At 46.5% G+C, this 71,422-nt stretch overlaps 2 protein-coding genes across 2 annotated transcripts; both read right to left on the minus strand.

Annotated features, from left to right (window-relative positions):
* Positions 1-25,234: 25,234 nt before the first annotated feature.
* Positions 25,235-44,060, minus strand: IGF2 (insulin like growth factor 2). Its single transcript, XM_071558805.1, has 4 exons — positions 43,383-44,060; positions 35,638-35,800; positions 28,666-28,832; positions 25,235-28,222 (listed from the first exon to the last, which is right to left on the minus strand). Exons 1-4 carry the CDS (start codon positions 43,485-43,487, stop codon positions 27,980-27,982), a joined length of 678 nt encoding a protein of 225 aa, XP_071414906.1. The 5' UTR covers positions 43,488-44,060; the 3' UTR covers positions 25,235-27,979.
* Positions 44,061-64,360: 20,300 nt separating this feature from the next.
* INS (insulin) lies at positions 64,361-68,031 on the minus strand. Its single transcript, XM_071559489.1, is given in 4 exon segments — positions 64,361-64,497; positions 67,244-67,447; positions 67,961-68,013; positions 68,015-68,031. Coding segments are annotated over 4 exon segments (411 nt in total).
* Between the last annotated feature and the right edge of the window lie 3,391 nt (positions 68,032-71,422).

A 71,422-nucleotide genomic window follows, 5' to 3' on the forward strand; every position in this document is an offset into this window, starting at 1 on the left:
CTGCTTTACTTCCATGTTTAATAGCACAGCACTTTTAAGGAGAAGTGAAATCAGAGCTGAAAAAATATCAGCTGAGTAATGCAGTTTTAGGACCAAAGCTGGATACCCATTTACTGGAGGATGATACGATGGTCATGAAGAGCAGGGTGATCATGAAGGCAGCCAATATCTTCCCTCCAAATGCCCTTCTCCTCACCTGTGTCATGACATGGACACAGTTTCTGTTGACCTGGATGTGGAGAAAACACTTTTCTAGAGAAAAGCATATCAGCAAGGTCCACTCCCACTGTCTGGGCATAGGGAGAAAATGGACTCCTCTTTCTTTCCAGGTACAGTAAGGTGGGAAGATACTGATGGCTCTATAAAGTTGATCCTTTGTTTCTTGAACATTTTTTTCCTTTTTTTTTTTTTTGCAAGATTGCAACTTTACACCTTTAAAAGTGTTTCTTTTCAGTGCTCAGGGCAAATCAGCATTTACTGAATTTAAGAAAGTTGACCCTGCTTTTGAGAAGCAGTATAATATTTTGACAGATAAAAACCAGATCATTAGCAGCTCCAAAATTCAGACACGAATCACAGCTAAAAGTTGCACTTTGGAATGTGCCTGTTAATCTTTTGAAGGTATTTTGGATGTAGAAGTAATTGTACATCTGCTGGGTGAGTTGTACTTGAGTACAATTTGAGTTGGGATGGCTAGTGAATCACAGATGCTATTTCTAGACTTTCAGAGCCCCAAAATTCTTTTATTTAGTCTTCTTTATACATATGTTGTACTCAGCACACATCTTGACGGTTTTACTGTGTCCTTTTGGTCACCGAGTCAGGCTGCATGATGTGATGATGTGTTACACACCAGAAGCAGCTGAAGTACAACATTTCTGTCTTGCATACAGAGTTGTGGTTGATGAAATGGCTGCAGACAGACTTGGATGAAATCTGTCATGCTTTGTGGGAATTTCTGCTCTGCTCTGTGCCTTGCAAGCTCAGCTAAGGTCTCCTTCACGCACTCAGGCATGAAGAGTGCCAAGGGGGACACAGCCCTAAAGAACAAAGAGGATGTGGGTGTGAGACTTCCCTGTTTCCTCCACAGGGATGCCCAAGCAGACATGGACCCCAGATTTCCATGCCAAGACCTCCCACAGGGAACTACCTTGTGGGGGCTGCACAGTGAAGGGTGGCAGCTGCTCACCCATCAGTATCCCAAAGTTATTCTTCCTCAGGGATTCTAGGAGGAGAAGGGTCCATTAAGGGAGGAGACTGAGATTGCCTGGCAAGGTGAGGAAAGCCAGCACTTAGACCACCCTACAGTGGGAGGTGTGGACTTGTTTATCAGCAGAGCTTTCCTGGTGCCACCCCTTTTTACTTTAGACTGAGTCAACCCTCCAGACACCAGTGAATGTTCTCTTGTAAACAACACCATGGGTTGTTCTGGTTTTGTTGTTGTTGCTGCTGCTGCTGTTTTGTGTTTTTCTTCCTATTCCAGCTAAAACTGCTTTGTCTCCAGAAAGCAAAGCAACATAACCTTTGCAGGCTCTTGAGCAACTTCTAGATGGTCCTAGCTGGCATAGGAGCCTTTGATTTTCTGGTGAAAGATGCATGACCGTGGGCAGTAATTATCTCTGGGACAGTGGAGAGAACAGAGTGCAGGTGGGAGGGCTGCCCAGGGATGCACCCTACTCCTTCATTTCCTAACTGTGACATCTCTGAGCCTGGTTCAGGGGCGCACCCACTGAGTGTTCTTAGTGCAGCACTGAGGGATGTCAGTGTTGACAGTCCACAGAGGAAGGCAAAGGTTTCACCAAGGGCAGAAGAGCATCAGGTACATTGATAATACAAAGACAGGCTCAAAATTCTTCCTTGACCTCACCATCTTTGGTGGCATGTGAGAAGAAGTGCAACAGGGTGGCTAATGGAGTTCACAGTGTTGTCTGTCTCTTTCAGGTTACCCCTCTCTTTTCCTTTTCTTTAAAGTGGGAGGGTATTTTTGTTATTCTGCTTTTCTCATGCTTTTGTAGGCCTGGTCACACTGATGGCTTCCCTTTGCCTGTGGCATTAGTGGTTAACAGCACAGCATGTCCCACCAACTGGCGTGTGCTTGGCCCTGGAACCTACCAATGGCTGTTGAGGGATGCAGTGTCCATTTCCCTGTCACCAGAGTGGGTAGGATGCCTCTGGCAGCAATATCAATGCAGGTCTTTGGTTTTCCCACTTTCCCCTTTCCTGTCCTCTGTCAGATCTGGTGGCCCAGGAAAAGAAGTAAGCAGCTGTCTTGTCGCTGACAAGACATCTGTTGCTCAGATGTCAGATGCTGCTCTGCATGGGGAAGAACTTGTCTCATTTTTCCAAAAAATGCCTGTGCCTGTCCTTTGTTTTCCTGGCCAAAGCAGCACTTTGGAAGTGGTGGGACCATCTCAAAAATCAGAAGGGATTTTGCCTCTGCACATCACAGTTGAATGTTACGAAATTGCAGATGACTAAACTGATCTCATGGGATATTTCCTTAGATGCTGCCTTCCCTCGGGTGAACATGCTCCCAAGGATTTGTTTCATTCATGCATTAAGCTGAGTGACTTCAGTGCTGTTAACTGCAAAAATACCAACTTTTTTCTGCTTATTACAGTAGCTCAGTCACTCACTAGGAGTTCTGGTAAAGAAGAAATTGCACCTCATTTTAGGGTCAGCCAGCAAAGTTTGTTTACCACCAGCTTTCCTCTTTTTTTTTTCCCGCCAGTTTTTCCCCTTGAAGTAATTGAAGGCCAGTAACTCCAGTACAGGCAGTGCTTTTGGCATCAGTGGACTCCTCCTTGCCATGCATTGAGCAAGACTGCAGAAGCATGGCAGCTCTGCATCTTGGCACAATTAAGTGTGAAGGCATAGGGACACCAAGAAAAGCAAGTTGCATGTTCCTCCCCCTTGCTTTACCTCCCCTAGCACTGCAAGGCATGGAAAATGAAAGTTAAGCTTTTGAGTTACCAGCAATTTCCACTTTGGTGCATTATTGACTTTCCTGCAGTGCTTTTATAAGCCTGTTTATAAGACAGTAGACAATGGGAGAAGTTGCTAAGGCTCCCAGTGGACACATGTTGACAATAAACCCCTGTAACAGAGGTCAAATGCGTGTTACCAGAATAGCAGAGGGTAACTTGCTACTTGAGGAGCATAGCACTGCAATGAACCAATACAGAAGAGAAGTCTTATTGTTCAAGCCTTTGAGTAAGCTTGGCCCAAGAAAACAAGTTTTCCAGAAGATCTGATCTCTTTACTTACTGCAAGGTTGTGACAACATGTCTCTTCCATTGGTAGTGCTTATGTGTATGCAAAGGTCTCTGTAGTCATAGATATGAAGCTATTTAAAATTATTCAGAGTTTGAAGAGGCAACACCACCCTGAATGTCATGTTCTTGACCAGGTGCCTCTGTTGGTGGAAAGCCTTTCTCTCCAAGTGCGACACATGAGTGAGTCAGAGAGCAGTTTCATGTGGGTGGGGTAGCTCTGCACAGTAATGGGGGAGAGGAAAAATTATAAAACGCGATGTCCTATTTTTAAGAAGTTATAACTTAGCTTTACTTTTGCCTTGTATGAAGTCTCCTTGGGCAGGAAAGCATTTTTAACACATGGTTTGCTTCAAGAAAACAAAAAGTACAGACCTATTGGAGATTTAACCTGTTGATGGCCACTCCAGGTCTTTGTGGCTGCCAAAAAAATTCAGAACTCCTTTCTTTTGTTCTGTGGTTGCAGATGCATTGATTGTGCTCTGGTAGCCAGAGGATGACTAACTGAACAGGACAGTTTGTGTAAAAGGTTATTGCTGGCACTCAGACTTCTCATGAAGGGTTTTTTGCTTGAAAGTCTGTCACAGCAAGCTCTCCCTAATGCTACATGAGCTATGTTGTCTGCAAGGTGGTATGAAGAGCAATGAGAGCATGTATGCAAGCACTTGGGTTGACAGGAAGGTTTGCACATGCTCCAGAAGCATTTTGGCAAACAAACTCTCTCCTGGAAAAAGCGTGAATGTAAATCTACAGAAAGTAGATCCATCTACAAAGTGATCCAAAAAAGGCTGTGGAACAGCCCAAGTCTCTTCCATGTGCCATCTCCACAGAAGCAGGGGGGTGACGTTGTTAACATGCAATGACAACAATTGTCCTATGTTTAATGCCTCTTTTTACTCTGCTTGCCTCCATTTTTCCTGGCACACAAAGTGCTGGAAGCAGAGGCACCGCACCCTGGTGTGGTGAGAGATATTAGAGCGGGAGCATGGTGCCAAGGTTACACTTAAATTCTAGCCCCCTCTTGATTGGTGTCAAAATAATGTTATGACCAACTTTGTCTTAAGAACACCCAAAGCTGTGGGCCAAGAGACAGGTCTCGTGTTTTTTTCATTCTGGAGCCCCTAGTGAGCAGCCAGTAGGGGAGATAGGAAGTACCTGCTTTGCAAAGGTCAGGTTGGTGGGCTAAATACATTTCCTTTTGCAGAATATCGTGTTGCTAAAGCCAGTGGAGTCACTCCAAACCCCTCAGACATGTAAACTGTGACTGCATGGCCAAGCTAGCAGAGGACAATCCACCATGCTGTTGCACAGCTGTGCCCCATTCAACTTGCAGACTGAGCCTCCAGTTCAAATGGGCATAGACTGAGATTTGGAGAGTGAGAGGGTTATTGGCACCTCGCAGAAAAGCTGGATGTCTAGTGTTTCCAACCAAACCAGTGCCTTGAATATTTCCCAAACAAAATATTGATTCTTCTTAGTTACTGAACTTCTGCAGCCAAATTCACAGCTCACCCATCCAGATCAGTACATTGACGTCTGCATAGCAACTGGTTCATTTTGAGCAAAGTTCCTTGAGAGTTCGTTTTTATTCTTTTCAACCCTCTGGCCTAGAATATATAGGGGGGAAGATAATTAATGGATATCCCTGGAAAGATGTATTTGTTCCTGGAAATCCTTTTCTACCTTTACAAATTCCACTGCTAGTGGTAAGTTTTGCCTGAAGAAAGGAAGATAGCAGTCACAATCATAGCCCAAATATCCCTTTGCTAGTATAGTAACACCTTGAAGGTCTTGCTAAAGGAACTATTTATTTTGCTTTTTTAAATGATGTGCCTGTCTATTTGATGGGGACATTTACCTTCTTGAAGTTTTCACTGTCCAGCCACGTGATGTGCTTCCATGAGGGAAGAAAACCTTTTATGATGCTATGCAGTCTAGTTCTAGCAGGTAGTTGATAATTTTTCAAATCCTCCTTAGTTTTTCTGTCAAAACATTCACATAAATGTCAAAATTCGAGGGGAAACAAGTAAGCACAGTAGGTAAATACAATCTGCAGACACTCTAAAAGACTGTCCCTTCATACAGATTACCCATCTTCATCTTGTCTGAGTTCTTCACCATTCCCTAGTAAACAGGTAGCAATGAAAATGTTCTTCAGGTATTTAGACATTAATAACCTAAAGAATAATAGAATCATAGGATATTTTGTGCAGGAAGGGACCTTAAGGATCATCTAGTTCCAGTCCTCTGCCATGGACAAGGACATCTTACGCTAGAACAGGATATTCAGTGCTCCATCCAACCTGGCCTTACACACTGACAGGGATGGGACATCCACAACTTCTCTGGGCAGCCTGTTCCAGTGTCTCACCATTCCCATGGTAAAAATTTTTTTCTAATATCTAATTTAAACCTACCATCTTTATGTTCCAAGCCACTCCCCCTGCCACTACATAAAGTCTCCCTCCATCTTTTGTGTTGGCTCCCTTCAGGTACTGGAAGGCCACCATTAAGTCAAACCAAAGCCTTCTCTTTTCCAGGCTGAACAAACCAAATTCTCTCAGCATTTCCTCATAGGGGAGGTGCTCTATCCCTCTGATCAACTTAGTGGCCTTTCTCTGGACTTGCTCCAATAGGGTCCATGTCTTTCCTGTGCTGAAAACCCTAGAGCTGGATGCATTACTTCAGGAGGGTAGAGGAGAGAAAAGGGGTAGGATCACCTCCTTTCCCCTGCTGGCCACAATTCTTTTGATTCAGCCCAGGACATGATTCATTTCTGGGCTGCAAGTGCACATTGCCAGCATGTTGAACCCCTCATCCATCAGCACCCCCAAGTTCTTTTTAGTAGGGCTGCTCTTGATCTCTTCACCCTCCAGCCTGTATTAATATTGGAGGTTGTCCTGACCCAGGTGCAGCACCTTGCACTTGGTCTTGTTAACCCTTATGAGATTCCCATGGGTCCACTTCTCCAACTTGTCCAGGTCTCTCTGGATGGCATCTTGTGTGGCAACCGCACCACTCAGCTTGGTGTCATCTGCAAATTTGCTGAGTTTGAACTCAATCCCCTTGCCTATGTCATTAATGAAGACATTATGCAACACTCATTTCAATACAGGCCCCTGAGGGACACCACTTGTCACTGACGTTCATTTGGACTCAGAGACTTTGACAACTACCCACTGAATGTGACCATTCAGTCACTTGTTTCCCTATCTAAAATCCACTTACCAAAATTCATCTGTCTTCAATTTAGAGAAGAGAGTTTTGTGGGGCACCAGGTCAAAGGCTTTACAGAAGTCCAGAAAAATGTCACCGGTAGCCCTTTCCTTATCTACTGATGTAGTCACTCCATCATAGAAAGCCACTAGGTTGGTTAGGCAGGACTTGCCCTTGGTGAAGATGTGCTGGCTAACTCTAATCACCTCCATTTGTCTTAGCATTTTCAGCAAAGAATTTGGTATTTCTTTGCAACCATCTTGGAGGGGAGAGGTGAACAATGAAAGAAAAATCAGTAAAGTCAGGGCTGTATCACCATCTTTAGCCACAAGCATTACATTCACAGCTCTCTATTCCCATATCCAAAATGAACTCCACAGATATTTTTATTTCTGATTCAGTTGCCTCATTTGCTAAGGTGTTCTGTAAATAAGAAAAGCAAAGTGTTCCTCTAGTCCACCAATGCTTTCCAAAGTTGCTCCAGAAAATTGTTATGCATGAGGCAGCAGCAGTCCCAAGTTAACTCACAGACTCCAGATATTATGCATCTGAAGCTTTCCTAATTATGCTGTCCTCAACAATTCCTGCCTACTCTTACATATCTGAACACTGTTGCACATGTGTGCAAAATCCAGGACAATTTAACGTTTGTTTTACCCAAAGGAATGTTTGATTTGCAGTCACCTAGGAAAAAAGTAGTAGCTTCTGATATTAGCCATTCCTTCAAGCCCAGATCATGGGACTTTGACATTCAGCCTCTTGAAGAAGAGGCACAAGATCTGGTGCTGGTGGACACCTTGCTGAAAGCCACCTTTGTCTACCACCAGTCAAAAGTCAAGGTAAAGAAGCCATTCAGCAGCAACCAGCAACCACAGCTTCAGCTGTCTATTTGAATTTTGCTCAAGAGAACACAATCCTTGGCTTGCTCATCTTGGATGCTCCCTTATTTTTAATGTAAATTAGCTAATTTCCACCCATCTATGGCAGATTATTGTCCCAAAGCCAGTGTAGCTGGTCAAGGTAAGGTGATCCCCCAACTGATCAGACTATGATGTTCTGTTTTTCTTCTCATCCATGAGTTGTGGAGAAAGTGAGGAAGAGGATGGGTAAGGCTTTCTTGCACTCATCAAGCAAACATGCAATATTGTAGTCGCTCTGAGCCTCCTATGTTCTGACCTAAGCTGTTCCTGCATTGTCTGTCATGGGAGTAGCTAAACCTTAGTTAGAGAAGATTCTCCTTCCAGGAAACTGAGCTGGCAGCAGGGTTTCCACAGATGGAAACTGGAATGCTTCATGGTCCATGAGCCATGAGATATTTGGGTGAACTGGTTCCTGGTGGTTCTTTTACTTCTGACTCAAAATCATCTAGTTGCCTGCTGTGTTACTCACTGTTTGGCTGAAAACATCAACACCTCTATTCTGTTCTTACCTGTATCTCACCATTGCCTGTTGGAAGTTATTACGTTTTTTGATATGTTGTGTGAACTGCCTGGGCGGTTGCTTTCTAAGTTACTTACAGTTTGCTGCCAACTAATTCTGCAGCAGGAGAGTGGTTCAAGATAGTAAGTTGTCCAGCTGGCTCAGCTTCTTTTGGAAGATATGTGATCAAGCTGTAAACAGAATCATTTCCTGTGCTTTTCTTCCCAGATTTTATCTTGTTTATTCATGTGAAAGGTACCTGAGGAATAGCTGTGCCTGGTCTTGGCTTCAATTTGTCTGTTTCAGCAGCGGCATGTAATTACATTGGTGCAACACGAGATTTGGAGGAAATTCATGTGGATAACCTCTTCTTGAGAGCCCTTTAACTACGGCCAGATGGAGCGTAACCTGCTTGTGGTCGCACATTGTATGGTGAGGAGCACATGTTAATCTGCACAACTGAATTCTCACCACAGCTCACTTAGTTGATGGCTTTACTCAGTGAAGCATAAGGCAGAGCAACCAGCTAAAACACTGTAGGGTGTTTCTTGGAGGTGTCTAGTACCCTAATCATATGAGGAGCTGCTCTCTGCCTCCTTCCTTCCAGAGATGTTTAGAAACAGTGGAGTGGAGAAGAGAACATCAAGAAGCCTTAGGTCAATCAGATGAGCTGCAAACATAACCATGTCCAGCAGCATCTGCAGTGTGCCCGTGTGTTCATGGGATTTCTGCTATACTTTCCTATCCACAGTCATTGTGACTTTGGGAAACTGAATTTTGCTGTGCCAGTTCCCTGTGTGTTACTTGTAACACCTGGAGCATGAAGTAACCCCACATAGCCATAGCAAAGCCAACCATTTTATAAGCATCTTCCCTGCAAGGATCTCAAAACACTTAATACAGGGAAATGTTTTTCTCAGTTTTTACCAAAAGGCTACCTAGAGCCAAAGGATAAAGTGATCTTTGCAGGAGCACTTTCAAACCAAGTTTCCTGAGTGCTTTTCCAGGACCTGTTAAGGAATAGTGCTTTCCACCAGTCTGGTCCACTTCTCGTTCTTGTGGCCACTAAGTATTTTTTGCAGCTTCCTTCTCAGTGTGTGACAGAATCCTCCACTTTAGGGCACAGAACACTTAACTCATTACTCCTTCCATGGTTTACACCATTTGTATCACCATTAACCTAAGGCAGAACAGGAGGAAAGTGTTTTGAGCCATTCAGATGGTGAGTGTGAAGATTCACCAAATATTTAACTAGGGTAATCCAAAGAGTCAAAGGATGCAAACCACCTGCTTTGGGAGGCAGCACTGGGTCAGTGAAATGTTCAGGGCTACTGAAGAGTGCACCAGTACTGAGGCACCCAGGGATGCCTTCACCTCCATCCAGAACAGGCAACTCAGGGTAGGAAGCACACTGCTTGACATCCATGCGAGCATGAGGCACAAAGTAGCCTCTGAGCATTGTTTCACATTTCATTACCACAGGATATAATACATTTTTAAAGAAAACCTTGGTTGTTTACTGCCATTTAACAAAGCTGTAGAAAGGAAGATGGAGTTCCACAGCATGTTGGGGAGACAGGATTAGATGATACTCAACCACTCCAGCAATGCACTTGGCTCAATGTCCCTCACAGCCTTATATGATTTTCATGCCTGAAGGTCTCCTGCAGCTGGACCTATCAGTGGTATGTCCCAGGTGAACATAGCGAAACACGACTTCACTTTCTAGGATTAAACTCCAGGATTTCCTTGCTCTTAAGCAAGTTCCAGCTCCCCGGGGTCAGCAACAACTTGGCCAGATCCTGCTTTCAATTGCATACAGATGTAAAATGCAGGGTTACATGGTGCTCTGCTATTCCCCCTAGGCTGAGCTGCTCTGTTGGTTGCTGTACCTTTCCCCACCCACTCGGAGGCCAGACAGATCTCCTCAAAACAGCACAGTGACCCCACTCTCCATTGTTGCACTGGGACATCGTGAGCCTCCATGCTGTCTGGCTCCTCCATGGCCGGGAAATGCTTTGGATGGAATTCATTCATTGCAATCAAAACCCAGTAAGTATTGGAAGAAAGTTCAAATGTATGTGAAATAACTTGTTCAAAAAGCTGGCAAAGGCAGCTTATTTTTCCTGTCTTACAAGAAGTTATGCAATCAAGTGATTAATTACCCGTGGCACAGTCTGAGAGGTGAAAGATTAATATTCCTGGAGACTGCTGCTGTTGACCTTGTGCTATACCCAGGATGGGAATATCTGGAGCTTCCCAGTAGAATAAACCTTGCCCAATGCTGAGACTCTCTTCTCCATAGTTGAGTGAAGAGGTTAAAGTTTTATTTTTCTTCTAAATTCTGTCCATCCAGCAGGAAATAGTACCATCAAAAATCTCCCACCCATCTCCTGCACAAAAAATACAGTTCAAGTCTTTTATAATTCAAGGACTGTGCCTCAGGCAGCTGCAGCAGTGGAGTGGGAGCCCAACCTCCCGCATGGGCACAGTTGGGAAATGTTGTAGCAGAGCTGTATGTGTTAACCAGTGGGGTGTGAGCCACAACCCAGCGCCTGCTGCAGACAATGCTGGAAACCATCGCAACTGGCTGCAGTTAGTCCTGGAGGGGCAAACTTCAAATTCAATAACAATTATAAATGTTGGTTCTTGCCTGCACAGAATGCTTGTTAATAAACATTATAATATTATTTCTTTCCTGGGGAAAAAACCATTTCCTGGGATGTGACAGAAATTAATTCTGCATGCGATTGCAGCACTCATTCATTCATGCTACTCATCATGTGCAGCTGAAGGGTGCCATGTTTCTGTGGTGTAGGAGGACATGCATTCTCAAGCCCATTGCTCATCCCACCTTTCTTTCTCTACATAAGCCCGTGTGCAGCAATCACTTTTTGCTGAACATCTTGCACTGGCTTGCTATCAGCAGTTTCACTTACAACCAAAACTTAGCTGGTACTTTTGTTAAGTTTCTTTTCAGTAGCTTTTAACTGTGCCATACTAAGTGTTCACTTCAAGACAAAGTTATTTACCCAGGGAAAGGTGCACCAAATTGTCAGTCATTTTAGTCACTTGCTGTACAAGGAATACATTGTAGCTTTCCCTATATAGATAAAACCTTGTCCACTTTGTTAGCAAGTGATTTCAACCTCATTCTTTGGAGTATATCTTGGCATATCCTGTCTCTCATGGCTTAATTTGCTGTGTTAAATAACCTTCTAAGAAAACAAATACTCATCATTCAGTTTTAAGGCATGCTTTGTATAGAAAGAGGGAGTAAGACCTACAATTTTTCTTTCTCAAGTAGCAGTTTCCATCAAAGCAACTTGGCATGTGAAAGCTCCTACTGAAGGAGAGACCAAACATAAGAAAGGAAATCAGAAAAAAGAGGATGGTGGGCAAGAGGTTACTTCATGTGCATTAAATACAAACCTCCCATAATCTTTGGTCGTGTGGAAAGATCGATAATGCTGGTGCCAAATAATTCCTCCTAGCAGGAGGCTTCTGAGACTACTGGGCACCTCTCAGCTGAAACGAATGGAAAGGATGAGGCTGCCAAAACAGTGAGATGCTGAATGGGGGCTGAGTGAAGGGCTTAGAAATCAACAGAGTTAACAGTCTTCAAAAATGCTGTGACAGACTTGACTTGGTGTAAGATGGAGCTCATATCTCCGCTCATAGTCAATGATGGCATTGGTGGTATGACTTGAGCCTCACTGCTGGTCTGGAAGAGCTCTTGCACCCTGTTTGCTCCTGGTGTTCTTGTCACAGTCTTGGCTTCACAAGGTTAGAGTAGCTGGTATTGCTAGACATCTCATGAGAACATATACTCCAACTCCTCAGCTTGAGCAGGGTCAGCTGAAGTGAGTCCAAAACTCTGGCCAGTTGAAGTATCTTCAAGGATAGGGCTACACAGCCTCTCTGGGCAACCTGTAACAACTGAAATATATATATATATATATATATATATATATATATATAGTTATGTTTAAATGGAATTTTCTTTCTTTTAGCTTGTGCCCATGGCCTCTTTTCCTGGCACTAGGCATCATTGGGAAGAGTCTAGCTACTTCTTTCCTCCCCCATCAGGCACTTATAGATAGTGATAAGATCCCCCTTGAGCCTTCTCTTGTCTGCGCTCAGCAGTCACAGCTCTCAGCCTCTCCACATGTGACAGATGTTGCAATCCCTTAATCAGCTTTAGGGCTCTTTGCTGAGCTTGTTCCAGCACATACATATTTTGTACTGTGGCACACAGAACTGGACCCAGATCTCCAGTTTTGGATCACTTCCCTGGACCTGCTGGCAGTGATCTTCCTAATACAGCCCAGAATGCTCTTGGCATCTTTCACATGAGGCCACATTGCTGGTTCATGGTTAGCTCATTATGCACTGGACATTAAGGTCTTTTTCTGCAGAGCTGCTTCCTGGTTGACTGATCAGATCCCAACTCATACTAGTGTCTGAGGTTATTCCTTCCCATGTGCAAAACAACCACATTCTCCTTTAAAAATTTTGAAATTCCTGTTGACCAGTATCTCCAGCCTCCTGAAGTCCCCCTGAATGGCATCACAACCATCTACTCTGTTTCTGTAACATGTCAAATGTGTCCTCAGACCCATCATCCAGGTTATTAATGAGGATGTTAAACAGTACTGACCTCAGTATCAACCTCTGGCATACACCACTAGTGACTGGCCTTCAGATGGGCTGCAAGTCACTGAGGACAACCATTTGATCTCAACACTTCAGCCAGATTTCAAAACATCTTACTGTCCATTTATATCATCAGTATTTTCATCAGTTTGTCTATAAGGATGTTATAGGAGACAGTGTCAAAAACCTTGTTAAAATTGTCATAAATAACATATACTGCACATCCCTCATCCAACAGGCCACTCATCTTCTTGTTGAAGGCCATCATGATGGCCAGGAGTGATTTCAGCATATCAAATTCACCAGAGCATGAAGTTTTGAGAAACTGGAGAAAGGGAACCACAGCTCAGCTACCTCTAGCCTCAGTTCTCATAATAGTTGGTGTTTCAGCTTTTGTTGTAACTAAGAATGCCTGTCTCCCTTTTGGAGAGTGACATAGGAAAGGCAGAATTTACTGTAAAAGCTTAGTTACGTGTGCTAGAATTTTAGTCTCTACTTTGGCATGGATTTAGAAAAATAATAATCATTTAAAAATAAACCTAGCTATTGTATTTAACCTTGGCCCATGCAGCCAATGATATTTGGTAAGACGTTCCAGCTATCCACAGATTCTTTTCACTGAAGCTTCCCTTCAGGAAACAAAATAAAATTAATGATACAAACAGGAAGCAGCTGTCTTTTCCTAAATAATAATTAAAATGGAGTCCTCCTAGCAGAGGGAGGAATAAATGGGAAGGGAAAGACCTGAAGTATTGTCGGTTTGATTTTGACCAGCCTTCAGAGGACAGGCTTAGAATAATGAACAACCTGTGAGGCTGGGAGGACTTATTTTCTTATGAGCCATTTTTGGATTTGAAAAACAGATAAAGGTCTTCACAAGGGGCAGATGAGCAAGACAAAGGAATGTTGCTCTCTCAAGGCACACAATCTGTCCTCCTTCAGTAGTATTCACATGGAAAGAATCATTAATCATCGTAATTATCAATGCTGTTCTTCAGTGGCTTTCATCTGCTATCAGCAATCACTAGGAAATTCCAGGGTGTTCCTCTTGTGGATTTTTTTTGTTTGTTTGGGTTTTTTTGTTTTGGTTTGGTTTGGTTTTTTGTCTTTATCCCAGACTGTTGACTTGACACAGTTCCTTGAAATTCCACTTTAAGAACAAAGAAGGACAGAGAGCTGGAAATTCTCATCTCCTTCTGGTTGGCTGGGAGGAGAAGGTGGTGGCAAAGAGTGTGGTACCATGTGGGGGCTCCTGCTGTGTCCCCAGAGCTTAGTCTGCCCAGGGCTTCCAAATGTGGAGGGCCCTCGTCCCTGTGGGCTGAGTAGCTGAGCCTGTGGGTGACTGCAAAAACATACTGGCCACAGGTGAGGAAACATGGGAGACAAAAATTGGCCAGCAAATACCACAAGTATTACAAGAGCTGGCAATTTTTATCTTTTGTTACAATTGGGTGAAGAAGTATATTGATACAAAATAGCAGCGTTGGGGAAGGTGCACTTCTTGACAGTATAAAATAACGCTTTATTAAAAATTAAGTTTGAGTTTGCTTTGTTTCAGGAAAAAATGTCCACATGTAACAATATAACATGATGTTGAGAGATGTCTTGGGATGCGCCTGCATCTGGTGCTCTGTCATTTGCTTGAGTAAGTGGGACTGGGTGACTTGTGGCACTGTTTGTAACAGGAGTGGCTTAATGACAGGTTTTATGACTGCAGCTAGAGAACCAATGCAGAAAAACTTGTGCCATAAGACCAGTGAGTTACCCAGTGCCACCTCCCAAAATATGGAGTGGGAATGTTTAGGGGTTTTTGGTAAGATTTCAAGAAGAGAGCCTTCTGTCCACTCCCAAACATATCACAGCCTTGCTGAATGTGGCAGGGATTTAAAGGTGAAAAAGGAGACGCCAGAAAAATGAGTGACAAGTCTTCTGACTCCTTCTCGTACTTGAAGGTACCATCAGATTATCATAGAACCTTTGAGATATGGAAACTCCAGAAAGGCCTCATACCATAGACTGTTGCCCATGAATCAGGGTTGGCCCCAATAGCAACTTAAAATTTTCTAAAACTGGTTGCTTTTAAGATGAGAAGGCAATAAGAACCTGAAGAAGATTTTGACATGTTTCCTTAATTCTGCACTCAGTGACCCTAGTCTCTATACAACTTTTCTTGCATCTGTTTCTCATTATGTCTTGTCCTAAAAGCTGGTATCCTCTGAGTGAAGTGAGCAGTCATACATGTTCAACTGGGCACAGCAGTCTCCTGACAGTCTTAAATCTGTAACACTAAAGGGACAGAGCTAATCTGGTGGTAAAAGTGCAAATGCTTCTTTAACAGCACAATGCTTAAAAGTGTAGGAAAGTTCAGTCAGAACTGAGACACTTAGCAGCCTTCACTAGGTCACATGGAAAACTTTTCCATGGAGAAGTTTATCTCAAGTTTCTTTCAGATAAAGATGGTATCCTCACAGTCACTATGGAAATTCCAATCGATGTTCCCTCTGTGAGGAGGGAACCTGTTATGGGCCTCTGAAAGAAAACATAACATTTCAGCATGAGGTTTTTGCAATTCTCTGCTGAAAGTACAGTTTTGTGCCTGGCTTCACTTGCCTTTTCTCACTCAGGATCTCTGCTGTATTAACTAGTAGTAGATAAGACATATACAGACTGCATCTTCTCTGCCATGAGGCACACTGGAAGGATAATATGAGCCAGGCTTAGAATGCTCAGAAGGAAGGCAGGTGAGCTGATGTATTCTGGGCAAGCACAGCTGTTAAGACAGAAAACTTCAAGGACAATGAAAGAAGGAGTTAATATTTCTCCAGGGGTACAGAAGTACTCCCACTGAGTACTGCGAAACTGAGCAGATGGCAGTGTGGACATCACCCTTGATTTTGCAGACACTTGCTCATGATCAGTGGGGTTCCCTGTAGAGGTAAACTTCTAAACTTAAGGAGAAATTTTTGAGAAAACACATTTTAATCGATGTTTAGATGCACAAAACACACACACACAAACAGAAACGTATTAAAAGGGAAACATCTGTCATTTGAGGCCTCTTGACTCCCAAAAGTACACATGCCCTCATTTTTAGTTTAAACTAAATTAATCTATTAAGGGACAGGAAACCTAATTTCACATCTGACTTTTCTCAAACAGGTGCTGGAATACCAAAAAGGCAGCTAAGTCTTTATCACAATGTACAGTTCTAGGGAAGTGAGAGGTATTATTCATGTGGGTGTGACCTGATGGCTGCGCTGATTCACTCTTCCACTCCAAAGCCCTCCCTGTCCTTCCTAAGCCTTGCAGTGCTTGGCAGCTGACTTTACAAGGGTCCTTATTTGGTGAAGAGGGCTACATATTTTGGCCTACTCTCTTTCCTCCCTGCTACAAGTTATTGTTGTGGAAATAGTTCACAAAAGGGTGCGTTTTTGTGGGCTTTTTTCTTAAACATTAGGCTCCCTGCTGCTAAGAATAGCTTCTGCTGTTATGTGAGTAGCAACACAAAATAAAATAGTATTAATAATGTAAATGTCACCTCAGGCAAAAATTCCACTATACCTGTCATGACAGAAGTCTGGTTTTGGAAGTCTCCAAGTGGTGCTTGGCTAATTTTTGAAGCTTCCTCAGTGGGGATCCACAGTTGGTGTGACAAAAGAAATAGCAAAGTTAGGATCATCATTCTGCATCAAGTAATCCCTGCAGTACTGTAAACATGCTGATAATTGGACATTCAACGACCCCAGCAAGTTGTGAACTGCAACAGAGCTAGGGTTTTTATTTCCTCAATGGATGGCTTGCAATGAAGTCCCCAAAATCTTGAACTGATGTATTCATCTATTTGGTGTAGCCATCCATGCTCTTCCCTCTAACTGTATGGGAGAGAGAACAGGGTCAGTACTCTCCAGATATCCATTTTTTCTCCTTTTTTTTCTTTTTCTTTTTTTTTTCCTGTCTCCCCTTCAGGGGTCACTGCCGTTTGGATTGCTCTTGGTGAACAGCAGTTTCTTAAAGTCTGAGTGAGAGACCCAGGACAGGAGAGCAGCCGGGAAGAGGTGAAGGGAAGGCTAACAAGGACAGTTGTTTGTTATTCAAAGACTCATCTTTCAAATACTGGTTTTCAGGGAAGACATGGATGAGAAATGCTCTAACTGTTATTGCTACAAATAAAACCTTTAAAACATATCCCAAGTAGGCTGAATAAAGTCCCAAAGCAGCTCATCTGAAATATGCGCTGTCTTGGCAGCTTCAGCAATTTTTAGGACAGACGCCAATAAGGACTCAATTTCCATAGCCAAACTTGGCACCAAATGGGCAAACTGGTGACCAGACCAGAATTATAATTTACTGAAAACAATTGGGTTCACAATACCTTTGACATCTGTTGCTGAAATGGAAACAAATAAGACAGCAAGTAGATGAGAGGGATAGTGATGACCGACATCAATATTATTGCCAAACACTTGATAACATCAAACCCTACTACTTGGGGATGATTTATATGGCAGGCATCACAAACCTTAAGTTGTTCAACAAATTTGCCTGCCAGCAGTCAGGATCTTTGGCTGCTCAGTCAAATGCAACCTGGGACAAGGTGTGCATGGTGCCTGAGTGGTGGTGAACAATGAGTGAGTGTGCTTGAAGATGGTGAGCTTTGGGAAGTAAACATTCAAGAACAGGATAAACCCATCCCTCCTGAATATGAAGGTACATAAGGACATAAAAACAGCTCCACTGGGTCAGACCAAAGGTCTGCCTAACCTAACATCTGGACCCCAACAAAGCCCATGAGTGGAAGCCTAGGGAGTGTAAGAACAAGGGCAAGGATATACAATACTTCCCCTCAATGCTCTCCCAACCTCCAACTATTTTCAGCTCAGGAACTTCCTGAGCCAGATACAGTTTCTATGTATTTAATAACTCTCAGAGGATTTCTCTTCCGTGAACACCATGTAATCTTCTCATATCCAAAACATCCTTTGGTAAGAAGATCCACAGATCTACTACCTGTTGCATGAAGAACCGTCTCCTTGTGTTTGTTTTTCAGCCTGTCTCCTACTAGTTTCATATAATGTTCTTGTACAGGAAGAGACAGAAAAGCCTGCCCCAACAGTGCTTCCATGTCACTCAAGCTCAGAAATCTCTCTCACATACCTCCCAGTTATTTCTTTTCCAAGCTGAAGATACCTGACTTAGTTGGTAAGGACACTAAGCCATAAGGTGGACCTTGTGAAGAACTTGAGCTATTTTATTGTCCAACCTCACTTGCCCTCAGACTACAAGGGGTCTTTTTGCATCTTGCAGTTGTGAATTAAAGCCTTCAGCTTTCTCAGGGCTTGAGTTCTAGCTGTAATGGTGCAAGTATCATGCATTGGCAGAGCTATGGGAATATAAATAATAGCCTGCACTTAAACCCTAGGGAAGAACAGTTCCTAACCATGCCATACACATGCACAAGTCATTCCTGGAAGCTTTCCATGAACCTATCCTTCTTTACATCTCCTCAGTTTTGCCAGTAACCCATACTCCCAGCTTCATTTCCAGGGGTCTTGTGAGACTATTCATGTCTACAAGCCGCGCTTTGTAAACAAACCCATGGAGTTTCTGGCAGTGACCAGCAACTTATCCTTTTCTGTCATTGTGCTGGCATGTAAATCCATTGTGAGTGCCCAAGAAACCAAGAGCCTGCCACCTGCATAAACATTGCAGAGTACCTACTGAAAGTACAGCTTGGTCTCCACTCTGTGTGTGTGTGTTTGTGTGTGTCACGGTGACCTCTGAGCATGCCATCTAAAATAACCTCTTGCATGGAACTAGGAATAGAAAGAAAGGAAGGATGCATTTTATGTAAATGTAGTCAGAGAGTTGGCAAGACAAATTGCTTGAAGTGGTTTGAAAGATGAAAAAATATGACTCACTTCCAGAGGGAACTGTTTTTGCTGGTCTGGACTAAGAGCAGTATTGTGTCTCAGGCAAGTATATGGTTGCCATTAGGGCTTTACTAACATCCACAGTGACAGGTTGGACACACAGTAAACTGATGGGCATGTAGAGGAGGTGTGCTTCATGAACACACTGAGGGAGCTTTGCAAGCAAAGGATGCACCTGTTTATCTGCAGTGCAGATTTACACATAGCTTCTGCAACCAGTGACACTAACATAAGGATTCTTGCCACGCTCTTCACAGAAAAAAGTCTATGAGGCACCTTTGACCAGGCAAGTAGGAACCTCCTCAATGGCTCAGGGCACTGGTGTATTTAATTAAACACTGTAGATGACAAGGTAAAACTGCTCAGAGAGGGCATCCGTGACCTAACAAGCTGGCAACAGAAGTATCCTCAGCCCTCCAGGTTGCCACCACTTAGCTCCTCCAAAGCATGAGGGTTTAGTGTTGTTCATCAACACTTACCCTGTGAAACACAGCCTTATGTACCCTTATTGTTCACAGAAAACATTCTCTTCCCAGTGTTTTTCTTTCACTAGCTCCTTGCAGCAATGAGGGGTTTCACTGAATTAATCTGTGACTGTTGATGACATTTGGTATTTTATTTCAGACCATCTTTCCTCTCCATGCACCATTGCCTGCTTAAAAAAGGGCTGCTGTTGCATGTAGAAGAGCTGAGAGATGTCCTTCACATGCAGCTCCATGTCCCTGCCCCACTGTGCCAAGGGGACAGCAGTGGCAGGTCCTTCTTCCTTGGCCAGGCATGCAGTTTTGGCAGCATAACACTGCTATAAGCCTGTTTTGGTCCAGGTGCGTTTCTTAGCAGGACCCAGCTATAATTCATTGCTGGTTGCATTGCATCAGGCAAGACTGAACTTTCCAAAGTCCTGCTTCCATCCACATCCATTAAGTACAGGAATGCAAGTTCACCTGGAAACAATCTTTCTCTTTTAAGTGAGTGCATTTCTGATCGAGTTAGGTATTTCCCATATCTAGATATCTCATTTTTTCCACTAACTCTGCGGGCAGCGCCAGGAGTTTCAGCGAAAGCCTAAATGCATCAGCGCACCAGGAAGCACAGGAAGCCAAACACTGAAACTTCCCATCCCATTTTCAGCAGAGGGGTCAGAGCTGTCTCTGCCCTGCGGCGCGACGACGATTTACCGTCATCCCTTCACTGCTGGGACAGGAAAGCGCTCTCAGACGGGCTCCATCCTCGGCGCCCCCAGCTCTCGGCAGGGATCCCCGCCCTGGCGCGGGCGTACCCACTGAGGTGCGGATGCTGCCTCTCTGCAGCCGGGGTTTTTTCCTTTCTCTCTGCCACCTCTTCCTCTGAAGATGATGGGTGAGCCAGGCTCTCCCGCACATCCCGGGGCCGGTGGCAGGGTGACACAAAGCCGGCATTGTGCACGCTCGCCACCCTGAAAGGCGAGTTAATTGTCTTCCCCAGCTCGGAGCAACAATTCGCTGGCAGCCAGACTTGTGCCATTATATAACTGGAGAAAGTCCGACATGTAAACGAATCCCTAGAACGTATTTCTCTTTCCTTATTTTGGAAAAACAGTAACTTCGTGGCTCACATCTCGATACTGTTAGCAAGGTCTCTCCCTTACAGGGAGAGATTCGTCCAGGGTATTACCTCTTCATCCATGGCAATGGGAAGTCAGCAGGGGAATCCCATGAAAGGCAGGGGCTTTAACAATAAACATGGAGATCTGCAGGGCTCCTTCATCTGCACCTCATGCTTTCCTCTGACTGGGAGAGGAGCTCTGCAGGTAAGGCTTTCCAATAAGCCTGGAGAAGCCCAGAGAGTTAAAGAGCAAGAATTTGGTTTTCATGCTCACTTTCCCTCCTTCGCTTGCCCAGCTCTATCCTATGCTAACCAGCTGGCAATCAGGTGAGAAAGACAAAAGCCATCCTCCTCTACTTCCATCTGCATTTCTATGCATGACTTCCAGGACGGTGAAAGATGCCCAAAGGCACCTTCTCCCAGTGATTGCCAGAGTTGAAGGCATCATGTTGTCCTGGTCACCTCTGCACCTGGGGCTCTTTTGGCTTTCTTCCCCACTGTGGATGCTCTGCATTGGTGCTTATATCCTCCTTGAGAAAGAAAAGAAACTACTCTCCCTTCCTTTCATCTTTCTATGCTTTTATGCATGGTAATATCAACAGACATTTATACTCTGGAAAGCTGTTTCTTACTAACTGCAAGAGACAATTTAATCTTCAAGTTAACTTCAGTGATGGGTTCCCTCGACAGCCGTTTGCTGACTGAGGCTAAAACAGGGAATAAGGATGGGGCATCCTTATTTATTGGGCTGGAAATTCCCTCTGAATTTTCTGCATAAAGATTAAAAATATTGAGAGGAAAGGACTGCTAGAGCTGTTCAGAGCCTGCCTGAAAGCACTGCTATCCTCACTGCATAAGGACTGTACCTGAATATCCCAGCACCAGAAATGTGCTATTTACCTTGTAATGGTTCTCTCCTTACCATACCTTTCTTCTGCTCTCAATGCTAAGTCTGTCTTTACTGTTTCCCTCTTCTGTATTGCTTTTCCTGGGCCTCCGAAGCTCTGGGCATCTCATACCTTCCCCAGAAAGAAGGTAGAAAAACACTGGGAAATTGCTGCTGTATTATAACTTGGCAGCTGCAAGCTCTGTGCACCCATCTTCCTCCACTCCTCTCTCCCCCACTGTTTGATTCAATTTCATAAATAAATACCCTGTGTATTGACGTCAGTGTAGGCCTTGAGAAATAATACTCCTGCAGCTTTCTTTGCTACGCATGGGGAACAGAGGGGAGAGGGAGGAGGAACACATGCAACAACATCTTGGAAGATGAAGTCTTAATATTCTGTTAATTGCTTCTCTCCCTTTTCAGCTATGCCCCAGCTGCAAAGAAAACAAAGATTACCATTATCAGTGTACCCTTCTGGCTTGAGACAGGAAAATCAAGTATCCAAAATTCCTGTTCCTGATAATTTTTTTTCAGTGAGTGGGGATGATGTGGAAATAATCTGTCCTGTAAGTTGGAGGAGTAAACCTGTAAACCTCTGTGCTCCTCACATGGAGCTTAAGAAAACTGTGCCCAGAATGCTGTCACCTTGGCGAAGTGGAGTTGGTTCCTTCATCCAGGGAGACAAGATAAAAGACAGGGCTACCTTTGGAACAGGCATGGTCATATGTGGCTTTGTCTGGTATTTAGGAAGTGGGCTTTAGCCACCAGAAGTGATAAGTCAATATTGGCCTGCCAGTAGAAGTAATGATACAAGAAACTTGGATGCTCTGAGGTACACTGGGGGAAGATGGCTATTAATAAATAATTTTTTTTAAAATGTTTGTTTTTGTATAACAAGCTTTATAATAACCTCCCTAGCTCTTGATTGCCTTCCTAAATCAGTTCCTTTCAAGTTTGACACAGCTGAAGGATGTGGTCTTGTACAGGAGCACAGCCTTCATAAACAAGCTGGTGGGAGGACAGGGAGGCAAGGAGACTGTGACAGTACTTCTCCCATGGAAAAGCATGCAAATACATTGTTTTACATTGTAATCATTGATATTATTTCACCTCATTGTCTTAGAATTGTGAAATATGCTCTTTCTAAAGCTGTTCAAAACAAAACACAAACATGTTTAAGAAATAGATACAAGAGCACTGAAAAGTCAGTATAAACTGAATTTATTTCTAGTAATTTTGAAAAATGAAACAGGTATTTTACTGCTGGTTGACAGGGTGCAAGTTCTACCTGTTAATTACTCAGATATTTTAATAGTGTCTTTCTCCATCCCAAACTGTAATATGCTTAATACTTTCCAGTCAATGCTACTTGCTGTGTTGCTTTTTGGAGAACACACACAGAGATGGATGCTCTGCTATGATGTTCACCTCAGATCAAGCATGCCGTTGGGAACCCAAGCATGCATGTCCTGGGAACCCAAACCCAGAGCTGCAGGCAGCCAGATTAAGACCAGAATAGCCCATTTTGCATGTCAAGTTTGACTTCATGCTGCCCAATCTAAAAAGCACCTTAGTTCAGAAATTTCCTGCCTCAGGCTATTGCTGGTCTCTGAGCCAGAGCCTGGCAGGTAGGAAACCTGAGCTTTCAGTCCCCTGTTGGCAGTTACAAGGAGGCTGCAGGGAAAGAGGCTCTCACAGGGCTCTCTGCAAACACTGACATGATTTTAATGAGCAAGTGCATTCCTTGGGTCGTGCACAGCTGGGAGCACAGCAGTGAAGCAGGCCAAGATTTCTGGGAGGACCTGTGCCTTTCCAGCAGGTTGAAGTCATGTCTGCCAATACACACTGCCTGCTGACAGTTAGAGCATCCTTCAGCAAACTGGGGGAGAGGGAGCCAATCCTGGAGCCTTGGTGGGTATGACAGAGCCCTCCTAGGACATGGAGTCTATTTATCTTTTAAAACCAGCATTCCCCCTTTGCCTACACACCAAGAGCTGTGGAATTGCGGTGCTACCCCAGCCTCGGGGTGTTTTATGACTCATCTGCTCTTAAGAAAATAAAGTGGTGGGGGAAAGATACCAGTTGCCAGAAGGTTGTTATAAGTTCTCTGCTTTATTGGTGCTGCATTACAAATGAGAACCACAAAAGGTGCAGAAAGCATCTGAGTCTTGCCTACTGCAAAGTGCACACAAGTGAAATAATCCATGATACAACAGTACCTTTCTCAGATCTCCCCAAAGCCATGTAACTCATCAGTGGACCATAAGTAATGCAACGAGAAAAACAAGTGTATTTTAGAAAGAACACACATGGTTCTTCCCTTCATTTACTGCAGCTAGGTCCTTCATTTAGAGCAATGAGGTACCTAAGCAAAACACTTCTTAAGAAGGCAGGACTAAAGGGTTGAAGCTGCTATGAGATACAAAGGTAGAGGAACCAGTCTGGAGGCTTAGAACACCTGATTGGCACTAGTACCACTCACTGAAAGCTAGGTAACATCTCAGCTGCACTCTGAATTAAAAAAAAAAAAAAAAGCTAAGAAATAATGCAAAATGAGGTGAAAAAGGGAAAAGTGTGTATTGGTTGGTAGTGTTTTTTCCATCTATGTCTCCCCCGATCCAGACAAAACCAGAGCCACATTTACATACCTTGCAAACCCTGTGCCATTTCTGTACAGCTAGTTAGACCTTCCCTCCTTCCCAGTATCCCTGTGTGTATCACTTGGGGAAATGCACTCCAATGAGAAGCATTATGCAAAAAACATTTGCTCTTTCCTGTCTGCAGAGCTACATGATAATGCTGAGACTCAGGGGCCAGAGCAGGTGCTAGGAGGGTTAACTTTCCCAATCATTGCTGGTTCTCTAGGCAGTATTTAAGACTTCTCTGCTGAAACTATCCTTTGCTTCCCCACCCTCTTGCATGTTAGCAGAGCAGTGGGTGGAGGACACTGGACCAGTGTAGTGGAACCTCAGACCTGCCAGTTTTCCCTCCCCAAGGATCACTGCTGGTCACTGCTGCAGCCTCCCAAGCTTTAATCCAACAGCTAAGCACTTGGAGCTGTGCCTGTGTATAAAGGCATCAGTACAAAAATCAGAGTCAATTCTGCCCATCCATCAAAGAGAAAACATGGCATCTTGAGTTTATTCTCAAGCCTGCAGTCTGAGATTTCCAAGCTAAGCCTATGATTTGTCTGCCAACCTCCAAAGCTTTGCAGGCAACAGAGGATATCTGAGACAAAGTGAAGGTTCAGTTTCATCCAGACTCCCAACCCCTGGCCAGGACTATGCTCAGAGGTGGCATGGGTCTCTCCTTGCAAGTAAAGGTAGTTGTTGACAAGCCAAAAGGCAAGATGGCACATTTTGAACAGTCTCCCGGTCCCCAAAAAAGAGCTGCTCTGGGCTGGCCCCTTGGTGACCCCTGACAGGATAAGGCAGAAAAGAGGGTTTAAGAACAGTCATGCTTGGAAACATCATTATCCCTCTCATGGTGCTTCCAGCATTGCTGCATTGCTCCCTGGGGGATGCAGGCAAGAGATTTGGCTGAATTTCTATTTGCTTTTTAATCATCTCCAAATGCCCCTCAGGACAGCAGCTTAGACAGCAAAGTACAGAAAAGGAGCGAAGCTCCCAAAGGCAACATTTCCATCAGTGACAACCAGAAGCCACAATGAAGTCAGTCCTCACCCTTCATAGGGACATCTTTTAAAGCAAAGAAACCAGAGATCTGTGGCAGGTCTTGGGACAGGAAGGCAGACACAATCTTTTTCCACCTGCAATGAAGTACATGTCCAGAGGAAGCAGTCAGCCCTGCAAATGTACAAAGCCCCACCTGATCAACTACTAAAATCCCAAGAGAAAAAAGTCTATGTGAAAAAGAAATGTTTTTGCTTGTTGCAAAATTTTAAAAGAAGTTGTTTTAAACATGTATTTTTAAGGGCCTAAATCAGCAACTCCACTTTTGAGGTGGAAAACCTTTTCCAGCCCAAGTCATCTGGGGCAGGACATTGGGCTTGGCAAGGTCCTTACCCCATAGCAAGACAAAGGTCTTGGCTCTGCCAGTGGGGCTGCAGTGACAATACGGTGTTGGATGGATTTGCGAGATTAGGGATGCTTAGGCACTGTTTTACCCAGAGTTGCTCTACTACCAAACTGGAACAGCAGTATTTTACCTCTCATTGCATTGGTGCATGATGTTTATATGCAATGAAAAGCAGCTTATTGGGATTCCTAAAACTTAAGAGGAGTGGTATCCACCCTGAGAAACCAGAGAAGCACTATCTACCAGAAAACCGAACCTAGATAAAACATTTTTTTTCTCCTTTTTGCCATCTTCAGTTCCCATCCAGCTTTCAGCTTCTGGGAACAGCCCAAACTGGTACAAGCTAAGGAAATCACAACAGCGGCTGGGAAATACCCTCAAATCTGGCCAAGAATCACTGGGCACATATTTATCTTGGTGTTTTCAGGGGCACATCCACCACAGGATTGAGGTTTCAAGGTGGTGTTTAAGGGCACCTCACCCTCTCTTGCAGTTTTCTGAGCTCCGAAACAGGAGATGCAATGCACTCTGTTCTTCCACAAGGAGTGGTGCTTGGTGTGGCCTTCTTCCCACCCAACTCTCACCCCAGGAGAAAAAATAAATGAAGAGTAAAAGAAAAAGTCAGGTTTCATATTCTGGATGGATATTTATTTGCTTAACAGATTTTCTTTTCCTTTTTTTTTTTCTTTTTTTTGGTACAAAGCATCCAGGAAAGCTTTTACTTCTCTTTTTAAAAAATAAAAACTAAGTTTCTTTTAAAAAAAGACACATGGAAAGGAAGAAAAAAATTCCAATTGCTCTGTTTAAATTTTGCCTTCCCACCCCACCCACTTCCCCTCCCTCCCTTTCTTAATTTGGATTGATTTTCATTATTTTCCATATATATTTAATAAAATAAATAAAGGATTTTCTTTGTTGTGTATTGCAGTGCCATTTTTTTTAACAAACGCTTCATGGCTCAACATTGCAAGGTAATAACAAACAAAAGGATCATACATTAAAATCCTGCCCCTCTCAAGACTCCCTCTAGCCCGCCCCTCCAAACCACAAAATAGAATACAATTCAAGTAGTCTTTTTTTATGTTTTAAATGTATGGATATATAAGACAAAGCAAGTACAGAACTGGTTAACAGAGTGTCCCCATTTTATTAGCAAGTGAGAGTATATTAGGGAGATGTAATTGATTCCCCCCTTTTTACGGTTCCTAGACAGATACTATATATTACTTTAAACTCAACCTATTTTACAGCCCTCTGCCCACCTCTCAAACCCATACACTCACTGAGTCCCGAGCCTCAAGTCTCAAGTCCGAGACTTGTCTTTCCCCCCAATCCCATGCAGCGGTCCTAGTCCTGCAGTCACCCTGGTGCAGCCCTTCTCCTCCACAGCCCCTGGGAGGGAAGCCAGAGGGGGAGTGTTGGGGACATGGGGCAGGGAGAGGTGGGTCTAGTGAGAAGCACACAAAGGGCAAGAGAAGGAAAAGGAGAAGGCAGGGCGCAGAACTGTTGCTTCTGCAGGGGCTTGGTGTCAAGGGCTGCCCGCTGGCCCACTCGCTGGAGCATTGGCATGCAACCAAGCTGTCAGGGGGGGAGGAAGCGGTAGGTTCCCTGGGGCTCAGGAAGCCAAGCTCTGCCAAGGGCCCATGCAGAAGCAGGGCCTTGAGTTGTAACTGGCAACACCTTCACCATTCAAAACAGTTTGTCTCTAGAACAATTCCCTTTTAGTCTAAATTGTGGTGGTTTTATTGTTTTGCCTTTTTTTTATTAAAAAAGGATGCGTGTTGATGTATTTCTGTGTGTGCATGCATCTGTGTACATGAGTAACAGCCAACTAGCTCATACGGTCATGACCAAGCTATATTTCAGAAGAGAAAAGAAACACATTTATCACACTTTTCCTAAAACGAAAAGCTAAAATTTCAAGTTCATTATTTCTATCTTGTCCTTCCCTCCCCACCCTCCCTTGCTATTTCTGGGTTTTTTCCCTTCCAACTTACTTTAGCACCATAACACATTTTAAACATTACAATCCCTCTTCAGATACTACACAAAATGTCCCATAAAAATAGTGCTTTTTTGCCAAAAAAGTTATATAATATATTATATATATAAATCAACTAAATCCGTGGCAAATGTGCAATGCAGACGCCTCCTCCATTTAAAGTGAGCATCAACTCACTTTTTTTTTTTTTTCCTTCTTTCCCCTTTCCTTTTCCTTCTTGCTTTCTCTCTCCTCTTCTCTTTCTCACATCATCGGTGATTTCAAAAAGGTGCAAGTCGATTTGGAATCTTGTAATGAAGCACACACAAAAAAACACAGATGGGGGCTCCTCGGAACTTCTTCTCAGGTACATTTTTCTCTTAAAGGTGCAAAAGAAAGTTATAAAAATAAGAAAATGAAAAGAAAAACAAAACAAAATGAAGAAAAAAAGTGGGGTGGGAATGAGGCAAAAAAATTTTATCCCTCAATATATCTCCCCATTTTATTGTGGTTTTTTCACTTTATTGTCAAGAAAGACATGGAATGAACTCTTCATGAGAAAAAAGATTAAAAAGAATTTTGACTTCATATCCTTTTTCCCTTGCTCTTTCTTATGTCTTCTGGCATTGGCACTGGGGATGTCACGCAGCACCCGGCAGCAAAAAGTTCAAGTGCCAAACTGTCCTTTTGCAAGTACAGGCTTGGAAATACTGGGGGAGCAGGGGAATCAAACAGGTGTGGGAAATAAAACAACCCTCCCCCCCACCCCAAAAGGATGATGCCGTGGGAGCGGTGCTACTCGCCACCGCCGCTGCTGCCGCCATCCCCTCTTTGCTGTATCAGTTGTTTGGTTGGGGCCAGAGTGGCGTAAGCGTGCACCACTGCCCTGCTCCTTGGCTCAGTGGCCCCAGGGACGGAGGAACTTGGGGTCCGGGAATCACCAGTCCTCCTGCCCTCCCCCAGGAGATCAAAAATTGAGACAGCTGGTCAGGGTTCATTTCTGGGGGCCAGCCGTTTCTGGGGAGGCTCGCACCACTGGAGGCCTCTGGCTGGGCAGGGAGATGAGGGGACGGTGCAGCGCCTTGGCTTCCTCAGCCGCTTGCAGCCCCTCTGCCTGCCACCGGTACCGGCGAGCTCGCAGGATGCTGCGCACTTCCCGTTGAAGCCGCTGGGAGCTCTTCTTTTGCCACACGTCATACTTGGAGTACTTGCCATGTGAGGGCTTCTGGAAGCTCTCCTGCAAGAGGATAGCAGTATTAGCCTCCACTTACGACTGTTTGCACTCCAGATGGGGGTCCCACTCTTGGACTTCCATCCATCCATCCCATGGAATCATTGCCCCATCCCTGAAAACAGTCATGGTCAGGTTGGACAGGGCTCTGAGCAACCTGATCTAGTTGGAGATGTTCCTGCTTATTGCAGGGCAGTTGGACTAGGTGACCTTTAAATGTTACTTTCAACCCAAACCATTCTGATTCTGTGACCTAGCTCACCTTTGGTTCTCCTCTTTAATAAAAGCTGATTTTTTGGCAAGCTATTTGGCATGACTTGCCTTGAAGGCTCTGCAGAAGCAACAGACCTTGCAGCTGGGGTTTGTCACCTCCCACCTATGGCCTTCCCATCTTTTCTCTTGCTATTTATTTCAGAGAAGGACCATCGCCCTGGGCACAGCCTCCCTACCTTGCCAAGTGCTGGCAGGCCCACCAGGGAGGTGGCAGAGAGGTCACGCTCTGACTTGACGGACTTAGCGCAGTACGTTTCCAGCAGAGCCAGGTCACAGCTCCGAAAGCAGCATTCCTCCACAATCCCCCGGTTGATCCGACGGTTATTTCGTCCCACCGGTCTACCTGCAATAGCAAAAACCCCAGCATTAGCCAGCAACCCGGACTAGACCCCCTCCTCACCTCCATAGCACCTGATCCCCTGCAAGCATCCCTCCACCAGCCACCAGAGACTGGTGGGTTCCAAGCGCTTCAAAAATAGCAGCGCTTCTCCCAAAACCAGCTGACGCATGCCCACGAACCAGCCAAATTTCATGTTAAGACTTTCCCAGACAAATGCTATTGATGCCAACAGGGCTCCTCATGTGCCTGCAGCTGTAGTTTAAAGGCACTTTAAATGATAGGGATTTATTGCCCTCTTACATCTCTGGCATGGGTGGCCTTTTTGAGTGCAGCTAAGACAAGGAAGTCCAAGCCTGGCCTGACCGCCAAATCTGCACCAATTACTGTGACTGTCTCAGATGTTGATCCTGGCAAGCAAATTTTATTAGAAAGAAGCAGCACAGCATTGCGGCTGCCAACCTCCCTCCATCGGGTCAACACTCAGGCAGGTGAAGCGAAACAAGGCAGCTAATAAATTTTACCAGATGGGACAGCTCTGAGACAGCTGCAGAAAGAATACAGGCTCCCACACCTGCCAAGAATAGCTATTAAACTTAATCTTTTCGTAAGGGTTCCTCTCCCATTTCTGCCTGCAGAAAGATGCAAAACCCCATGTCTGGTGCAGCAATGACCAACTGCATTTCATGTCACTGCTTAACAATGGCCAAAGGGTTCCAGAGGAAAAGCTTACATCAGTTTTACCATGTTTCCTCTTCTTCTTGAAATAGAAGAAACAGGTAAATTCGATTTTCTGATGCAAAGCAAAGTTGCTTGGAAATTGTGACTTGCAAAATGTAAATGGCCCAAAACACAAGTATTTTCTCCATGCTTTCACACATGGCATATTATGCTTTTGTGTCGTTGTGGGGTTTGCAGCCAGGGTTCTGCATACTGCCATGAGCACCTCTTCCCAGCACAAGGCGCTCCAGAGAGGAGGGAAGCCAGCACCAGTAGGGCTTGGAAACCAGGAGAATTTGAATATGGGGAAAACAGAGAGCTAGTGGTGTAAGTATAATGTCTAACAGTGCTCAACAAGCTGCACCAAGCCTCCACATCTCAGCTGATCTGCAGGAACACACAAAATGGTCCACACTGGCCCTGTGCATGACCCATGATGTCCCCGCTTGCAATCCGGATGAAGCAGGTGCTCAAGTATTTGGCCTCAGTGAAGATTTAAGGACCGTGGCCAAGAAGGAGCTGATCACTTTCCCTGGGGGATACCCCCCCCCGGGAGCCCACACAAAGTGCCTCAGGACAAAGTACAAAGCACAGGAGTTCTCTACTCATGTGTGCAACCCCACATGTTTGAAGCAGTCTCATATGTGCAATACAGATATGCATGTGGGATGCAGCCCTATCCATTCAATGCAGCTCCGTGCATGCAATGCAAACGTATATTCAACACAATCCTTCACACACAACACATTCCTGTGTGTGTAATGCTGACATGCAAAATCCCATGATCATGCCTCACTGCTGGCTTTGTAACAGCCCTGGCAGCAGGGTTCCTACTCTCTGTTAAAACTGGTTGTGACCCCATAGAATGAGAATCCTCTGCTCCATGGTGGTGCATTGCCACCATGCTCAGAGGTCATGAGAACACGGCATCACAATGCTGGGTGATGGGACACCTAACTCATACCATGAGACTCACCTTTGGAAGTCATTTTAAATTCTCTGTTTTCCATATGTGTACCCTCTGTGCCACCACCTTCTTTCTCTTTTTCTCTAGAAAAATTTCAGTCACGACCTTAAACCAGCCCTACAGGAAAGTGAGAAGGATGGTTCCCTCTTGGTAAAAGTTCAGCAAAGGGAACACTGTTAGGAGTTTAATTTTATCCATATAAATACTTGTGTCCAAAAAGCACACTGGATTGGGACCTCCCTTTAAAGGCAGAGCAGCTGTGTTGGGTGCCTGCAACCATGCAAGTGATGCCCATATAGGCAGCCTGGGTGGTGATGCCTAAAGAAGATGGGGGAGAAGAGCCAGCTTGGGGCCAGCTGCATGTATTCTTCTCTATGCACACAGTGCCCAGTTAGGTCCATGGAAGAGGTGCACTGCCACGAACATCCTGAGCCCCATATGCCCCCTGCTCAGCACCTATCAATTCCAGTGCCCAACTTGCATGCATGGCAGGCTGTTGAAGAACTAGGCTACTCCAGAAAGGAATGCTGATCATGGGCAGAAGGAGAGTTTGGAAGGGAAAGAGAAAAAATTCAAGTCATCCCCTCTCGCTAGGACATCCCCAGAGGGCTGCATTCACGCTCCTGCTGAACAGAAGGCTGCACAAGTGACAACACACATGGTTTGAGGAGAAGTTGAGGTTTTGAAAGGTTACATGTCTCCTCTCAAAAACCAGAAGTTTCCCACTTGCAGTTACGTGTTTGTTTGGAAAGAAGAGGGGAGGAAAAAAACAATGAGGAAAGTGGGACTATATTCACTGTCATGCCATCTAGGCAATTTCTGGCACAGGTACGTATGGGAAGATCATGTCACCATGTGTTAGCAAATGCTCAGGTGTGGCACTTCCAGGGTGAGCTCCCAGCCAAGATCACAGCAGTGGTATAGTCTTTCCTCCTCAATCACTGTCCCTGCCCAGCCAATGGGCATATGTGTGGCCCTCTGCCCCAATGTGCTGTCCTTTCTTGCATAAAGCTGCTGCATGCCGTTCCCATTGCTGGCATCACTACCAGCTCCACCACAACTATCCGATAGGGCACATTTCCCATTACATAATTGTCTGTACGGATCTTGCCAAATGCCAATACAATTCTCTGTGGGAGAGATACTTCAGGAAAAAAACCCCAAGCAAACATAGCAAACAAGGATTTGATCACAGAAAGTACCTGGAGACAACAACCCAGGGAAGAGAAGGCCAGCACATTGCTGGCTAACAGCAATATCCCTGCTGACCTGGATTGGGAAAAGCGTTTGTTCTGTAACAATTTACACAGGGACTAAAGGTTGAATTTCCTGGCTTTTGTCCATGGGTGGCATCTCACTTTACTACCACTGCCGAACCCAGGGAAGGTTTTGCCACTCTGTCCCTTAACCACAGAGAACTGTGTGGGCAGTGGGCTGTGGCACTGTTCAGGCACGTGAGCCACTTCCCATCATAGCAGTGACCGATTGCTCCTGCAGAAACATGCTTTCACTTCGCCTTCAGTGAATGGCTAGGCTCTCTTTTTCCCTAACCTGTGCTTCACCAAAATCTCCTACAGTGCAGCTGAGGGGACAAGCCCTGAGATGCAAAGTCCAGGAATGCAAAGCCCAGTGGCGCCAAGCCCTCCTGCTGCCTGGAGTTATTCCTGCCTAGCAGTGGGCTATGCTGACAGGGAGAGCTAGGCATCCCAGAGGTAGTAGAAAACCAAATCCAGAGGCCATGTACCTGCAGCTCAGCTATGGCAGAGGCAGTGACACTGCCATGGCCTTGGGGGACAGGAGGGTCACTTCCCTAAGATCAACACCCTGCTGCTCTGGGCTCCCCAATGTCACTGGAGCTGCACAGATGCTGTGGGGAGGGGTGCACTGTGATGGTGCCACCCTGGCTGGGTCCTCTGTCCTCTGGTCAATCAGGCGGTCAGCCAAGTGGAAGGGGACTTTGGGTGTAAACAGTCCCCGTGCCACTGTCGCAGGAATGTTGGGAGCAACAAGGGGGCCTTTGTCCAGCATCAGTCCCGTCCCAGTGCCCCCAGCCTGGCCCTCCCCCACCCCGGCACCACACTTTCCCCCCTGCTTTTTCCTAGTATTATTTGGAGGAGCGGCGGGTGCGCAAGAATGTGCCCCGTCAGCACAAGCGGCTGCAAAGAGCTAAATTCTTATCAGCTGTTGGAAAGGAGGAAACAGGAGCTGTTGTTTACAGAGAAGTCGGCCGCCTCTCCCCCTGCAGCCCCTTTTCCCTCCCTGCCAGTGCTGCATGACAGCAACTTCACAGCCCAGGCTTCCTCTCGACCTACCCTGCTTTTTCACTCTGGGCTGCACTCAGAATCCCTGGGCTGTGCCGCTGTCCCTGGGTGGGTGCTGGGGAGTAGGGAGAGTGGTTCCAAGTCTGGCACAGAGGCACAGCAGGAATACACCACCTTGACAGCAGCTGCAGGCCAACCCAAAAGCATTAAAAGTCACAAAGTACGAACAGCAGAGAGCAAAGTGCGCTGCCTCCTGCTCCTTAAGTTAGTGCAGCTCTTTTGCAGTCCCAGCTCTTGGTGGCAGCTTCAACATCCTCAGCCCGAAGCACCTGCCAGCCACAATGCCTCCCAGGGCACCTGAAGGCTGGGACTTACTCCTCATTCCAGTGGACAGATGGCCATCCCAGTTATCAGGAATGCATCCTCCTCAGTCTAGATAGCATATTTCCCCATCCCCAGATACCTGGGTGATGAAACGCTGTCAGTATACTACATTCCCTTGCATCAATGCAAAGAGAACTGCATTTCAGAGCTAGTGCTTATTTGTAAGACTAAAAAGCACCACAAGTACTTAAATAACGGCTGCATAAAAAAACTATAATGATTTTTCATATTATTTTTGTTTTTTGCAATATTACCAGTCAGATGCTTCAACAATCCTTGTCCAGCAAGCAGGACCCTCATGTACCTGTGGGACAAGGCTATTCAAATAATTTACTTCCTGTATGTATGAGTGTATGAGCACAGGCTGCTCATCAGGTAATGCGTACCATGCTGTAAGCTTTAAGATGTAATCCCACAATCATGCAACATAACTGTGCCCTATTGTGTCTACACAGTGGCAATAGTGTAGCCATGTGGGTTTAGGAGTGAAGATGAATATGGTCAGGAGAATTAATCACTGATGGAGGAAAAGGGGAAAAAATTAAATGGAAAGGAGATGCCCAAACCCATCATCATGTATTGCCCAAACATCTTCAGCCCTGCATGGCACAGGCCAGTCAAATGCTGAAGGGGTTCAAATATTGCATTGGGGGAACATTGCTTCATCCCCAGCACCTAGGCTCTCTAGAAATACTCAAAAAGGTGAAGTGGGAAGGGATGGGAGAGAACAACAACAAAAAAAGGCAAGAATTCCACTGCAAGCAGCAGACTGGCCACTTGGCACCAGGAGACTTGTCTCCCTTCAAAAGTGGTTTTATTTTGGCCTGGGCAGTTGGGTTATTCGAGGGGAAAGGAGGTCAGTTTGACCGTGAAAACAAAAGCCCCATTCCCTTTCATCCCCAGAGAGGGGGAGGAGGGAAGAGAAACCATGGGAGAAGGTGGATGCTCCTCTACATATAGAAAGAGAGGAAGATCTGTGTGAGCAGGAGAGGAGCTTGCCTTCTTGCTGTGCTGGTAAGGCCAGCCCCAGACCTGCCACCTCAGCTGAGTGCTGGCACAGGGTTCATTGGCAGAGGAAAGGTGGAAAGGGAGATGTAAAGAGGAAGGGCAGCTGGCATGCAGACCCATGCTCTCTGGCTTGGTCAGAGGAAGGAAGTGCGTGCAGAGCACCCCAAAAGTGCTGCCTGCTCAGAGTGCCCAGGGAGCCATGAAAACATCTTGCTGCTCAGCCAGGATGGGTCAGGGTAATCACCCCAGTTACTTGCAAAGCCACTTGCAGCCCAACCACCCAAAAGGAATTAGACAGCCTGAACCCTGCTGTGGCTGGGTGTGAAATCCCTGCGCCTCTCCCCGATCAACCTTAGCAGGCAGCACCAATCATCTGGCAAAGCATCCAGGTTGGGAAGGGACATTGAGAGTCCTCCTAATTTCGCAGCAACCTGTTTCCTGCACAGGAAGACTGGAATGAGAGAGCCTGGCTCTCAACTCCACTATTCCAAAAAAACACCCTGTTACCTGAAAGTGACTTTTTAATACCTCTTTCCAAGGCAGAGGCAAGACTGCCAAATGCACAGCACCATGTGCAGCTGGTACCTCCATCCTCTTCCCCTATTTGGCTTTGCATCCATACTATAGTCAGTCTGTGGTTCAATGCTCAGTGGGAAGCAAGACATAGGGTCCTCCCTCTCCCAAGCAGAGCAGACACACAAGCAAACACCTCACACTTGAGGCACCTTTAGGGATAGATTACTGAGAATCCATTGCTACTTGGTATACTTTTCATCCTTCCCGTTTACCAGTTAAGCCATTGTATTACTAATACCATCGATCCAAACACTCAAGGCGCCCTGGAAAGTCTGTTGTAGCCAAATGGCCTGAAGCCGTGTGCACTGTGCAGACAACAGCAATGCTGCTTTTCTTATTTTTACACTAGCTGCACTGCAAAAGGATAAAACATCACTCTTCAGCTACAAGTTGACCAGCAGGTAGCTAGGAGGTCATGAAGCATGTTTTGGGAGCAGCTAGAAGGTTGCAAAGACTGCCCAGGAAGGGAGAGTGTTCAGCTCCCTGCCTGCTGTCAGATGCAGCACTTAGGCACCAATATTTCAAAATAAGCCAGGACTTAAATTCAGCAGAGAGATAGTTGCAGACATCCTCTTTATTGTAATGACTTGCCCGTGTTGCTGGTGAACCAGGCACATATGGTTCCCCATGATATTCGGCTTTCCTGAGCATCACACTTTGGACCCAGTTTCCCTGTGGTATGAGACAATCCCCAAAAGCGACGCAGGTTGGATGCATGTCACCCTGAGCATGTTCATTTTCTTGCTCTTCTCCTGGCCTACTGCCATATATAAGGAAATCATTAAAAGCATAAGGCTGGGAAATGCCTCCTTTCCCTCCCAGCCTGGCTCCACTGAAGCAGGGTGTGGGGTGACGGCAGCATCCTGCCTGCTGCTAGCAGCTGCCCAGTACTTACTGAAGTAGAAGCCCCTGTCCCCACAGACGAACTGCAGTGTGTCCACCAGCTCTCCACCGCAGAGGGTCTCTGCCGTGCCGTATGCAGCTGCTGAATCCAGTGTGTAGGCCAGGAAAGCCAGCAGCAGCAGCAGCATCTGCCTCACCGCACACATCCTCTGCACCTGCAGACAGAGGCACAACATTAACACTGCGAGAGAGACCCCTCTCTGCCACCTCCCCCATGTAATGCCCCGTGCACACAGCATGCTGCAGGTTTGATGCCCAGACATGTTAGGATGCTGCAGGGAAGGACTGGCAGTGCTGCAACAGCTGCTGGTGTGAGGCTGGCTCCCAGCACTCAGCCTGCTGGGCAGCTGCTCTGGTCAGACAAGGTTTGTATTGAAGCAGTTTTTCCATTGGAAAATCCCACTTCAACCTACCTCTACAATGCTTTTATTCCCTCTGCTCTTTCAACAGTGATTTTTAAGTTTTTCCACATTTACATGGGAATTCATTCTAATTATTACCAGTAGGTTGGGGTTTTTTTCCCATTCCAATGGCAGATTTTCATGCCCTACCTGAGAACACACCCCCCCGCCAAAGCAGAAACAAGTGAATTTTCAACCCATATTAGAGCTGCTTTTGAGGAAAGCTAGGAACAACAGCCTTTGTCCTGAGCATGAGAGGCTTGGGCAATCAAAGGGCTGATTGCACAAGCCATATTTGCTTTGAGAGTTGGGACTGAGAAGGACATCCCTCAGGAACAATGCAGTCCCCCAGGAAACACACTTGCAGCATAACCAGAGGGCCAAGGCGGTATCAGACAGTGCAGAGCATTAAAAAAGAAACTCCTTGGATATTTGCTAGCCCAAAGATTTTCTCTGACTCTGCTCCAGCAAACAGCTTTACCTCCGCTTCAGCTTCTGCAGGTGTAAAGTAAGGGTGCTATTGCTCCACTGAATGGGAAAAAACCTATGGACAGTTCAAGGTATTACAGTCCCTCAGTGATGAGCCTCACAGTATATATATAGCCAAATAACACTGGTAACCAGACAGTTCAGCTCAAAATGAAGTGTGTCAGAATAGTAGAGGGTGTATGACAACCCTAATCTTAAGTAGAGCATCCCCTCTCTTTGCTAACACTGAACCAAGATGCTGGGTTTCACATCCAGCTTTCATCATCATAGCATCTGAGCAACTCGAGAATAATATCAGTTAATGAATATTACCTCACCCTCTTGGGATGCTCGGAGATGGAGTTGAAGCCCAGGATAGATTAAATGACTTGCCCAAGGTCACAGGGGAAGTCTGCAGCACAGCCAGGAAATTAGCCCAGCTCCCCCGAGGCCCTGCTATGGTCCTGCCAGCAATAAAGACACCCTTGCTACTGGATTTTTACTAGCACATAGTTCAAATCATTACTTCTAGAAAGGCACCATGCTCACAAGTTGCAAGTTCTACTGCGCAGCGGGAGGACAACGATCAGCAGCAAGAAAACCCAAAACAGAGGTTGCAAAGTCTGGGTGGGCTGTGGGGTGCATCCCCCCTGCTCCACTGTCCATAGTATTGCTCAGCCTGTAATGGCAAAGACCAGCAAGGCTGACAAAAGCCCTTCCAGGCTCTGGACAAGGGAGGCAGCAGGTCTGGGCACAAACTGGTCTCAAACCAGCAAATGATGGGATCATGACCAGATTTTCCAGTAGCAATGATCCCTTCAACATACTGCAGGGGCTTTGTTCTATATTAGAGTGGGAGCAGAGGGATGGCACCAGGCTGCTAAGCTGCAGTGTTTTGCCACCAATACCTTTTCACCTTGATTTATTTTATTGAGTGGCCAACAGGTATTTGCTGGGCCTCCCCAACATGACCACAGCATCACCTTCACTGAAGTCATGCCCCTGGTGCAGCAGCACCATCCAGATTGCCAACTGACAAGACAGCAATGATCCTGGTCCCTTTTTCCCCCACTCTTTACTTTTTTTTTTACATGCATCTCCTGTTTGTTGGTGTCCCCAGGGCACAGGTAGTGCCAGCAATTCATTGCCAGAGTAACAGATGTGTGCCAGCCAGCACTGCCACTGAAAGCACTGACGTGAAACTTCAGAATACCCACATAATCCCCTATCCCCGGTTAGGCTCATGCTAGCTGTGAGCACTGTGGCTAACAAGCAGGTTGCATGTTGGCCTCCCCCAAGACAGCACCAGACCCCGCAAGAAGGGGTTGCTTGGTGGCACAGGCAATAAACGCCACCTTTCCTCCACAGTCTAAAGATGCTCTGAAGCAAGGAGCAAGCAAGATTTTGTCAGCGGGGCGATATCTGATGCTGGGGAGACCTGATACCTTCTGTGGAAAAACACTCATGCGCCGCGGAAAATACCCGCTCCTGCGCAACCTGCACTGTAAGCACAAGGCAGGCCCTGGCAGCCTTCCCTGCCTCCCTTGCAAGCTCTTTTAGGGTGATCACACACCCCATAACTCCAGCCAGGAACTGCCCCTGAAGCCGTGAGAACAGGGACAGCCCCAGTACTGTCATCCAGAGCATGGCTAACCTGGAGGTGTGAAATGCAATGAAGTCCATCTTTGCCCATGCACCAACCGTCAGCCCTTTCCACTCCCATCACCTTGGCATCTTCCTGCTCCCTCCAGTAGCTGTGTAATGAGAGACCAGGCAGCAAAGCAAAAAGCATCTTTATTTACTACCAGTGCTGCAGTTTCTCTCCAGCTTGACAGAGCCGCAATCCAACCCGACTTCTAAGTCCTTCCCTCTCACTTTGGCGCTACAGACTCTGCTGAGGAAAAGCCCCCAGGCTTTCACACAAAGGCTAGACAGGCTCCCAGAGTGCCACCACCAGCTCAGCATGTCCCAATGACCTTTCAACTGATCCTTTCCACCCTCACACATCTCCCCTGGCAGGGATGAGCAGCATCCACGCAGGAGAGCTTGCACCTACCTCTCCATGGCTGCCAGAGCAAGTGCTGCTCCACCAAACACTGAGTCATGGGAGAGCTGGGTACCTGCAGCTCATGACCAGTGGCCAAATCCTGCTCAGCAAGGTGAGTTGAAGCTCTGTGAACCCCTCCAAGACCTCACTGTCCACTGGAAACATGGAACAGCAGAGTTTTTGGTTTCTAGTCCAAGCATTAGGACAGAGACAGTCTCCTCAGCTGTGGGACAGGAGTAAATTCACACCGATAGCTGGAAAAACCTTCAGTTTTTATTAGAAAACTTCTCTTACATGACACAGGACAAGAATAAGTCAGAGAGAGGAAAGTGGGACACTTCTCTAAAGAACAAGGTCCTGTCTCTGCTCGGAGAGGGGCTACAGCCACCACAGTTCCATTCTTGCCAAAGTGGGTTGAATGAGCCATGTTGGCTGCTATTCCTCCTCCTGTGCCCAGGGAGAGCTCAAAGGCTTTAGGATGCAGTGGGACTGGCAGTGCAAGACATGCTGGATGCCCAAAAACCTGAGCACCAAATTCCTCCTAGGAAGGCCTTGGACCCCACACAGTGTGCAAGACGGTGATGCAAGAGGAATTTTTTGGTTGCACAGGTGCACTACACCATCCTATTAATAACACCTGAAGCTCCTCTGAATAACCTGCATCTGAGAGCAGCATTTTCACTGCAGAAGAGGCTCAGACAAGACATCAGCACACACTGCTGGCCTCTCCTTCCTGAAGGTGGTCTACTTTGCTCTCCATCTTGATGTCCCTCTCCTGCCTTCCCCTGCCTTCCCAGAACCCTACATAAAGCCAGGCACAACCTGGCCCTACACAAACATTAGCCATGAACTGCCATATCCAGGATGCTACCACTGGCTTGGAACTCCTGTGTATTCCTGCCTCATAGCACACACTGTACCCATGGCCAGGGACCCCCAAAAACCTCTTGGCAGTCCCTAGCCAGCAGAGAGGTCCAACAGAGAGGGTCCTCTCCAGATGGCTGTGGTGTGCCAGGAGCGAGATCGAGAGCAGGTCTGCTGTGGAGTCACCCGCCCACCCGAGACCATTATAGGACTTTTTCAGGATCTGCTCCAGAATCAGTTGGATCGGAAATTACTGTCCAGCTGCTGGGGAGTGAGGGACCAAAAGGACATAATGCACTAAAAAGCCCAGTTGCCAAATCTCAGAGAACAGCTCAAGCATCCCCTGCATCCAGGCTTGTGCTGAGCAAACCAAACCACAGTGCCTCTTGGGCAACAAACATCTCCCCAAAAACACAGACTAAACCTCCTGTCTGACCTAATTCCTTCTTCAGTCTAGCCTTCATTGCAATTTAATATGAACAGAACAACGTAGGAGGGAATTGACAGATGGCCCAGTCTGTAAAATTTGGATTTGGACAGAACAAGAAAAAAAAAAAAAAAAAAGAAATCCTGCTTCTTTGTACAGCAGTGCAGCATTTAAAAAGAAGCACAGTGAAAAGTCATCAGCCCAAACCCAGTGGTGTGTGCCGGAGGGAAAACCCCAGTTTGTATATCCCAGCATCCCTCACAGTCCACCCCTCCTCCTCAAAAAAAGTGGGCAGACTGATGTTTTCCTACTCACATGACTGCCTGTGAGAGATGCTGAACATCTGCCTCTCTGCATTACTCCTCTGGGTGGATTGCCCCAGGAGAGTGGGGAGGTGACCCCGTTTTGAGCTCAACAATCCTGAAGGGGCAGGATGTGGGCACGTGCCAACCTCACATGTGCCAAGTGAGCGCTGCCCCTGCCCACAGGTCAACCTAACCTCATGCAGGATGCCAGGCCATGACGCTCTGAGGTACGCAGTAGCACAGGGATAGTGGTGACCAGTGGGAAAGGCAGGTGCCTCGGCAGCTGAAAACCACCCAGGGGCTGCATCTTGGGCAGAGGTACAAGGATGAGATGCCCTGCAGGACCTGAAGGGAGAGGAGCCACCTCATGCTGTGCCACTGAAGGGCCTTCCTTTATATTAAAAAGAGAAAGGAGATTTCCAACGCACAGCTTGGAAGAAGCAAGCTTCAAAATAAAAGACTTTTGACCACTGAGCTGTCAGATGAATAAAACTGACCCAGGACCAGGGGTTTTGCTGTTTAGGTCAGGCTTGAAAAAAAATACCTCACAATTCTTGGCACCTGGTTTGCATGACATTTATATGGCTGAGGATGGCAATACTGCTGCTATTTTTAGCCCTCACTTTTTTTGTCTTCACTGCTCATACCCATCAACAGCCCCCTCTGCCCCACATCTGGGGTCACCTTTCTGCCTCCCATCCTGTAAACCAGGAGAGACATCTGCCTCCTCTGCCGGTGGGACAGAGGCAGGCAGGGGAGCACTGCTCACACCCCACATCTATAGGTGTTACAGAGAGAACTACTGTGGCTATGGAAAAACCAAGTTGAAAAAGGTGAATGGGGTATTCAGTACCGTTTACTCACCCCACTGGGGAGTAAGAGCGTATTGCATAAATTCTGGTATGCAGCCCAGAAACATTTGATTTATTGTATAAAAAAAAGGAAACTCAAACTTGCTTAACTCTTCTAAGGACAGTTGGCAGGACCCAGTGAAGGGATTTAAGTCTGTTTTTGTAGCCTCACTTAACTCCTTTCTTTATTGTTTCTCTCTCTTTTCTATATTCCCTTCCAGAACCTGGAGTGTATCAGGGAAAGTTAACAGCAAGTTAAGCTGTTCAATCAGAAATTGTGGTGACTGGAGTCTACTGGCAAGTGATATTCCCACAACACGTTGAACTTGCTTTATATCTTGGCAGAGCCACTTTAACCCTTTCAGAGCTGAGCTGCAATGCCAGGGCAGATTTCTTCCCCCTGTGTGCCCCACCTCTCCTGACTCCTCACCCAAACGTGCTTAGGGAGGCCCATATCACTTTGCCCTGCTAAGATACTCACTCATCAGCTTTGAAAAGCAAAGACAATCCAAAGAAGGATCGGAGAGGTCAATTCCAGGACACGAGCTCGGAGAGGGTGGGCCACTTACAGTGCTCATATGCACTGCTGGAAACACACCAGCTCCTCGGTCCCTCTAAAAATAAGACCTCACCTGCTGTGTTTGCTTTATTTAAAAAAAGAAAAGTACAGAAATGCTTTTCTCTGATGCTCCATAAGGCACGCTGGGTTCCTGCTGAACCCTATAGGAATCAAGGGGAAGACATGCTCTGACAACTCCAGGTTGACTGGTCAAAGCAGCAGCTCTCCAGCCAGGCTGAAAAAAGATCACCTGTCAGAAAAAGCACTGGGACACACAGGCAGACACATTTTGGCTCTCAAATTTCATGCGGCAGTGGGAGGGGAACTTCGGTGTCAAATCTTTTATCCCTTAATGAATTTTCACAGAAGCTGGGATAGCCCCTTTGAAAGGCTGAGTGAACTTGTGTGGGTGTCAACAACATGGAGCAGGATTTACAGCTCTGACCCATTCACCCCCACCAAAATTGTCAAATTGGGTCTAAAACAGTGCAGTGGAGCTCAAATCAGAAGTGTCAGTCAGTTTTATACCTCCAGATGTCCTTAGTACAAAGTCACACTCACAAAACCCCACGAGCCAGACTCCTCAACTCCACTCTAAATCAAGGCAAGAGGAGGAATAAAGAAACCCAACACGATGAATCCGCTACCCCCACCCCTACACACACAACCCGACAATAAACAAACCCAAAGAAAAACGGGCCTTGCTCCCAAGCACATCCCTGAATTTGGAAGAAAACAACAGACTTTGTATACGAAAACTGTGTTGAAAGCAGCGGCTCTCCTGACGTGTCTGTTTAAAACCACCCACACAAACCTTGTTTTTCACACTTGATTGCTCCATACCACCAGAGCAAGACCTGGCATATCAGCAACCCTGCTGAAGTACCCCTGACTGGAGGCGAGGCAGACACATCTGCTGGTACAGTTACGCTAAATCCGAGTTCCCTCATGTGCCCCAATTCCCTACTGCTCAACAGAGTGCTAAAACCTTTCCAAGTTGCGCTCTGAACAATTACTGTAGGCAAAAGCAATTGGGAAGGAAGAAGAAGGGAAAAAATTCAGAAAAAAAAAATCACAGAAAGTCGAAGACTGCACGCCAACCATTAACTCTCACTCCATTTTGGCTTCGCTTTCTTGTTTTTCTTCTCTATATTTTTATTCCTCCGAGACCGAACGCACCGCAGTGTTTTGCAGAGGAGTTTAATAATCTCTCTGGTCTCTCGAGTCGGAGAACTGCCTGTGCCCTACCCGCGCGACTCCCCGCTCCCACAGCCGCTCCGCGCGAAGGGAGCGCCCCGGGCCGCCGGGCGCCGCGCAGCGCTGCGTGACCTCGCATAGCCCCGGCCCGGCCCCCGCACGGCCAGGGCCGCGGCCGCCCGCACACGCGCGCTGCCGCCCCTCCGCCTCTCCCCACGCGGGACCACGCCGGCTCCGCGCCGCCGCCCGGGCGATCCCGCTACATCATCCCCGCTGTCGGGTGCGGGTGGCCGCGGAAGGGACCCTGGGGATGACCCCGCGCACCCCACCGCAGCGGGGCCGCCCGGCCAGCAGCTGCTGGGCCGGCGCTCGGGGTCCCTCTAGTGACACGCAAGGGGACGGCAGGCAGCGGGGCCGGCGCGGCTCTGCCCGGCGCGGCTCGGGATGGCTCCGCTGTGCCTGGGGAGGCGCAGCTCGGCATGGCACAGCGCGGCATGGCACCGCTGTGCACGGCGCGGCTCGGCATGGCACAGAGCGGCGCGACACGGCTCTGCCCGGCACGGCGGGGGAATCCCACCGTCCTCTGCCCGCGGAGGGGCAGCGCGGAGTGGCGCTTACCTTGGCACTGCCGCTGCTACTCTCAACTTCTGGCGGCGGCGGCGGGCCAGGGTGGAAGGCGGGCTGCCGGCAGCGCTCATCCATGTGTGCCCCGGCGCTTGACATGCTGCTCTCCTGCCCTGGCAGCGATCGCGGCTTTGGCTTGCCTTCCCCGGGCCCTGGCACGTTCTCCTTGCCTTGCCTTTTTGGTATGTCAAGTCCCTGCTGGATTTTGCCTGAAGGATGTTATTTGGTTACGATCTGGTATCTTGTTATTCTAGAGAAAGAGCGAGCCCTTTCCTTTTTTTTCCCCTGTTTTTTTTCACCTTCTTTTTCTTCCCTCCTCTTTCTCTCCTCCTGCTTTGGCTGCCCCTTGGGTGGCTCTCACTTTTGTGTTTACTGAGCGCGTCCCCCTGGCTGGGGCGGAGGGGCCGGCTGCCTCACTGCCCGCTGCTCCCAGCTGGCTGCCCCACGAGCGAGGAGACAGGCAAGGCGCTCCGGCTGCCCCCCTTTTATACCCCCACAATGGGCATGCTCTCCCGGCGAGCACCAGCCCGGCCACGCAGCCAATAATGTTGCAGAGCGGTCTAACCCCCTCTCTTCCCTCCCTCTCTCCGTTTCTTCCCTCCTTCTCCCTCGTAACCCTCCGGAGTCCAGCTCGGGGAGGGAAGAAGGGACAGAAAGTTTCTACCGCACGGTTTCTTTGCGTGCTGCTACCCCGGGTGGGGACTTTGACCCCCACTTCCGGGCCCCGGGTGGGAGGGGGGCTACGCGCATCCCCCGCAGGTGAGGGGAGGAGATATGGGTCCGCGCCCCGAGCCCTTGCCCAGAATGCTGGGGGGCAACCCTTGAGCGCCTCTCGCTGTGAGGTGGCGAGCCCCAAGCCCTGGCGGGGTAGTAGAGGGGGGATCGCCCAGCTCGTCCTCTTTCAGGTCTTTCTAGGTGCGCACAGGCACAGGTGTCCTCGCCGCCCGCCGAACTGGCCCGAAATGCAGCCCAGCAAAGGCACAGGCACCCCCGCACGGCTGCCTCGGCTGTCGTGCCTGCCCCGGAGCCCCGTCCTGCCCTACGCGCCCCGGTGCGGGCAGGCGGGCCCCCTCCTCGGCAGCAGAGAACCCCCGCACCCACCCGTCCACGTCTGTGTGGACAACATGGACGATGCCCCTCCGCACTGGGATTTTGTACCTCGTAGAGCACCTTCGCGCAGCGGTTCCCTCCCGCTAGGTCGTCTCTGTTTCCCGACGGCTCCTGCAAGCGAGCACCGCTGCCTCTAAGGCAAAGGGACTTTTCCCAGGCTTTGCTGTGCGTGTGCAGCAGCGCGGGCAGAAGGCGCTCCGCTGCTCAGCGCTGATGTATGGCAGGCACACCGTGCTGCATCGGCCGACACTCGCCTTCTCCCGGAGATCTGTCCTCCAAGTCTTTCCCAGGGGAAGGGACCCCGCTGGCTTTCCAAGGCAACCCCCAGCCAGCCCCCGGGTACCCGGACCCTCACCGCTGCCGCGGTGGGTGCCCCTCTGCAAGTGCGCGAGTACCAGGCTGCGCCACAAGCACACACCCTCCTTGGAGCACAGAGGAGCAGAGGTACCTGAGACCGGGCAACAGATTGGTCCACCTCAGGTAGCGCTTGCCATAGATAGTGGCGCGAAAGAGCGAGGTTGCAGCAGTCCTCACTCAGTATGAAATACAAACCCCTTGCTTTTATTCTTTCTTTCAAGTTTGCACTTTTTTGTTCGCTCTGAAGGATGGGAGGCTCAGCGCATTTCTGAACAGTTGGAATTGCCCTAAACATGCCAGAGAAAATGTGGGCAGGATTATACTTTCTCACTAGGCTTTGGACATCCTTTCCTCTTCAGCACCCTTCTGTTCCCTGAGCTGTCCTCCGCGATGTGATGCTGTGTATCACACCAAGCAGTCCTGGTATCAGGGCTGCGGGCTTCATCTTAAACGTTGTCACACCTGGGAGAGGAGGTGGTGATGCTGAGGCAGCGGTTCAGTGCACACGAAACTCAACGGCAGGCTTCAAATCTCAGCTCCCCAACTGATATTTAAACATCTAAATAAGTGATCTGACTGTTAAAGTGACTGGGCATCTGCCAGCGTGTGTCAGGGCTCCAGATTTCTCCTAAAAAGGGTCACCTCTAGGGATGCTTCGTATCTTGGACTTTTGGAGTTTCTCCTACATGCCCAGGACACAAACCGCTCAGGAGGGGTGGTCTTAACAAAGCAACCACCTTTCCTCGCTGCAAAAGCAGAACCCCATCAAAGGAAAGGACCCAACCTTGGCGCGGGGGGCAGCAGGGTTGTAAACTACTGTTAATAGCTGAAGGAGCCCAGCTCCCTTCCCCCAGCTCACCACAAGGACCTCCTGAGAGTAGACAAAAGAAAGCTTGGAGGGTTAATCTCCCTGAGAAAAACAAGTGATTTTCCAGTAAACAACTGCAATAGCAAACAATGGGGGTGAAAAATAGCGATCATAAAAAAGTCGGCTTGGAGGAAGAGGCGACCCACTAAGAGAGGTGTCCTCTGGCTGGGGGAAAAACACAGCAGCAGTTTGGTGAAGATTCAGCAGCGGTAGCGACAGCAAAATAAACCCCACAAGTTGCCACTGGATCTACTTGTGTTTGTGCCTTTTGATCTTTTAATTGCTTCTTACTTATCCTTCAGTGCAAATAAATAGTGCATTGTGTCAAGAAAGAGAAGGGGGGCGGGGAAGGGAGGAAAGAGACACAAAAGAAAGAGCTGTTGCCCAGAAGAGAAAAGGAACAGGTTCTTTCCCCCCACCTTTAAAGGAGTGAATATATCTGTACTGGGGGGAAGCGGGGGGAGAAGGAGGAGAAGGGGATAGGATTAAAAATCAAAGCGAAATTGGAGAGAAGCACATTAAGCCTCGGGCATCCTTACAGTAGGAAGAAAAGAGGGAGGTGGTAAAACCCTTTGGGAGTTTATTCGGTGAGTTATGAGAGGATCCACGAGTGTAATATTGTTAAAGGTCAGCCTAAATCTAATTTAAACTAGGGATGTGTGACCTCCGCCCTTCATTTAATACAGTCATAAGGAACGTTACACTGCAGATAGCTGGAACAATAGCTGCCTCCACCCCAAACTCCAGCCCTTGGCATTGCCTGCAAGGAGGGCCTGTGAGGAGGACAGGCAGAGGACCAGTAAAGCCAAGGACTCGGCAAACCTGAGGGCAGGGAAACAGAAAGAGAGGGATAGGGAGGCCTCTAGACTATACGAATGATCACCAATGGTCTTGCAAAAACACAGCACCCGAGCAGGCATTTTGGTTTGAAAGTGGATGGGGCTGCAGCAGAGTGTCATTTGAAAATGTTGGAAATGCAATAAAAATAATCCACTACCTCTTGCAGTTGTCTGACCTCTGTGGTCAGTGGTGCAGTTCAGAAGAGAAATCACAGTTGTGAGTTCCTATTAAATTCTTTGCAAGGAGCAAGCACAGTGTTCACAAAGCAATGTCAGCCAAAGTGAACTGAAACTAAGTGAATCTAAAGTGGGAGCTGAAATAAAAGCTCTATCTGAAAGGTGCCCTGAAACCAAGGGGATACCAGGGACTTAGAGAGGAAACTTGTGCTGCTGCGGCAGCTGTGGAAGCATTGGAGCAGACTGCAAAGTCTCTCGACAGCACTGCCCATCTGAGCTGATCAAAGGGTCTTGTGGGTGGCCACCAACACGTGACGTTGGGCCGGAAAGCTTTCCAGGGAAAGGGGGAAGAACAGGAAAACTTGGGCCAGCCTGGACCTTACAGGCAGGGAAATGATGTTCAGCAAAGGCAGAGAAATGTAAATAGCTGCAGAAATGTAGTGGTCCTGGGCCAGGGTGGATGTTAGTGATGCTGCCAGAGAGATGAGCCAGGCAGATATCTTCAGGGAAGGGGACATTTATATGACTTTTCCCTTCCTCTCCAGCTATAATCCAAAGAGGGGGAAGGTCTCTAATCCCAGCCCAACCAGGATACTCTGTGTTGTTCATTTGCTTTATTTCACAATTACACCACAAATGACAAGAACAGGGATTTGTGGTGCATGGCTCAGATGCTGTGCTTGCAGCATTACAAAGGTACCGCAGTTTGTATTCTCATATATCCCTTCATAATCTCATATGTCAAGAGTGAGGACAGCCAGGAGAAACCAGACTACTTTACTGATCTTTGCACTGCAGTTTGAGATGTCCAAAATGAGACAAAAGGAAAATGAAGCTGGGCAGTGGGTTTAGGTCTCCTGTCATTGAGGACTGGAGGAAGTAATCATTCCTGGTGAGAATGGAGAGTGATTAGCAGGAGTCCTATACACAGTTGTTTAATGTCAGAGAACTAACCATACTGGGCCTGGAGCATCTTTCAGTGGCTTTAAGAAAGTGATACCTTTTGCTTTGTACAACCCAGGAACTTGACAATAACACCGTGTCCTTGCGTGCTAAGATATATTGATCCTGGGGCACACTAAACTGTTGGAACAAGAAAGATTCATGGCGAAAGAGGATGTGATATATATGGAGGGCCTCTGAATAAAATTGAAATCAAAGAACTAAGAGAGGGAGAAATAATTCACCTGGGGCCCCTGGTCAACAAGAACCAAACAAGAACAGAGACTGGACAGGTATGTTTAGGACTCCTGGCACCCCTGAGTGGAGTGAACATTTTGAGTCCATGCTCCCTGCCAGAGAGTTTGTGCTGCAGGATTGTTATACGGGCATTAAAACGGAGGTTGACCTTAGGCATCAGCAGGAGACTGTTTTTTTGGCATGTTTGGAGAGGAAGAGTGACTCTTAGATCAACTTCTGCCCAGGTCTACTGATGCCTTGGAGCAGTTTTTGGACTTAGGTCTTAAGGAGAAGTGTTGGGAGATGTATCCTAAGGACTTGGAGGATGCTGAGAAAAGCAAAAATGAAATTATTTCATGGTAAATTATTGCACGGTGCCGGAGGAATTTGTGACAGTGGTAAAAGGCACAAGTGTAGTGTTTTCCACCTCTGTTTATATGGAGAACAAACTATGCATTTTTTTATGGGCTGGAAAATCTTGGTATTTCTGTAATGTCTTTTAAATTCAATGTCCCCAGCGATTAGAGAAAAACTACAAGTCTGAGCAGCCTCACATGGCTCAAGAGACTGAAAGAAAGAGGATGTGGGGTAAGAAGATGCCACTGTGGCCAAGTGTGAGGGAGGAATTGAAAAAGCACAAATGATGTTCAGCAAGTAAAGCTTGGTGGGTCTCCTTGTTGAAATGCTATCTACAGCATGGCCCCAAAGGAGGAGGCCAAGGGGTTCCAGGGCCCGATGATCCCAGAAGGGGAGAAAACTTTCTCCTATCTCCCCATCAGCTGCAGAAAAGCAAGCATCTCTTGGTCATCCCTGGTTGCCAAAGAGGACTCCCCATCAGCTAATGTCTTCCCTAAAAGGAATTTCCAAGAAGAGAGGAATAAGGTAGATAAGGAGAAATGCCTGCCCTCTCCCCAGCTTCTTTTCATTGCAAAGGGAGCCCAGAAGACTCTAAGTTTTGTCTGATTATTTGTGTCAAAAATGTGCAGCAAATATAGTAGCAGAGAAGGAAGATCAGTCTGTGCCTGTATTAACAACTAAGCACATCACCATTTCCTGTTTTCCTTATTTTTTTAAGCATTTCCATCAAAATACCCACTGGAATGTCATGAGGAAGAAGAGGTCCAAGATTGTTTAATGACCAATAAAAGCTCCAGCAGGTACAATTAGTTCTTCCAAGCACCAGGGAACTAAACTGGCTCTTCATAGCATTGTGCAAATATGGGTCTGTCTACAGGCAAGTTCTGAGTAAAAGCATCTTGCAAATGAAACATGCTACAGGAGACCGTGGGAAACCCTTCCAACTAGAATATCTTTAGGATGAAGATTGTGACCCATAGCTGTGTCTCTGCAGGGATGGCCTGACGAGTTTTCTAGAAAGGCAGCACTAGTAGCAGACATCCTTGTGTCCCTCAGGGGGACAAGCAAGAAGCTGCTCAACAGGGATGTAACTTGCCTCTGAGCAGGAGCACACCATGCCCTCTAAGGGTATCTGTGTGACATCCTCCAGCAAGGCACTCTAATACCACTTCACTCTGTCTGCACTTGGAAAACTCAGGGTTCACCCTTAAAAATGTTTTATCCTGCTCACAGGAGTGTCAGAATGAACTGGTCAGTCTGGCTGTATATTGCTGCATTCATGAGCAAAAAAAGGTGAGCTTCTTTCTTAAAAAAAGAGACAGAACAGATGTTTCTGAGGTCCTCTCCAGAAGATTCAACAGAACAGCCATCACCAGTGGCAATGCCAGTGATGGGCCATGCCAGAGGTAGATGAAGTCCTTGTACAAGTCCCTTGTTGCAGCTTCTTGGAGACCTTCGCCTTGGTCTCATGCAATCAGTATGCTCAGAAAAAGCTGCCCAGGTGAGCAACTTTGGACTTGCATGCTTTAAGCACCCATTCAATACTCTGCAGAAAATCAGACACAAGAGCCAGCTACAAATACAACCATGTGATGGGTTATTTTTCCAAGTGCCCAAAAGAGGTTATGGCATTGAGCACAGAGGGTGACACATTTTAGACAATATATGTGGGGCCTTTATTTACCACAGAGTGGTGGAGTGCTGCAGATATGTCTCTGTTGTGTAATTAATGGTTTTGAAAAAAAAAAAAACAAGCTTGTTGGCTAAGCCCAAATACCTCTGAGGAGTTCTGGAATCCCAGCTATGTATCTTTTAGGCATTTCTTCCTTTTTTTTTTTTTTCTCTTTTTCTTTTTGCTTTGCTGCTGTACTTGAGTTTGGGTCTTTGTTTGCAGCTCTCATTGTCTTCAGTCAGGGGTTTGGGTGGCAGTGTCTCCTCCAGGCCACGGCTTCACACGTTACCAGGGACCCCTCTCTCCACTTCTAACTACCATGACATCTTCAGGCTGGGGCTCTTAGGCAGGATAAATCTGCAGCCAGACCTAGCAATTGATGCACCCTCACATCTGAGCTGAGCAGTGAAGGCCCCAGATGGCTGTGGGCATGGGAATAAGGGGTATCATGGGACTCACACAGAGCCTTACTCTGCCACTCCATCTGCATATCACCTTGGGCAAGTGACTTAATTTCCTTCTGGTTTTCATCCCCATCCATCAGTTCATGACAGGAATAAGTCTATCCTCTGTTGTCTTGTTGCCTTAGAGGCTGGAACTTTCAACAACTACACCTGGCAGGGGCTGTACAGGAGTTTGCAACAAGGCCCCCATTCCTTGCATCCTCACCTCCCAAAGCAGGTGACATCGGACACCCTGTGCCCACTCATGCTGCCAGCATCCTCTCCAGGCTATGCTGCCCTTGCCATGGATGATGGATGTCCATGGGGAGAAAGGAGGTGCAGGCTGTTTGTTTTCTCACTTAAACAAAACTCTCTGTCATAATCATAATGAAAGAGGGGAGGCAATAGCACTTGGCAAAGCAACTTACACCTAAGTGCACTTCACTAGAAATGTTTATACTCTACTGCTGAAAAATTCACCAGCTGTGGCAATGATGTGATGTGATGCTGGAAGAGCCAAGCTGAGGATTGTGCCCTGAGCCAGGTTCCAGCCAGGGACTGGTATGTCACCAGCTCATAGCTATTTCACCTTCAAGGACAGCTGTATAGATGGTGTTGGCATCTCCAAGTAGCATCACAGAGCAAGTAGGTATAATGCAATCCTGTGTGATGGGAGGTAGGAAAGTAGGATTTTTATGGTGGCAGCTGTGTTTCAGAAAGGCCCTTGTGAGAAAAGCAAGGATTTTTGTAGAGATCTCCACTTTTCTGGAGCAGGAGACCTCACACAGGGAAGGACCCTTGGGACTGCTGAGCCAATTACTTTGGAAGGTAACACTCACCAAAACCCCATGCATGTAGCTTTCAAAACAGCAGGTGGTATGCTTGCGTAGCACGTGCAGGCGTGCGTGTGCGTTTGTGTGTGTCTGTGTGTCCAAATGTATTTTTGTGCTGAGGGGGAAGTGAGTGCTTGTCTAAGTAGGTAGAGCCAAATGGCAGGTGATTCAGATTCTCCCCCCTATTTCCAGCACCACTTTGTTTGTGCCACTTGAGTCTTCATCTCTTCATCAGCCAAAGATAATGGGCTCCAATAAGGTTATCACTGAAGTCTCGGTGCAGCCCTGAAGTCAACAGGCAAAGGGTTAACTGAATTCCCAAGGCATAGGTGGGAGCTTAAGTCAGACTGGGTGATATCATAGACATGTTATTTGAAAAGCCAAGAAATTGTGGAATTCCTCACCTAATCCAATTTCGCCACAGTTTAAAGAAAACTGCAATGCTAGATATCACTACAGCCAAGGGAAACCCTCCACAAACGTTTCCCTGCATAATCTATGTGTGGGTATAGGCACTGTCAGCCGCTTCCCATGGTGCTAGGCTTCTAACCCTCGGTGCGTGTGTTCTGAGTGAACCTCATGGGATGCAGACCTCTAATGCCTTGACCTATATGAGCTGGAGGTGTCTCCTCCATTCCCATGACATTGCTTGTGTGTGATGCAAAGCCCACCCCGACCCTGCAACAGACCCTCTGCCTCTATCTGAGCTGTTTGCAGAGACACACTGCTGAGGCAATGGTAAGAAGTGGGTGATTCTTGCATGAGCAAACATTCAATGAGACAACAAAAAATTATTGAAAATAATGCTTTTGACTTCAGTTGGCCCCAGTTTAGGGCATCCCAAGTTATGAGATGTGGCTGCAGTGAGCCTCTGTAGCTATGCAAATACCTGGACATGATTAGTTATCAGCAAGTGTAATGACAGCAATGGAAATTGCATCTTTGGTTCAAATCTGCCTGCCTCTACTCCTTTTATTTTTCCAGATGGATCTCTTGCTGAGCCATCTCAGTGCACCAGGTAGATCTTCATGCCGAAGAAGATAGATTTTTTTTTTTGCCTGGAAGTAAGTTGCATGGATTTTTGTTTAGATTTTTTTCACATTAAAGGCAACCATTTCAAATATGTACAGATCACAGGGATGTTTTTCAGTCAAAACAAGCGCAGTAACCACACAAGGTGCCAGACTGGAACAACCTCTTCTCCACTAACCTAATCCAAAGGGGGAAAAAGTAAAAAAGATGATTTACAGAAATAGAATGAATTCCTTTGTCTCCACATGTGATACAAGGAGAGAAAAATCTAGCCATGGATAGCAGGCATCTCCTTTCCTTTTAGAGGAAAATTGCTCTCCATTCAAGAAACCTTAGGGTCAGAGGTGGGAAATTATTTCAGGCCAGACCTGCTGGGTCCCACTCCAGGGCTCCTGTCATCGAAGACAATGACTGCATGCAAATGCTAGTTTATAGGAGCTGCTTGGGTATCCCTTTCTGGATGAACCTTGCTGTTTCCAGTGAGTCAGCACAGCGGCTTCAGGCTCATTTGGGCAGGCTCCTTAATTATCTTACATGAGCGTCATCTCATATTTTTCTGAGTCACTAGGTATTTTCAAGAGCTCTCATCCCAATCCTGATTTGAGACCCCACTTGTGTAGGGCAGCAGGTCCTGCCTGCCCCAAGCTGGAACCATCTTGGGGAGCGCAATATTTCTAGGGATGCCTCACTGATCCCCCCACAGGCAGCAATGCAATCAGGGTGCAAACCCCCTCCAGTAGCTGATACCTGTTTTATGGCAGCTTTTTCCCACTCACCAACACCCTCGCCATTCCCAGAGACCCACATGAGAGCAGTAATAGCACTGTTGGGGTATACAAAGTAAAAGATGACTCACTGCTAAGCCTTTGCTCCCACTTGCGGGAGGCAAACAGATAGGGAGTAATCTCCTGGGGAAGGGGGGTGGAATTTAAGTCAGACTGCTTTTTTTTTTTTTTTTCAGAAAAACCTTTCATTTAGTCTAAACAACCAGCTTGGGATGTTGGCACTTGCCTTGTAAATTAAGCATGCCTTTCTGGATGTGATTCTGCCAGGATAGCAATGGCTGGAGCCAGGTTCTGGTCATTGGAGTGGAAACAGTCCCAGATCCCTGCACTAAAGTGGGAAACCAGTCTTGAGCTTCAGTAATTGCTTTGAAGGGTCTGCCCTGGATAATGGGTGGCATGGGAGGGGAGTGCCAGGGCATAGTACTGTTTTGCAAGTGTATGCAAGTATCATCTGCATGATGCCATTGCAGAAAGCTGGGACAGAGCAAGTGATTTCAATTGTGCTTGGAGGGTTTTGGCAGTGGTTCCCATCCTATGGATTGCTCTTTTCCTTGGTGTGGTCTCTGATTACCAAATATGCCAATCCCTGTGACCTACCTCTCCCTGCGCACCAGTTTCCAGCATCAGGATTGATCCTGTGATGCTTTTGCAAGACCACCTGATGGGGGCAAAAGCCTCATAAGCTCTTAAGCCCAGAGGGAGGATGGAGCTCCCTTACAGGCAGAAGCATCTCTGCATGCCAAACACAGCAGCCCCAGGCACGGGGACTCCCACAGCCGTGGGATGGGAGGTGGAGGTACAGGAGGCTGCAAGACCCATTCACACCAAACACAGTGGCGGTGTGGAGTGTGGGCACTTTACTCGGTTCAACTTGGTTGTGCTCTACCTGGTTTCGGTGCTCAGCACCTGCCTGGGAAGGCACTGCTGCCAGGCGTTTACTCAAATAGCGGCTGCTTTCCCACCTGCTGCTTGTCTGGCTTGGCCACAACACAGACTGTGGAGAGCCAGCCTCCCAAACACATCTTTTTCTTTATAATACAAGCTCCTCCAGGGCTCTCTGACAGACAACCCCCTCCCCCACAGGTTGTTTCTGAACTCTGCTGCCCTGCTGCTGTTTATGACTTTGTCAGGAGGGTAAAGCAAAGTGTGGAAGCTGGATCCCAGATGGAGCAGGGAAGGGCAGCACTGTGATGAAGCTGGGTGACCTGCTGCCCTGAAGAGGTTTCCTGCAGGAAAGCACTGGTGTGTTGAACCTAGCTGTGCCCTGGTGAGTGCCCAAGCAGGGACCATGTGCTGAAGCCCATGTCTCTGTTGGGCTGCCCAGAGGGTACACCCTTTGGCATTCAGATATAGTCAGGTTAAATGGTTTGCAGCAGAGATTACAGGGACATAGTGTGGTAGTCAAGGGGAAAGGCATTGCACCAGAGCTCCCACCACCCTGGGTGATCAAGTTTTCTCCTGCTTCTACATCAGCCACCAGGTGTTGTCAAAATGGGAATTTGTATTAGCACATATGGATAATATCACAGACCCAAACTGAATTTAGCAGTCTACTCATATCTAAAATGGATTTGCTTACAGCTTGGTTGTTCTTGCTGATTTCCCTCCTATTATTCCTCCACTGCCATCCCATATTCCTGAAGGCTTCCCAGTCCTGGTTTGCTGTGAAGAGACAGGTTCAGGTTTTGAAGGAGTCACCCACATTGCAAGCAAGTTCTGGCTCTCCTCTCAGGTTTATTTTGAGTAAGTGTAAACTCGCAACCAGGCTGTCTTGGGTCAAGGCATTTCCATTTAAAAGCTGGGGCCAACTAACGTGACATAGTTGGTGGGACAAAGAGTGAATTCTGCGGCAGAGCTGGATGAGATTGCTCCTGAACAGGGAGGAAGATTTAAATCGAAAGGAAGTGCAGGGAGGAGGGAACACTTCCTTCCTGTGTATTTATTCTCCTCATTTGTTGCTGGCTTTGGGAAGGGACCAGTAAGATCAGCAGAATGCCTGGGCTGGAAGCAGGGTTCACTACCACATCTCAGCTGTAAGGGTGTATGGCTGCAAAAGAAGCTGCTTTCTAGTAGAGGTCTTCGCTGCCCTTGGCTCTGCCCTAATCCATGCCCCGCAGGGAAGCCTCTCACAGCAATACTATCCCTCCCCAGTGATTCCCACACTCTCTTTTTGGAGGGTGTAAATACTCAGTGCCACTCCCACTGCCACCCCTATATCTTTCCATTTCACCTCAGGGAATGAAATGGAAAGCGGGACAATGGGTTTGAGACACCAGCAAGAGCATCAGGCATACTGGAAACCTCAGACATATGTTTTAAGTAGGACTCAAAGCAGGGCTTTCTACATGTTGTGGCCAAAAAATTATACCCAGCTGCTCCCAGAGTAAGCACCTGATGTTGGGATAAGCAACCAGGTCCCACTGACATTGATTCAAACCACACAAATATTTTGTGTTGACAACTGAACTATCCCTTTGAGTAATTGCCTCTGGCCCACCAACCTCTATTCCAGTCCAGATGGACTTCACATTTTAGATATTAAATCTCATAAGGCATTTGGCCACTGTGCACCATCAGGACTCTTCTCACAGCTACCATTACAACCTAGTATCTCTCAACCATTTTTTCAGGTAAGTAAAGCGAGCTTCCTGGCTCTCCACTAGAAAGGCATATTTCAGGCAGGTCAGGTCATTCCTGCTGCTCTTTTCTGCTTCTCCCCTCAGCTCCCTTTCATTCCTGATGTATTTAGTGGTGAAAATGTGTCCCATTGTCTTTTATCAGTCTTGCAATAGGCTTCGCATGGGGTGTTAATCAGCCTGTTGTGCTCACCATGCACACCACCTTCCTAACACTCAGCGCTATGCTTTACCTGTGTAACTTCACTCTGCAAGTGATTTAATGGTATATATCTCATCCACATCAGAATCCCTGCATGAGTTTGTCCCAGCACAATCCCAGAGACACCTGACTTCGTTACATTACTCTCTTTAGTTATTGATCTGCTTAGGGACAAGTTGTAAAGTTGCCCATTGGTGCTTGAAGCGCCTTCATTTAAAAACCGGGGGAATTCACACAGTTAGGAGGAGACCAGGCATAAGCCTTTGATGATGTGCATTTGGGAAACTAATTATATTTCAGATATTGTATGTGAATGGAGAGGCCCCAGCACCACTGGGGCATTTCAGGCAGAATAATTTAGATTTTTTTCCTAACTGTTGTAGATATTGCCAGATGTTAAGTCTTTAATTCACTAAAGTTATACAAAATAGCTTTATGTTCTCTGTTAGGCCTAAATTCAGATGAAACTCTGCCTGGAATGTTCGTCTGGTGGGCAGAGCTCAGATGGAGCTTCCCACAACTCCCATCCCACTGAATGCCTCCTAACTCTGATGTGAGGCACAAGGACTGAGCTGGTGTTGGGATGGAGGTCTGAATTGCTTTGGAAATAAAATGGTATAGAAGTGATTTCTTATTAATTGAGTTGCAGAAATTACTTTAGTTGAAAAGCCCAAAGCCCAAAGTTAAGAGCAAAGAATTGAATGAATGGGGGGATTTCACTAGACAGCTTAAAGCACACTCTGCAAAATTACCCAAGCCTGAGAGGCTCGAACATGTCCCTCACTGTGGATCCTCGTCTCTGGCTCACAGTACCCAAGGTCTCCGTAGGGGTTCATGGCAAATCCAATTCCCCATCCTCTCACAGCTGAGCATCAGCAGGCTGGCAGGTGAGCCAGGGTGAACCTTTATTTCAGCACCCTGTTTCTCTGACCTTGGGTTTAACACATTTTTCCAGCACTTCCCAACCTGTCCCAGTGTATCCTGAACCTCTGAGCACTCCCTCTGCTGGATATAAAATAATTTTATAGCCCTCATTAGGGTCTTATCCCCCTGGAGGAGATGCTGGCTGGGGCAATGGCTGTCCCCAATAGCTAGTCAAAGCTATGTCACAACCGAGGAGGAGGAGGACCATGATCCCATGAAATACCTTGTGTGATGTGTGGGGTGGGGATTTGAGCACTAGCCCAGTGACAGTGCTGGGTGGGGAGATGTCTTAGCTTTGAAACAATGTTTGCATTCAGGACATATATCTAAGCTCTTCAGGACTTCAGTGCAAGGATGAGCCAGAAAAGCCCAGAGTGTTGTTGCACAGCACAGAAGGAGGTTACTGAAGATCTAAACCTTGCTCTGCTCAAAAGGTGATTTTTGACATGAAAACACAGGCCTATGTGACCTGAAACAGGCCATAGACACGTGCCACGTCAGAGGAAATACAGGGCAGGTAAAGTTTCCCCAGAGCATACAGAAAAGTGCACTTCAGGGCAACAAGTGAACTGCTGGTGAGTGTGCCCTGGGCTGTGAGAGCCAGGCTGGTGGTCCCAGATTCCAGAGCCCAGAGGTTCAGAAAGGCAACCACAATCTTCCTTGAAGAAATGCCACCTCTAACAAAGAGCAGAGCAAGAGCAGCAGCAGCAGCAACCCAACTCATGATCACTGAAGGTCACTGGCCATGCCAGCGAGGGCTGGCATCACCATTGAGAGCTGCCTGTGGATTGATGGGCAGTTTGCTGCCATTGCTCCAGCCATCTCCTTGCTGCCCCAGCTCTGTTGTTCCCAAGGCCTTGGTGCAAAGTCTTGCTCCAGCATCACATCTTCAGTGAGTTTTCCTCCAACACCTTGCACAGTCTGTACTTATCAGTCTTTCTCCTCTATTTTTTGTGGCTCCCTGGTGGCCATGCCGCTGTGCCCTGCCCTAGATGGTGCTGCCAGTTGTGGGTTGATCTGCGCTCCATCCCCTGGCAGCAGCTGGAACTGTAAGAGCAGGGAATGCCATCGCACTAATCTGGCTTTAACAGATTCCCAGCATTTTTGTGTTGCCTTATATTGGTGACAGAGCCATGGATAATTGCTTTGCTCTGAACAGATACGTGAAACCTCAGGATCTTTTCCAGGTTATGAGGACTGTGAAACCCAACAGGAGAGGATGAATTCCTCAGGAAAGGTTCCAGAATCTAAAACCACAGGCTGACTAAAGGAAGAAATCAGGATGTAAAAGCCTTTTTGGAAATGAAGGCAGTGATGTGAGGTTAGCAAGGTCCAAGGCAAATGGCTTGGAAGTTGCTCCCAGTCCTGTGTTTTAAATGGGATGCACACCAAAATGGGTCAGTCAAAGCAACTGCTTCAGGGGGTGAAGAAGGGCAAGCATTTTGAGAATGTTATCCAGGCTCTGTAGTCAAAACCATAAAGGAAAAATGGGCATGATGTCAGTGCTCAGTGCTGCTTGATGTTCCTGGGGTACAGCCAGCGATCTTGCAGGAGCAAAGGAGCGGTTGCTGGAGGAGCGCTTACCAAGAGGGACTTTACCTTTGGTGGTCCTCCGACATGCTTGACATAAGCCAGGCAGACCCAGGTGCCCCCTCTCAACCCTGGACGCACAAGCTGCGTGACTTTGTCCCCTCCCTGTCACTGCTTCCACACTGCAGAGAAGCACCCATGTTTTGGTCAGCCAAAATGCACATAGGTGCCCAGGTATGCACAATGGGCAACAGCCTCGTGACACCTGCACTAGGACTAGAACTGAAAAACTGTCTACATTTTATCACAATTTTGTGTGGTCAGTTTTTTGCCTTATTTGGAATTAAAATTCATTATTTCAGGATAAGGTGGAAAAATGTTGCCAGGTTTAGGTTGCAGACATACTGAAAAAGCAATTTCAGAAATGGGAGATGAGCATGTTGTGGTTTGAAAAATGGATGTGCTTTTATTAGGTCTCAGTCTGCTTCACTGTGATTTCTTACTCCTGCCACTGAAATCAGTGGAAGCCCAGGGGCCAAGACAACATTTATGTGGGATAAATTTAAAAAAATCTCCCAAATATATAGGAAAAGCTTGAGACTTGGGTGTGAAAGATATGCTGACAGGCATGTCTGCAAAGCCTGGACCCTGCTGTGTCCCAGCCTCCAAAGTGGAGGAGGTTTCTGATAAGGGGAAAAAAGGGTAGAATTTTTTCCATTGAAAATTCCACAGAATGGTTTATTGTCAGTGTAAAGTGGGTGGTGTCATTTATATTTTATTTTCCATCTTCTGATTAAAAAAGAGGAAGCTACATTATTTTCTGACAAAAAGTTACATTTCAGAAGTTGGCAGTTATGTAAAACACCACCACTGCCAAAATCCAGCATTGCAAAGCCCAAATGACAACAACCTGGTAATCAAAAGCCAAATTTATTTCTGTTATCCACTTTCTTCCAAAATCTGAAAACATTCATGTGAAATTTTAGTGTGAGCAAACACACACATCCTGGAGATTCTTGCAATCCTGGCACATACCAGGCAGGAAAAAAAAGCGCCATATTTTGGCTGTCTCTTTCAACAACAGAAAGGAGGCTGGAGGCGCTCAAATGATTTGTCTACCTTTTGTTGAGAGTCCTGAAGCCGACTGGGGATGGAGAGAAAAGATTGAGGCTCAGGTCATTTCCTTGTGCTCTCCTATGGGCTTGCTTCACTTCCCGTTGTTGTCCTGGATCTAATCCTGCCTGCTCTGCCCAACAGGACTGGAGAAGGCATGTGAGAGCCAGCCTGGCATTGGGCTTGGAAAAGAACAGCCTCCTTCCTCCCCATAGCATGCAGGAATAATTCAACCAGGGACAATGCACTGGCAGTGACTTTCCAGATCAATTTATAGTCTGACCTAAAGCTTTCTTCCTGCCCAGAATGAAAGAAGAAAAAGAAGAGCTAATTTTTGTTCAAAATAGGTGTATTTGGTCTAAATCAAAGTGAATTTGAGGTCTTAACACTGAATCTCCTCAGTGCATGCTTTCCAAATAAAGTCATCACTGCAAGCCAGTTATTAAGGAATGACACTGCAGATAAGGAACTGTAAACAGGTTTAAAATTTGCTAAAAAGCTGATAAGTTGGACAAAAAGAAATAAATTCCAGGGTATAGTCTGACTGTTTCTTAAAGTAAGACTGTGAGTTCCCAGAGTAATAGAGAGCACTCTATCTGTAGTTTACTGGAAAGGAAATAATAGAGTCAGATTAGCTCCGGGGAAAGTGGCAGCCTTCCCTTCCTCTCCAGATAAGCTGGAGCAGCACAGCCCATCCAGCAACCTGGAGGACATGATCTGCCACCCAGTCACCACGGACCCAAATGGTTGGTGCCCTGCAGTGGCTTACCTCCATTCCCATTTGTGTGTGCATCACACACCTTTCCTCAAAACCAGAGCGTTGCCCTTTTGGGTAAGGGTTCACGCACATGGCAAACAGGGACAACTTTGGTCCTTTCCTTTCTAGTCAGTGTTAATGACTCAGTAGCCTAAAGAATTTGTCTTGCAATCCCCTCTGTGGCTCAGCTTTCTATTCCCTATTCAAGCAGCATGAATGAAACGAAGCCTTTATTTGCATTCTTTTCAAATTGCCCTCCACCACTAGCATGAGACCTTTAGAAGTTTGTTGCAAGAGTAGCGGAGCCAAGATACTTTAACCAGGCATGATGCCCCATTGCTACTGCAAAAATTACTTCAAAGCAACTGCTGAGTCACAATAAAGGGGATTGGATGCATTTGCTTCCCAAAGATCACAATGCAATGCCCAGAAAGAGGAGAAACAGGGAGGGAAGTCAATGGATGCAGCATGTCTTTGAGACACTTCTCCTCCAGGAATTCATAGGATCTGGCATCTTCCAAGCATATCTGACAGCAGGGAATGACTTGGGCAAGGGCACAGGGACTTGAGTGGGGCTTTATAAAAAAATTCCATCCTGGACTACTATTAAGGACAATGCTATTAAAGACACCCATTCTAGGGTTTGGGGGGAATAAGGCTAAAGTTGTTTGCCCTGACACAGCACAGAGTCAGCAAGCCAGCAGCATCATGTTTGCAAGCCAAGGAGCCATGTACTCCAGTGTGGAAAATGCACAGAGCTGCTTTCAGATTTCCTTCCCTGAAGTCCCCCCAAAATGGGGGAAAGTACCTTTGTTCACCTTTGCCTTCACCATACCGCAGCTTTTAAAAAGGGAAGAGCTGGCCCTTTATGCTGTTTTCAGTTCTGCAAAGCAAAGTGTAGAGCCTGTTTGGTTTTATTGTTGGGTTTTTTCAGGCTTTCTACAGCTTTACTTTGTCCTGCACCTACTGGAGAGCAGTGGAGGTCACCGTACACCATTTGTCTCCAAGATAGCTCTTGCTTTCGGGAGGAAAGTCCCTCTCTGACTTGATGGTCACAACTCCCTCCTCTTCTTCATCAAGGGACTTTCTGATTCATTTTCCCAGGAGACTGAAGGGCAGGGGAATGGTCAGAAATATCCATCATGGTCTATTTCTGCTCCTCATCCTTCTCTCTTCTGCTCCAGACCCAGGTAATCACCAGCAGAACCCCTTCTGTGTCCAGACTCCCATCTCACTTATCATCCAAACCTGCTGAGAAATCAACATACTGCATCATGAACTGGGTAAGAGATGATGTTCCTGCCCCACCTTAAGATTTCAAAACAATTACTACTCTGTGTTTTCCTTGTGGAGTCTTTCAGCAGAAGGAAAAGTGTGCACCCCAGGGTAGCCCAGAGCCTGGTGGTTAGCACGTGAACTTTGACAATTGGATGCAGAGGAGGAAGAGGAGGCATCTGAACCTTCTGTATCCCTTCATTGCTACAAAACCTGCCTTGCCAAAACCAGTCTAGTCCTTCAGGGAGTGCTGATCTTGATGAATCAACATTTTCCAGCAGAAAAAGTGGCATTTGTGATTTTCTAACCACACCTAATTGAGAGCATTCAGAAAAAAACACACAAACAAAAGATCAGACCAAACAATGGCAGAGGACAGGAAATGATCTGGGCATCTCTGGAGAGCTGTCCTCACCCAAGCATCACTGCCAGGGCAGGAGTGCCAGCAGATAATCAGGTCTGGGCCAGATACAGGAACCACCATGGTTGCATGAGCTCAGGCTTACTTCAAGTGACTACTGGTTCCTTTGGCTCTCTCTGCAACCCTCTGATGAGGGTTCTAGACTGCTCCTGTCTTTGGCATGACCCGTGTATCCCCTTCCTAGAGAAGCTAGGCTATACCCTTTTTGTTCCAGCTGTTTCCATCACCACTGTGCAGCACTTGAGGAAGTGCTAGCACTGGTCTGGCAGTAAAGCACTCAAGGCTTCTCCTACATCACCTCTTTGTCTTCTAGTATTCATACTTCCAACCTTTCCAATCAGCACACCTGTGCAATTTTGCCAGTTGGGTATAGATGGAAGCCTCAGATCTGCACTAGAAAGTCTTGGTCTTGTTTCAGAAGAGCTTCTTTGCTCAGTTACTTACCATGGAACCTTAACTCTGAGTGCAGGATCTCGGTCCTAGGTGATGCAGAACAAGTCTGTGTGACTGAGAAGTCTTGGGTTTTCAGCTGTGTAGAGGAACACATCACTTGGATGTGCCTTCCCTCCAGAACATGTAAGCAGACCTGAACCTCTGCCTTTGGGATCAGGATAGTGTGTTGTTGGGGTGGATGGATGGATGGGATTGCTGAAACTTTGCTGCATGCCTGAATATGTTGGTGGCTCTGCTATTTTTACTGCAGTAACACCTGTCCTGATGCCATGGGGCACCAGGATATGTAGGAGATTTGCTTCTAGGGACCCCCCCTTTAGAAACAACTGGAGCTGTAGACTGTGATGCTTGGTGGGAGCCAAGGAGCTCAGAAACAGCAAACACCTTGCCATGCTTTCATAACCATAAGATTTTGCTGCAAGGCTGTTTGTCACAGTTGCAATCTCTGCTGCTGGGAATATTCAGCAGGACGCAGAGGAAAGGGGAATAGAGAGGAGTGTAAGGATGGCCAGGGGGAGAAGGATTGGCTAAGTAGCACTGGTGTGGCACCAGCAGGAGGAGGTCCCTGTCTTGGGCTCTTAGATGGATCAAGGGAACTTATATGGAAGTTCACCATGGGGAATCACAAATGCTTTCTGACTTAATTTTTTTATGTCCATATCTTCTTTTCAGTGGTTCCTCCAGCTGATCTTCCAGCCTTTCAGTTTGTAATGATTGGACCAGTTTTGTGGTCATGATAGGAGTGGAAGTAATGCAACCTGGCAGGGATAAGATGGCAGCTTCCATCTGCATAGCTCCACTGAAGGCAGTTGGAACTGGTTTGGGAAAAGTGACAAAACCACAGTCTTCTCTCAGACCAGCTTTCAAAATCTGCCACCAACAAAATGCAGCCCTGGCCACTACTGTCACCTCTGCCAGGCTGAGCCTATCCCACAGGGACCTCCTGCATGGCTTTCACTACAGTGGCACGGGAGTCCCTCAGCAGAGGGAACACAACCCTTTCCTACACTCTGTGCTACTCCAGTCAGCTGGCATTTCTGTGGCAGCTTTTCCTCCCAGGAAGAGGCAATTTAAGGGCCAGATACTTGAAAGAGATTTGCAAAAACAGGAGTAAGGGATACTGCCCAGCATGTGGCCAAGAGTCAAAACTCCACTTGAAACTCCTTTTGGATTAAATCCACTTTCACTTCATGGCTTGTCATATACTTGTGAACGACAAGCACGTCCCAGAGCCGGGACTCTGCCTGGGCCTCCCACAAGCAGAAGGGGAACTGGACACATTTTCTGAATTGACCATGATGGTCACCCATGATTTTTCCTGAGTCCAATTACAAGGTGACTTAATTCTTTGCTTAATCTGTACTGTTTCCATTATGTAGCTGAGGAAATCCAGTATCCCAGCCGCCTGGCTATATTTGGGCTGTGAACTACAGGAAGTTGATCAGCATGACATTGTCCCAGATACTCTCCTGTAATGCTTCCCTAATAAGGGTTGTTTAAACCTCTCTGCCTTCTCCATCTTTTCCTCCAAGCACTTGGAGCTAGCAGATGCTCTGAATACTTGCTTTGAGGCTGCATAATATCCCTACCTCCCTCCCTCACTCCCATGGAGTTCATTTCACAGAAACACAGAATATTCTGAGTTGGAAGAGACCCAACAGGGATCACTGAGTCCAACTCTTAAGTGATGGCCCATATGGAGATTAAAACCAAGATGCTGGTGTTATTGACACCATGCTCTAACCAACTGAACTAATTTCAGGGTTGTAGGGCAGAAGGATAGTGTGAAATGATGGCTGGCTCCAGGACCTTTTAAAACTGCCTTAGCCAGGTGTGGACACTGACATCCTAAAGTAGACACCACTGCCCCCTCCCCAAGAAGTGGACACACAAACTATCACAGTCCTTCCAATAGATCCACAACATTTATTCAATTGCTTTGAAGGTGCAGTAGCCTAAGTGCATGTTTCTACCTGTGGCCTGTGAGCTCCCCACCGCTGGCCTTGCTTCTAGTTGCAGTAGTTTTCCAATTGGTAGAGGGAGCACGTGTTCTGGCAGCATTGCTCAACAATCCCTCGCTTCACTTTCTCAAACTCCTCCTGCTGGAAGGGCAGCTCTCCCACCTCACCATGCAAGGGACTGCTCACTGCCAGGGAAGAAAAAGATAAATTGTGGGACATCACACAGCAACAGCCCTGGCTGTTGAGCCCTGTAGACACCTCCTTAGCAGACACTAGATTTTTAAACCAGAATTGGTTGTAAAATCGGAAGAATATTTCAAAGGTTTCCCCACGTTGATGTTGCTTGTAGCATCTTCAGGCTCCCTGTTTCTGCTTCCAAAATAATCCTATGATGTTCAGAATTTGCCAAGATGAGTGGATACCAGTAGTGTGAAGGACAAAAGGATACAGGGCTTTATTGAGGAAGGTGTGTGGAGAAGAAGAAAAAAGCCTGCATCCTCCTTGGGATTAGCTGCCAGTAAGGAAGATAATAAAATGGGTGGTCTGCTCTAGAGAGATGAATTGTTTGGCACTGCAGCTCCCGGTAAGCCAGTTTCCCACTCTCTTGTGAGCCTGGGCAGACAACTGAGTTGTCCATGGAATTGCAAAAACAGTCCAGTCCTAGGTTGGGTGCATTTCCCAGCTGTTCCTGAACAGCCTGCTCCAGTTGGCTGCCTGGATATAGCCCCAACCCAGTGGCAAAAGCATTTGTGTGTGTCTGTGTTCACAGTTAAGGGCAAGTTTTCAGAAGCAATGATATATTAGGGTATTTGGACACAGATAAAACTCAACAAAACATCTTGTTTACTGGTGAGAACTTAACTTGTTTATATATCTGTTTAGGTTTTAGTTGCACAATGAAAATATGGAAAACGGCAAATAAATGAGTGATCTTCTGCTGCAGAAAGAAAAGAGCCCCGAACAACAAAGAGAAAATGCCTGGAAAGCAAGAATGAGATGTGGTTTCTAGGACAATATGAAAGTATAGCACAAGATGCATAATCACCAGGCCTCCAAAGTGTGATGCAATGAACAAGGCACAAGAGTAACATGAAATCATTATTTTAGTGTGCTAGAAGGGAAATTTAGGAAAGATTTGGTCCAACATTAAGGAGAAGAGGAAATAGCTAGTCAACATTTTGTGATTTACATGTGTTCATCCTGCAAGCCAGCTGTGAGTAGACTGTAAACACAACTAGTTTGTGTGACAAAGAGGTGGTGGCTGAGGCAAAAGTCCTGGGAAAAAAAAAGAGGTAGAAAGCACTCAGATACTTGCAATGTATTTGGCCCAATGAAATTCTCTGTACAGTATCTATGGAATTTGGCCAAAGAAACTTCCAATCTCTTTGTGGGGGTCTTAAGAAATAAATAATCAGAGAATGGAGCAAATAACATCCCAGCTGACCATTCCAAACAAATCATGGCAAACCCTTTGCTATGACATTATCTTGTTTTACCTCACAGAGAAATACCTTTAAGACTATGTCACAGGATAGTTACATACACAGAAGGAATTGGATACTAGTGAAAACAGTATGTGATGGGAAGAGAAATAGTGAGAGAGGTATTATAAGTGAGGGGAGGTTAATTAATGGTCCATCTTGAAATGACAATGTTGCAAGTGACGTGGTTTGGCAGGCATCTCTTCTAAACAAATGCTGTGTTGAAGGGCAGCTCTGTGAACTGCCTCATTCCACCTGCATTGTGAACTGGACACCAAATGTTCAATCAGGGGCAGTGACCCAGCATCACAAGGCTGTGTTCTCCTGACTCCTGGCTCTTGTGCTCATCAGTGGCTCGGGAATCCTAATGAGGGGACCTAAAGCAGCTCCACCAGCATTTTGCCACCATGAAACAAGAGATGATAAAATGCCTCTTGAAAGGCAAGATTAGTACTAAAAATTAATTTGAAACTATAGAAAAACAGAAAAATGGGCTCAGTAAACAACAGGAAGACTGTGTTGCACATCCAAGGTGAAGGTTTGACTGTGATCCACCCAAGGGAGGGCCAAGGCATCCAAGGGAGGCAGTGATTGCTATCAATGGACAATGTAGTGCTACTTTGAAAAAGGAAAAGTGCCTGTGTAAACAGGAACCAGGTGTGAAACTTAAAATATTGTTCTTCCAGTCTGATCACTCTACATGGCATTGTCAAAGCCTAAGCTGGGGTCCAATGTGCTTCTCTAGGCTCCACCAGTCAGTAAGGATGTGGACAAACACAGAGCAACTTGCATGGTTAGAGATCTAGAAAATATAACCTAAGAAGGTAGTAGGGTTGTGTAGCTGAGGACAGGTTAAAACTAGACATGGAAACAGTATTCAAATATTTTGAAAAGCAGTCACAAAGAAGAAAGGAATAGAGTCTTTCCCATGTCCACTATTGAGAAGACAAGAAATAATTTACAGCATATTCAGGTTATATATTGTGAAGAAACACTCAAAAAGAAGGTCAGTTAAGCTTGGGACAGGCAGTTTCAGCAGGCAGAAGAAGCTTCCTCTCTGGAGGTTTTTATGAATGTACCAGGCAAACATGGTTAAGGAATAGAATGGGGACAACTGATCCTGTCTTGGGACAGAAGGAGGCTTCTTCAGTTCTTTCCAGTTCTATTTTCTATGAATACTCCCAGGCCAGTGTAATGGCCACACAAAGAAATAGACAAGTTTGGGCTTTCAGGCACAATTCCTTTTGCCTCATAAATCCTCTTTCTCTGCCTGCTCCCTCATCTGCCTTTTTAACTTGAAGAGCTTTTCACTGGTTATGTGATGCTGCTGGTATGCTAAAGGTATTCCTGGCATTCCCCATCAAGGGCATTCCTGGTGTCACTGTCGAAGACAGACAGTTGTTGCATTTCACATCACAGTCAACCTGCTTTCACAGTCAACCTGACTTACCTAGAGGCTGGTCAACATCCCGCCGTGCTTTGGGGGAGTAGAAGAAGCCCCGCTCTCCACACACCAGGTAGAGAGCCTCCACCAAGTGGGAGCCACAGAGGTGCTGGTTGACAGCCGCATGGCTGGTCCTGGGTCCGGAAAGGGCAAGAAGGGCCAGAAGAGGCAGTGATTGGATCCATAGAGCCATGGTGAGCAGGGTGAGGCCTGGGGTTAAGAGGTAAATGAGACAGGAAGATCTAAGAGGAAAAAGTTAGTTGTAATCCAGCTCCTTTGGCATGGAAACGAGACAAAGCAGGACATGGACCTTCTAAAGATGCACTAGCTTAGAGGAAATTAAAGCCCTCTGTATCAGGCTTTACAAGTCACAGTAAATGACTTAATGATTATAATCATAAATCCATCTCCATCCACATGCTCACATCAGTCTTCATCTCCCTGCTGTCTTGCCTCAAAAGGCCAGCCTAGGCTGAAGAACCATGCCATTAAGCCCTATAGCATACATGCCCAGGAGAGGCAAGATCAGCAGACACTTTCAGATTAAAAAGCCTCTCTGTTAAGTCAGAAAGATCCATAATTTATGGTGATGGCGCTCAAAGACTTTAGGAAACCCAATTTTCTCGGGCAAATGAGCCATCACTTGTTACCACCTGCTACATCAACTTAAGAAAACAGATCTGCTAAACAGATAGAAGCTAAAAGAGAGGCAATCAGACTTACCCAAAGAGGTATCAGCAAGAGGTGGAGAGACCTTTGCTCTGAGAGATGATGGTTGGTAGTAATATCCCCATTCTCTCCCATATTTATACTCTTTACGTTAGCCCAAGTGACATAAGAGCTAGCACAAGCCCCACCTCCTTGATGGCACTCCAGCCCAAATTTTTGCTACTTGTGCAAATTAATGTCCCTCTGCGTAGCATCCACAGGTCTTTATGCATGTTAAGACAGAAGCAACAGTTTGCAGTTTCCATCTCATTTAGTTCGACCTGTTTTTGCTTCCCTGAAGCTTTGTCCTGAGCCATCAGTGACCCTTTTAGCAGGAGATAATAGTGCTATTACAGCTGCAGTGATTACTAATGACACTAATGCTGGTAATAGACACTGTTGGCATTGAGGGGGCTCAACAGCTGTTTCTAAAATGTAAAATTAAAAGCAAACATGTTAATCTGTTTGATTTATATCACCTTGGAAAGTATGCAGCAACAAGACCGAGTAGTTGGTGAAATCATGCTACTGTCAGGTGTTGGAAGAAGGAAAACACATTATTGACCTATCTGTGTCCCCATTCACTGGCCATGCGGTGCACAGTGAGAGACACGTGTCCACAGCTTGGGCAGGGGGAGGAATAACGTCTGCATTTTTCAGGAGACCTTGGGTCATCATTTTGGCTTAGCTCAGGGCCAGAGTTTGAGAATTTGGCATTGTATATGTAGAAAAAGTAAGCCTTTCCCCTTGCTCCCACTGAAATGCAGGTCCCCTCCTTCACCTGCCCCTTCAAATTCCAGTTTGGGATTAAGCAGAGCAAAGGCTCAGTGTCTGCCCTTTGCAGGTGAGAGCTCTGAGCATCTTATATTGTCTCTCTGGAGCTACATCCAGTGGTGTATTTACTACCAAGGAACGTTTCTGGTAAAGCCTAGTGAAAACCAGGAAATATCTGATTATGTCCATTCTGGCTGCTAAGTTTGCTTTTAATAGGAGATGGTTGCCCAGGAGCAGTCAACTGGCTTTTATGGGTCTGATTTTTGCAACAGATCTAGCTGCCTTTCTTTTTCACAACATTATCCAATTTGGGGTATATTTGTGCTCAACTTTTCTGCCACAATAGTGAGCTTGTACCTTTTTCTGCTTAAAGTATACTTTCTTCCCCTTTTCTTTATTTTCTTTCCTATTGTAAAGACCCACTTTAAATGCTGGAGATGAGATCATCTTCAAACTTTCCATTGCTCCAAATTTGGAGACAAGTGCTCAGCACCACTTAGTAGGAGACGTTTTCATCTGTTTGAACTCTGTTGCTTGTTTAACTTAGAATAAGCCTGATTCTCCATACACAGCATAAATCAGTAGGAAGTTCACTGAAATCAGTGCAGTGCCTTGAGACTCAAATCAGACCTTTGATTTCGTGAGTAGCCAAAGCAATTCCATTCATCAACATCTAAGAAGTAGGAAGTCCCATATGCCCTTTCGAGTGTGAAGTATCATGTATTTGCTTAATGACTGTGATTGCAAAAAGGGCTTGTGAGATGCACTAAATCTCTGATGAGAGTTTAGGGCGGGGACCCATTTGCTCAAACGGATTCAAGACAAGGTTATCAGTTACATCCCCTGCCACATAGGTCTTTCAGCCTCCTGCTAATAAATCCATCTTGTGATGCCCAACTACAGTTAATAGCATTTCTGCACAATGTGTAACACTATCTCTGTCTCTCTTCCCCTCAAAAACGATATTGGATGTACTTGAACGACCTAGTGATATATCCATGAAGCGGTGCTCAGGTTTCAGCAAGTTATGAGTTCAGGGAATTCACTTAGTCCTTCTTTCTACTGGGAAAAGATGGGGAATTAGGAGCTACATAGAATAAAACTTGGCATTTTACCCCACTAGAAGTAGGCTGTCAAAGACAGGAGCAGAAGTCTTATGGAACTCATGTTTCCCCCAGAGCAAGGACCTTGCACCTGGCATCTCACTCAAAGAGGGCAATTTGCAGAATTACCCTAAAGATCCCCTGGACAATCATTTTCCTGCAGTCATCACACTGCGTGAGGTACCTTGGACCTCAGTCCAGTGATTGTTTTGGAAAGGCTCTGGAACAGGGTGTTCCCCAGGTTAATCACGTGCTGAGATTTGCCACTGAGGATTTTCCTTCTTGCACTTTTAAATGTTACATGAGCTCATTTGAACTTGTGTTTTAATGACAGAGGGACTCTCTAAGGAGACTCCTCTATCCACTGCTGTTTCTCCTTTAGGCAGCTTCCCTGATAGGCTCTCCCCTTTCCCTCAGGCTTACGCCACTGATGTAGCAAAAAAAGCTGTGTCATTTTGGTTTGGAGGTGCCATGTTACTAGTCTGTTCCTTCTCCTACTCTTGGTTAACCAGATCCTGGAGTTAGCTTCAAAAAGCTCATGGCATTTCTGCAACATGCCTCAGCAGGGGAAGGGCTGACTGTACCTGAGCATTCAGGAATTCTTCTTGTCTCACTGTAGTTTGGGTACAGACAGAAGCCAGGAGATTTATTGGAAGGAAAAAAGATATCATGTTGGCTCAATCTTCAGCTCATGCCAAATTTTTTTGCAAAACTTTCCTACTTTGATTTTTTTTCCCCTTCCAAAATATGATCACTTTGATTATTTGTTGGAAAAAAAGTATTTTCTTACCATAAATTGTCCTTTGGTATATGAAAAATGCTAGCAGTGAAATAAATGGATATAAAATGGATATAAATTGTGGAAAGTTTTGTCTTAGAAGGAAAACTCCTACATCAGCAGAGAACTGAGAAAGGGGGCCAACAGGGGAGCCCATTTCTAGATGGAAAAGTTTTTTCAACTGAAAAATCTCAGCTTACTCTTTCCATGTTGGGCTTCCCCATGATTTGCATACGATTTGGCAATGATGAACCAAGCAGTCATCCATTGTCTCAGCTATGCATGCCTCTTGCAACCCCCTCAGGTCCTCAGGTCCACTTTGGGTTCATTTGCTGAAGGGTAGGAGCGACTGGGTGAGAGTGGGTTGCTCCTGCCCTTCATGCTAAACCACCTCAGGACGTGACTCAAACCCACCTCCTTCTCCCACATGCCCCCGACCCTGAGCTGTTGCATCAGTGGGAACAAGGTTTAGGCAATCCCCAGTGTCATGTAATCAAGTTTTACAGTCCATGGCTAGCACAATAAAATCTTTACTACTGCAGATGTCTTGCATTTTCAAACCCTGTCCTGAAAAAAATAACAAGCCCTTTAGAGAGGAACAAGTTAACAATTACAAGTTTGTGCAAGTTCTAGTGACATCAAAGATCACGAGGCAAATGAGTTCTCAGAGAGCACCTAGGGACCCCAAAAATGCCACCCACATCCCCATCATTGCTCTGATGCTTGGCAAGCTACCACCAGGACTGTTCTCTCCTGTGGGTTGCCCCAAAAGAGAAGCACAGAGCCACACAGCAATGACCTCATGACTCCTCTTCCCTGGAG

Source organism: Pithys albifrons, chromosome 6 (genome assembly GCF_047495875.1).
Source record: "Pithys albifrons albifrons isolate INPA30051 chromosome 6, PitAlb_v1, whole genome shotgun sequence".
Taxonomy (NCBI): Eukaryota; Metazoa; Chordata; class Aves; order Passeriformes; family Thamnophilidae; genus Pithys; species Pithys albifrons.

Excerpts from the sequence above, each read along its gene's own strand:
- IGF2 (XM_071558805.1), bottom strand. The coding sequence starts at position 43,487 with ATGTCAAGCGCCGGGGCACACATGGATGAGCGCTGCCGGCAGCCCGCC. Across the intron at positions 35,801-43,382 it reads GTAGCAGCGGCAGTGCCAAG|GTGCAGAGGATGTGTGCGGT; the intron begins GTAAGCGCCACT and ends CTCTGTCTGCAG. Across the intron at positions 28,833-35,637 it reads GGACAGGGGCTTCTACTTCA|GTAGACCGGTGGGACGAAAT; the intron begins GTAAGTACTGGG and ends TTGCTATTGCAG.